Genomic DNA, 72,089 nt, shown 5'->3' with positions numbered 1-72,089 from the left:
TTTAGTGTGCCGGTAAACCACACACACTCCACTAACGTCTTCGCAAGGGCACAAAGTGTAATTTCATGGAATTGCATCAATTCACTTTTGCCTAAGTAACTAAGATTGGGAATTAGAAAAACATTTAGTTAATTTGTATTTCATTATACTTATAATGGAAGGTTTCGTCCTATCCTACCCGTTCGGCTAACGACCCTCCACTAGTCAAGAGTGCGGTGGGTAAGAGTGGATACCCATTCAATCGCCATATTATAGGCAATTTCCTTAAACACCCCTTATAGACCAGCTTCGTGAATGAGGCCTATTAATGGTAAGACTGACTTTTACTCATACATATATATAATGTTAGACTTTTAATGTTATATATAGTATAGGGTGCATTTTACACTTTTAAAATATTAGGTGATCAAATTTAACAATTATACTTTTAATTCAATTAAATTGTAAACCTAAACTTTTATGGATTTATTAACCTTCCTTTAATTATACACCTTAATTGATTAATAAAACCATAAGGGTGTGATTTGAACTTTTCAAAACATTACTAGGGTTTTAGAATTTAACATTTCTAATTAAACTTTTAATCAACTTTTAAATTCCAAAACTTGAGGGCAAATTTTGAAACCTTTTTCAAAACATTAGGGTTTTAACTATTTAAATTTCAAAACTCCAAAACTTTTGGGTTCAAATTTAAACTATAAAACCTAAAGGGGAAAATATGACACCTTTCATAACAACAAGGATCAAATAAAAAATAATTTTAAATTAACATTTAATCACATAATTATCCATATTTGATTTATTTAATGATTTCTTGCAAAACAATTTATCAATTTACTCAAAATAATTAATCAATTATCTTATAAGGAAACAATTATCTTGTTAATTGATAATTATCTTTAATTAGATCAAGAATATAGTCATATATATCATAAAATCGGATTTATATTGATCTAACATGATAAGGTAACTATCCACATGCAAAAACAGCAAGAAATCCCGAGATAAGCATTATCTGACGAGTTGACTCGTCGAGTCAGGCATGGACTCATCGAGTCTGCATGGACTCGGCGAGTCCAGCCTCCAGAATCCAAAAAATCGAATTTTCCAGTTATACAATGCATCAATACAATTGAAACCAAGCTAGGCTCTGATACCACTGATGGGTTTTGGTCATAAGACATCCTATGTTCTCATACAAACCCTAATGCTTGGATCTAGGTTTCTCTATTGTACATGCTTTGAATCCAAGACTATAAACCCTAATTCTAGCATATAAATAATCATATTAACATAAGAATGAGTTTATAATGTTACCTTGATTGTTATGTAGCAATAACAATCCCAAATCTCCTTGATTTGACTTTGGAATGCTTAGAGTCACAAGTGTCACTCCTCTAATGGCTTACAAACACCAAGAGAAAATGTAGAAGGTATAAAGAGAGAGGAGAGAGGTTAGAATTCGTCCTTAGGACTTCTTGGGAAGGGATACACGAATTCATGAGCCTTGGGGTCTTTATATAGGTGTAGAGATAGGGTTTCAGTCATTATCCTTATCTAGTTGCTTATCCACAAAGCAACCCATAAGATAAGTCTTAGAAATCCCTTATCCTTTATCCTTTGGATGATTTCAAGGATCCTTATATCCTTGAATTCGTTCAACCCATATTTAGGATAACCATTACCATATTTTGTAACTATCACATAATTACAATTCAGCCCCTCTAGTTTAATCAATTACACTTGATCACAAAATTAATTCCTAATTAATTATTGACCAATATTAATTAAGCAAATATGATTTCTCCTTTAATATATTATTCTTATAACATATTAATAAATCATAATAACCTCTCTCTCTTTATTTATTTCTCCAATCAAGTTGCTTTGGTGAAGGCAACCCAAAAGGACCATGCACCATCGGGTCAAGTACATACCAAAATAGTTATGGACTTAGACACTAATCCAACAATATTAAGGGTGAAAACCACCGCCCCCAACTCTAGATCATGGGTGGGATACTCCACATTATGACTCTTTAGTTTCCTTGAAGCTTTTGCAATCACATTCCCTCTCTACATTAACACAACACCCAGCCCTGAAATGGATCCATCACAATAGACCACAAAGTCCTCAACTCCCTCAGGAAGAGAAAGTATCAACACCTCATAAAGTCTCTGGCGAAGAGTCTCAAATGATACATGCTTCTCAGGGCCCCAGCTAAACACAATATCTTTCCTTGTCAACTTAGTGAGAAGAATAACAATCTTGAAGAAGTCTCGAATGAATCTCTGATAATATCCCACCAAACCGTGGAGACTCCGAATCTCATATGGAAACATCGGAACCTCCCATCGCATAACCACCTCAATCTTGGCTGGGTCAACCAAGACACCATTCTGATTGATGAGGTGTCCTATAAACTAAACCTCGCACAACCACAACTCACACTTGTAGAATTTGGCATATAGCCTCTCCGACGTCAAAAACCAAGTATCTCTGTAACACCGTAAATTTCAAAATAATTTTTCTTTTGAAAATGTATAATTCTCAATACATATTTCGCAAAACGTCATCTATTAAAATCACAAAACATAGCTCCATGTGTAATAAAATGGTAATCCAGGATCCTGCTAACTCTTTCTCTGATGTGTACAATCAATCCGGTGCCGTCCTGCAATCTTGAGAAGAAAACCTGAAACACATAACACATAACACGGTAAGCACGAAGCTTAGTGGGTTCCCCAAAATACCACATTCAACACATATTAGCCACTCGAGGCTATAACTCTGTTTGATCCTCTGGTGAATGTGTCTCAGTGGGACCCTCCAGTCCCATAACTCTATGGACCCTCTGGTCCTAACTCTGTGGACCTTCCGGTTCTGACTCTGTAAACTCTGAAACATACATAGCATAAATCACATAGAAATAATGCAGTGTATCACATCATATAAATAACATACAAAATACTCAGTCACATAACTCTAATTACCACTCTAGGTAAAGTATAGTGAGAAGACTCACCTCGGATGAAGAACAACTCCTATAATCACTGTTGCTACGCATCGGACCCTAACTCTGTGCCAATCCCACAATAAATCTCAATTAGGAGCTAAGTCCAACCTCTCACTTATTGGGTCTAGAGATAGACCACCTAACAGCCCATTAATGCCCTAAGCCCATTGGGCCTACCAAAGCCCAATAATAAATGGGCCCTCACAAGGCCCAATTCCCAACCAAAAAGGAAAGTCCAAACCAAAGGCCCAAAGCACATACATACACTTCTCTAGTCCAAGACTCTATTACATGAGGTCCAAACTCCTACCCCAACACAATGCTTAGCCCAAAAAACCGCTAAAGAAGTTACGCGGGTGGTACCCCCATGGTATGCTCAGTGTACCCAAACACTCAAGAAACTGATCGGGGACCTCAACCCAGTACGCGGGGCGTACTGGAATTACGCGGCGCGTACCTTCAGACTCGTTTAATCCATTTTTTTGGGTCTTAACCCATTAAGACCTTAGCTCAACTCTTGCATTTGGACTTCCTAACATCTCTTACTCCATAAAGTTAACAACTTTAAGCCCTTGCATGGCTGATAAGGTCACAGCACATAAAAACTCTTACTTTCTTAACCCAAAATGCTCATAACTCATGCATGGGTAGATTCACACAATCAAAGCCTTATTTTTATGGTTCTTCACCACTAGAAACACTTAAAAGGACAGGTTATTAAGCTCTGGAGTGCATCAACTCATAAATCCTCAAGCTTGGGACCAAAAACCCTAAAATGGACCCTAATATGCACAAAACAAAAAAGAGAGGGAAAGCTTGAAGCTTTATACCTTCAAATGGTGCTCTAGCCCCAAGAAAGCTCAGATCCACAGCCTGTTCTTCAACTTCACTCCCTTCCATACTCTTCTTAACTCTCAAAAGCCCACAAGAACACAAACAAGCTCGTCATGGCCACCACAAGCTTCAAGAACAAATATTAGGGTTTGAGAGGGTTTAATAACTGGGGAAGGTGGCCAGAAATGATACCATCTCTTTCTTTTTACAGGGACACTACACTTAATCAAGGTTTCCTTATGTGCCTAGTACGCCCAACGTACCCACCTGGTACACCCAGCGTACTCGGTGGCTCTTGCTTAAGAAACACGCGCATCTGTACGTTAAGCGTACGCATACGTATGCCCAGCGTACTTCACTGCCGAAATCCTCACTTAGGGACTTATCTTGCCAACTCTCCCAAACTTCAATAGCATATTCGAAATGACTCAAATTCCAAAAATCCTCATACCTACGGAAAGGTAATGAGATGCCCTACGTTTCTAGCAACTCGCCTCAACCCAAGACCTCCTAGCCCCCGACTCGTGGCCCATGAACCTTAATCATGGATAATCCAAAACCGGATGTTACAATTCTCCCCCACTTGAATTAGATTTCACCCTCGAAATCACTCCGTAACCCCACACAGATCAAACCCTACTAGCCGAGAAACACCGCCGAAGGTCCTTAAACCAAACGACAATCACTTCCAAAGATACTCTATCCCACCAAGAACTCTTGACCCGAAAGGGGCAGACCCAACTGCCGCTATGGTACTCAATCCGAATCTTCTGAACTTGAAAACTCTTGTGGTCTAATTCCTTTCCAGACCATCCTCGAACATTATCCTGTTAATCTCCCACCGACTAACAGACTCTAAGAACACCTTACCAACCCTGATTCTTTGATCAATCCCAATTGCAACTCAAAAGGACGGAAGAGTCATAATCTCCCTCTCCCTCCAGGACCCACTACAAGGGCAATCATCAGGATCCATTTGAGAGGATGAACCCAAAATTCCAATCTCGGACACAAGGAAAAGATCATGCTCGCCTAGGAATATTCTCTGACCCCTATAAACCCAATAGATGAACCTCAAGCTCACCCATCCCAAAACCCAAAGATCACGCAGTTCGCTTTCCCTCAAGCGAACACTACAACTCTCTTGAAGATCGGATCACCCCTAAACTCTGTCGATTACTGCTCAATAGTTTCGTGCATCCCATTGCACCTCCCGAACCAAGGCCCTGACCTACTCAGGTCTAAGACATCAGATGACAACAATACCCATCACATGGATCCCACCTCCAATTCCAGAATCTCATCTCGTCTATCCAACACACCACCAGGACTCAACTCAACTTGAGAGTTTGGTCCGACCCTCAGTTGGAACCACTCGTCCCAATGACCCATTAAACTCATGGCTCATGACCCGCAACCCATGCGTACTTCACTTGTCCAATTTCCCCAGGTTGCGAGGTTGACACCTCACTTATAATAGAATGATTCCCGATCATTGAGGAGACCCCGGTCTCGCCCCTGTTCCGACCACCAGGCTCCCAAAAACTCATAAATTCGGGCTACTCAAGCCTAAGACTCTTATGTGTCATGCTCTGATCAAGAGTGGTTTATCGTAACAACCTCTCGCTAACTAGTGAGCACTACGGCTCTCCCTAGCATGACGACACCCTCCTCTCTTACTAGTGAGTACTATAGCTCCCCGTAGCATCACAACACCCTCCCTCTAACTAGTGAGTACTACGGCTCCCCGTAGCATCACAACACCCTCTCTCTGACTAGTGAGTACTACAGCTCCCCGTAGCATCACAACATCCTCTCTCTGACTAGTGAATACTACGGCTCCCTGTAGCATCACAACATCCTCTCTCTGACTAGTGAGTACTAAGGCTCCCCGTAGCATCACAACACCCTCTCTCTGACCGATGGGTACTACGGCTCCTCATAGTACCACAACACCCTCTCTGTTTGGCAAATATCCTAGCTTCCCGCAATATTGCCACACCTTCCCGCTATCTGGTGGATACTACAGGTCCCCGTAGTATCACCACACTCCTTTTCTCTAACTCATTGAACTGCAGCTCTACGCAGTCTCACACCACTAACTCTTACCACTTCACAATATCATCCTCAGATCGACACCACGCTGCGATCATTACTCATGCTCTGCAAACCATCCATAGATAGGTGCACGCACCTACCCGGATTACGCATCATGATAAATTAACGAAAATCTTCATAACAAAACACCTTTCCTTGCTGCAATCCATTATCTTAGATAATCCACTTGCTGTCTCAACTCGCGACTCCAAAATTATCCGAAATCCAAGACAATAAATTTGGATACCTCGATACACCACCCTAGAACTATTGGATAAGGTGTCTAAATCCATAACTATTTATGATATGTACTTGACCCGACCCGGCATGGTCCATTTGGGTTGCATGGCACCATGCATTTGGATAGACTAAATGAGAGAAATAACACTTGTGGTTTGTTAATATATTATAAGTTCTAATATATTAATAGTATTACTTAATTAGTGTTGATCAAGACTTAATTTGTAATTAATTAAGTGATCAAAAGCTAACTAATTAAATATATGGGTTGATTATGTAAATCATCCATAACTTGTATAGTGGGCTAAAAGGCTCCATGGATTATCAAGTTGGGTTAAACCCATAGGCTGCTCCATGGATGCTCCATGGGAGTTACAAACCCATGGGTCATCGAAATGAAAAGTCATGACACATTAGGGTTTACATGGTGTAACCCTAGTTGTGTCAACACTATATAAGGAACATACTATTCACCAAAATCGGCTACACAAAGAGAAGTGAGGGCTAGGCCGATTTTTAGAGTGTTTGTATTCTCTCAAAAGTCATCCCAAAAGCATTTGGTGTTGTTTGAAGCATTTGAGGCATGACACTTGGGGTGCAAGGCTCTCAAGGTTTCAAGGAATCAAAATCAACTACAAGATATGTATTTCTAGCTATCCTTTTAGGATTAAAGTTCCCCATGTATGCTAGATAGGATTATGAACCTTGGAAACCAAATTTTGCATGTATTTAGACAAACATAGATCCAAGGTTATTAGGGTTGCATGTACACTTAGGAAGTGTTAGAATGCTCAAAACTCATCAGTGGTATCAGAGCCTAGGTTTGTTTGTGAATACTTTATGCAAAATAGTGTTGAAAAAACGATTTTTTTGCTATCTGCACAGGGGACTTGACGAGTCCATGGGAGGACTCGACGAGTCAGTTCATGTACTCGACGAGTTGGCCATGCAGAATGTAGAAATTCGATTTGTGCTGCTGGAAATGGACTAGAAACATTACCCTAAACTGTTTTGGTGTTATAAAACTTGTTTTAGATGGTGTAATGGTTGTTTTAATCCATTTACAATGGCTAATATCAATTTTTCATGATTATATGTGTTCATATGTTCTTTAAATTTTGATATGAATGTTCATGTTATTATGAGTTCTTGATAGATCTTAGGAGTTACTTGTTTATATGATTAATTCATGATCTTTATGTGTTCTAATGGACTCCATAACTTGTCCTCAATTTATGGACAACCAAAAGTCTCTTTGTGTTAAAAACCATTAAAAGAACACATAAGTTATAAAATGAAGAGTCTTCATTTTAATGACTCATAAGTTATGAATGTGAAAAGTTTTGTAAAGTTACAAAACGTATCCTTAAGTTTTGAAACAAGTAAAGTCACTTAATAAACTTTAGTTCCAACCCTTAGATTTTTAAAACTTAAAAATCAACCCTTATACTTTATAATATTATAAGTTAGTAATATATATATATATATATATATATATATATATATATATATATATATATGTATGTATGTACATATGTATGTATGTATGTACGTATAAGATCAATTCGTCTTACCGCTAGTACGCCTCATTCACGAAGCCGGTCTATAAGGGGGGGGGGGGGGTCTATAAGGCTGTTTCCTATAAAATGGAAACTTAATGGTTGTCCACTCTCACCCACCGCTTCCTTGATCGATGGAGGGTCGTTAGTCGAACGGGTACGACAAGGACTTATAAATTCTCATTAAAAGTATGATGAATATTATAAAGTAACTAAATGCTTTTATTAAATTCCCAATCTTAGTTACTTTACGAAAAATGTGAATAAGTTGCTAATCCATGAAATTACACTTTACACTTTGTTTAAGTCGTTGGTGGAGCGTGTGTGATTAACCAGCACACTAACTTGGACTTAACAAGGTAGGTAAAGGGTGACTTAAGGTTTATCATAGTATCGGTGGAGCGTGTGTGGTTTACCGGCACATCTATTGAGTGATAAACCTTAAGGGTACCAAGTGATTTTCATGGTTACTTCACACCTTGTTTGTGATCCTTGATATCCCAGTCACAAAACTTGGAGGTCACACTCGAGTACTTTGATCAAATTGACAAAATTTGCATAGTCATGTGATTGAAATACATCTCTCACAATCAAATTCAACTTGCTTCTTCTTTAAGTTTCCTTCATTTTCTTCGATCCTACAAAACATCAAAATGAAATCTTATTACATCATGAATTAAGATTATATAAATAGGAACTTAATATAGTTAGGTAGTGGATACACCTGAAGTAGGGTCATACAGTTTGACTTTACTATCCTTGCCATCTTTCAGGTAGATATGACAGCTTCGCATCCAACGCCCCTTCTCTTGGCAATAGAAACATATGGACTCTTTGGGAATGACACGTGGGACTATCTTAGAATTTTCCTTTCTCTTATGATCAAATTTTTTGACCATGGTCGATTTCTCTTCCTTAGGAGGAGAAACCATTTCCAGACTATCACCTTTGCCATCACCAAAGTTCATGGAAATTTGGGAGGTAGATCTTCCAATCAATTTTGTTTTACCAATGCGCCAAATCATTGCTGATTCAATAGCAATTAGCAAATGTGTTAGATCGATAAGGTTCACATCGTGATCTGTCATATAGTAATCCTTAACGAACTAACTGTACGACTCAGGAAGTGATTGAAGAACCAAGTCAACAGCCAACTTCCTCAGGAAGACGATACCCAACATTGCCAATCTTTCAAGGTGCAACTCCATGTTTAGAACATGTGTACATACAACGTTTCCATATTTATGTTTGCATGCCAATAGGGCTTGAGTGACCTTGTAATTTTCAAGTCAACGAAAACATGGGTTAGGGAGAATTACAGGAGGAGGTGGAGGAAGAGAAGAATGATTTCCAGTTCCACCAATGTAAGAAGAAGGGATTAGTATTTCACCTTGATCAACATGTGGAATATCATCTTCAAGAGGAAAACCTTTTCCAAAGGATTTTGGAAGACCGTACTTGTCAAAAATAGACATCTACAAAAGGAAGAAATTCAAGTTAGTTGATACAATCCTTAATATAACACCCAAATGAAATATTAAGGCTAGGACCCAACACAATAATTCAAAATTTGGAAGAGGGATGTCATAATCTAATTGCAAATTATTTGAAGGTAGATAAATGACGAAAACAAAATTTTAATGAATTAGGTTTTAGATGAAACTCCTAGATCCTTTAAGATTCATTGAACTTTTCAATGGCATGTTTAATCTCGATTATGCCCTTCAAGTTTGTGAATGGGATACCGAGGATCACAAATAAGGTGTGAATAACCATGTAAATTAGCTTGGTACTCTTGATGTCATTTATCAACTAATCAATGTGCCAGTTATCCATACACGCTCCATTGATCTATGACAATTTACGAGCTACCCATTTCCATCCTTCATTAGCCCACATTAGTGTGTCGGTTAACCACACACGCTCCACTAACTGACCAATAAGGTGGAATGTGCAATTTCATGGATTAGCATCAAATTCACACACATTCTACATATCATATTAGCTATAAAAGCTATCTCTACCACATAAAATAATTGTGACAGGAGATAAGTGGCAATAGGTTTCTCTCTACTTCATGAAAATAATTGTGAGGCAACGCTTTCACAAGTAGATTTTGAAGGATTAGAGTTAGCGGTTTTGATAATTGTGTTCTCAAATTCGAGTATGATTACGACATTCCTTTTCATAGTTCGAATTGTGAGAAATGGCAAACACTTTGAACATTTGGGACTTATTTCTATAATTTCTGAAATGGTTTAGACACACACTTAAGTTATCTGATGAATGGTGTATGAGCTTGAGAAGTCTGGATAAAGACTTATCGAAGCATCACGTATCAGAAATATGAACTTTTGTAAGAAATAAGTATTGATTTCTAGAAGTCCAGTTGATTTCTGAGTACATGTGAGAGCATAATTGTTATGCTAGAAAGAACATAATCGTTATTCTAGTGGGAGCATAAGTATTATGTTAGTGGGAGCATAATTATTACACTTAGTGTTGCAAGTAAGCAATGCTGATTATAGGAAACAAAGTGCTAAATTTGCAAAGTTGTATAATTTGGAAATTATTTCTCTTTAGTAAGGTTTCAGGGGGAGAGAGAGCAGTAATACTTAATTTCGAATCTAAAAGTTTAAATTGAAATTTTAATAGAACTTAGTCATGAAAGTATATGAATGCCATGTTGTCACACCCCCGAACCAGACGGCGGAAACGTCCGAGGGCTGTCGTGACTCATTGAATACCATCACAATGCATATACATGAAACATAACATAAAACATCACCAACATTTGGAATAGTACAACCGATAGTGTTTACATTCGTTACATTGTTCAAACGTTACATTCTCAAAATAACTGTCCAACATCACTTAAACCACAGCAAACATCATAGAGTATAAATCATCCGTCACCTTATCTGTTACCTGAGAATACAAGTATTTTGAAAAACGTCAACATACGAAATGTTGGTGAGTTCATAAGTAGAGTTTGGAATCCAATGTAATGTTTGAAACCCGTCAGAAAATCCGATATTTTCTAATAATAGAATAGTGTAAAAATATGTGTTGATCCATGAGTATGCATGTTTGAATTCTATAGATGTAAGCGTAAGAGTTATGAAAAAATTCGACCGGCAATTCGTAAGTTGTAATTGTTGAAAACCCTAGGAAAACCCGATGTTTTCCTATCACTTTGTATTACTTAGTTTGTATACCGTTGTTTCGTTTCGTTAGGGAAATCGTTGAGTTCCGGAGGCATTGAGAATACAATGGGTGGTGAAGTGTTGTGACGTACGTTAATGAAAACGTCCAATCGAAAACCTTACAACGATCCCCTTAGGTGCCACTCGTAATTCTTCACACAACTCGATCCTCCCGGACTTGTGCAATCCCACGACCGGAGGGAAGGAGAGAAGGTGCGAAACCCTCGGTATTTCCCCGCGTCGTCCAGGACAAATGCAATTGCGAAGGGCCCGAAGCCCAACCCGCAATCGTGAGTTACCGACTTTACTAGCAGCACTGAAGGACCCTTGGGGACCAGCAGCACGTTTGCCATTGAAAGTCCTGTTACGTTATGTCGGATCGGTAAAACCCAACACTTCGTAAGAAAGAGAGATCTTCGGGCCTTAAGATCAGGTCATTGGGCTAGCTAGGCTCAACGAACAAGATTTTACACTTTTGGGGCCCAAAGATGGTGCATAGACGTCTGCGCACACTCGTGTGTATAGTGAATTCTCCATTGTTATTAGTTATGAATCGAAATGTCGTAACGTCGTCGTGTTAGTGGTTTTGGATTTTTATTGGTTCGAGACCGAACCAATTCGTTTAACAACGACTTTTGGTATTGTAGTATATTGTATTTTGTCGACAAGCGTGGTACCATCAATCGGTCAAATTGCATGTATTAACTAGCCTTGAAGATTTTCTGTTTTCAGCCCCTCCTTAATTGTAGAATTTACTCTTTTTACCCCTTTATTTAAAAACTTTCCGGTTTGGTCCTTAAATCAATTCTCTTGACATTTTTATACCAAAAATTATTGAAATAAGTATTTTCCAGCATATTTATCATAGAAAACAGTTTAAGCCCTTGAAAATATAGTTTTCTCGGTTATAGCTCCTCTTTTTCGCAACTTTTACATTTTTGACCCAATTTGGAAAAATTTTACAACTTTGGTCCCTTTAAAATTTGAAAAGCATTTTAAACCTTTAAAAAGCACATGGAACACTTATAGTCCACTGTTTTACAGAAAAATGCAGTTTTGGTCCTCCAATTTAGAAAATTTCGCATATTGGGCCTTATTGGGCCGAAAATGTCATGTTTAGCCCAATAAGCTTGGAATTTATGTTTTTAACCCTCTAAATAGTACATTTTCAGAAAATACATTGTGTAAACTGTTTTGACTCATCTTACCCATCAGATTTCGAAATATTTCACTTTAGGCCCTTTAACTTTGTATTTTCAACATTTGATGTCAAAAATAAAAATGAGTTTTTAGCCCAAGTTAAGTGTTGTCAAGCTATTTAGCCATTATCTTAGTATACTTTGCAATGAAGTAGTATATTTTATGCCATAATAGGATATAAGTCTCGGTTTTTAGCATTTCATACTAAATCTATCATCAAAATCATACAAAACATACATGTAAGCATAGAAATCAACCACAACATACACATAATGATGGATCTACACTTTTTCTTGTATTCTCCCCCACAAAAACTCATAAAAACCGAAAATAAGGGGATATGAAACTCACCTTGGATGTTGATTCGGTTTTTGAAGAAAGAATGGAAGAAATGAAGTGATTTTTGGCCTTTGCACTCCTTGATGAAGTTTTCGAGTTTATGGGGTTTCTAGAGTGCAAGATCACGATTTTTGCATGGATTAGGAAGAGATTTTTGATAAACAAGGAATACAAGTCATAGATCCAAGCAAAACCTTACCTTAGATGATGATTAACTTGCAAGATCCTCTTGAAAGCTCCTAATTTTCGAGATTTTTGGAGAGGGGAGGAAGGAGAGTTCTTGAGTGTTCTTGAGAGAGTTTGAGAGATTTTTGTGGTGTGTGTGTGTGCTAGTGGCCGAGAGTGAGAGAGAGGAAGAAGTGAGGTGATCTTTGAAGTGATACTTGCATGGAAAAATGAGATACAATGCATGGATGTCCTTTGGGTATTAGTGAGGTCGCATCCAAAGTCAACACTTCCATTTCTCTTTGGGTTTGGGCCTTGGGCCGAGAATTTGGAAAGGAAGAAGAAAGATTTGGGCTTTTTCCCCTTAAGCCCAAAATTAGAGTTAGTTAGGGTGTGTTTTATACCTAAAAGAATGTGGTAGGATTTTCATATTTTTATTGGACTAGTTTAGGTTATTCATGTATCAAGGCTTTTAGTTCATTTCATTCTAGGTCCAACATGACCTAAAATGTTGAATAAAATAAATGTGGGTCCAATTTGAATCCAATTAGGGTTCTAAACCCAAGATAGTTAAATTGGAAGCTTATTGGCCCATTAGGTCCAATAAGGAAGTTCTAGTCCAAATAGACTTAACAAGAGCTTCTAGGGTTTTCCAATTGTTTGATGACTACTGGTAGTACTTGTATAATGTATTTGATTGAAGTTTTTGATTCACATTAGCTTGAATGTATAGATTACATGACACAAAATTTCCAGTTGTGACATCATCCCCCCGTTAGAGGGAATTTCGTCCCGAAATTCTGTTTGAAAGCTAGATTTGAGAAAACTAGAATAGGTGAGGGTACTTTTGCTTCATTTGATCTTCGCGCTCCCAAGTGAATTCTGGCCCACGCTTTGCGTTCCACCGTACTTTCACGATTGGGATGCGACTCTGCTTAGTACGCTTTACCTCCCTGTCCATGATTTCGATTGGTTCTTCAACGAACAGGAGTTTCTCATTGATTTCGATTTCGTCAAGAGGAGTGACGAGTGTTTCATCTGAGAGACACTTCTTCAGATTAGATACGTGAAACATGGGGTGTACACCGTTTAGCTCTGCGGGTAGTTGCAGTCTGTATGCTACTGGACCAATTCGAGCGATGATTTCGAAAGGTCCAATGTATCGTGGGTTCAGCTTTCCCTGATTTCCGAAACGTATAACCCCTTTCCAGGGCGAGACTTTTAACAGTACCCGATCACCAACCTGAAATTCTAAGGGCTTTCGTCGTTTGTCGGCGTAGCTCTTTTGTCGGTCACGCGATGCTTGCAATCGAGCTCTGATTTGAACGATCTTTTCCGTGGTTTCACGGATGATCTCCGGTCCCGTTAGTGCTTTGTCCGACACATGCATTTTCGCTAGCTGGGTGTCACTTAATTCAGCCCAACATAACGGTGATCTACATCTACGCTCGTAAAGTGCTTCGAAAGGAGCCACCTTGATGCTCGAATGGTAACTATTGTTGTATGAGAACTCTATTAAGGGTAGGTGGGTATTCCAAGACTTTCCAAAGTCTATCACGCATGCACAGAGCATATCTTCGAGTGTTTGGATAGTTCGCTCGCTTTGACCATCCGTTTGTGGGTGATAAGCGGTGCTCATATCGAGGTTTGTTCCCATCGCCTTATGGAGTGATTGCCAAAATCGGGACGTAAACCTACTGTCCCTATCCGAGATAATAGATTTTGGCACTCCATGGAGTCTCACGATTTCTCGTAGGTACAATCGCGTCAGTCTCTCCATCTTGTAGGATTCCTTGATTGGCAAGAAATGGGCAGATTTCATTAGTCGATCAATTATTACCCATATGGTATCCAGTCCGTCCGACGTCTTGGGTAGCTTGGTAACGAAATACATAGAAATCCCCTCCCATTTCCACTCGGGAATTTCCGGTTGCTGCAACAATCCTGAAGGTTTCTGGTATTCCACCTTTACTTTGGTGCATGTAAGGCACTTGCTGACGTAGGTCGCGATTTCCGCCTTCATGTTAGGCCACCAATAGTGTTGTTTAATATCCAGATACATCTTATCGGAACCGGGGTGAATGGAGTATCTCGTCTTGTGGGCTTCCTTCATGACAACATCTCTAAAGCCTCCAAATTTAGGGACCCAAATACGGTTCATGAAGTAGTATACCCCATTCTCCCTTGTTTCTAGGTTCTTTTCCATCCCGCGCAACGCTTCGCTAGCTCTATTTTCCGTCTTCATGGCCTCTGACTGGGCTACTGCAAGTTGAGTGGCCAGGTGAGATTGAATGGTTATCGAGAGAGTTTTCGTACGGTGGTTAGAGTACTCCTTCCGACTTAATGCATCAGCTACAACGTTGGCCTTGCCTGGGTGGTACTTGATCTCGCACTCATAATCGTTTAACAACTCAACCCATCTTCGCTGCCTCATGTTTAACTCCTTCTGGTTTAAGATGTGTTGGAGGCTCTTGTGATCTGTGAAGATGGTGCACTTTGTACCGTACAAGTAATGCCTCCAAATTTTTAGGGCAAAGACTACAGCTCCCAACTCTAGGTCATGGGTTGTGTAGTTCACTTCATGCGTCTTTAGCTGGCGCGATGCATAGGCTATCACTCTCCCACGTTGCATGAGAACGCAACCTAAACCCTGATTTGATGCGTCGCAGTAGACTACAAAGTCTTCCGTTCCTTCAGGCAGGGATAGTACAGGTGCGCTACAGAGAGCTTGCTTCAAGGTTCGAAATGCGATTTCTTGTTTGTCTGTCCATTTGAATGGTACGCCCTTTTGCGTAAGCGAGGTAAGTGGCTTGGAGATCTTAGAGAAGTTTTGAATGAATCTCCTATAGTAGCCTGCTAACCCCAAGAATTGACGAATTTCCGTGGGCGTTGTCGGGATTGCCCAACCTTCTACAGCTTTAACCTTAGAGGGATCCACATGGATTCCATCTCGGCTAACCACGTGACCTAGGAAATTCACGCTCCGCAGCCAGAACTCACACTTGGAGAGTTTGGCGTAAAGTTTTTCTGACCGTAGAGTTTCTAAGACTTGTCGGAGATGTTGGTCATGCTCTTCCTTGCTTCGAGAATAGACGAGGATGTCATCGATAAAAACAATGACAAAGTTGTCAAGAAACGGTCGGCAGATTCGATTCATTAGGTCCATAAATGCGGCAGGGGCATTCGTTAGACCGAAGGGCATTACGACAAATTCATAATGTCCGTAACGAGTTCGGAAAGCGGTTTTTGGAATATCCTCTTCCCGGACTTTAAGTTGGTGGTACCCGGACCGTAAATCTATTTTAGAAAAATAACTAGCCCCTTGGAGCTGGTCAAATAGGTCATCGATTCGTGGGAGTGGGTAGCGGTTCTTGATTGTGAGTTTGTTTAACTCTCTGTAATCGATACTCATTCTAAAAGATCTGTCTTTCTTTTTGACAAAGAGCACCGGGGCTCCCCATGGCGAGTAACTAGGTCGAATAAATCCCTTGTCCAAAAGTTCGCTGAGTTGGCTGGATAATTCCTGCATCTCGGCAGGAGCCAACCGATAGGGTGATTTAGCAAGAGGAGTTGCTCCTGGGATAAGGTCAATTCGAAATTCAACCTGTCTCTCTGGGGGCACTCCCGGAAGATCTTCAGGAAATACATCCGGAAATTCACATACTACTGGAATGTCTCGAACGTTAATCTCCTCCTTGGTTTTGTCCACCACATGAGCCAGGAACGCCAGATTGTTCCTTCGTAGATACTTTTGTGCCTTGACACACGAAACGAGGCGAAGGTTCACGCTAGATTTGTCTCCGTAGACCACTAGGGTTTCGTGATTTGGAAGACGAAGACGGACGGCCTTCTCATGACACATAATTTCGGCATGGTGGGGGCTTAACCAGTCCATACCGATGATCACGTCGAAACTCCTAATTGATACTGGCATTAGGTCTATTCGGAAGACGTGTTGATTAAGAGTTAGGGTACATTCGGTGTAGATTTCCCCAGTGGATTCGGTTTTCCCATTGGCCATTTCCACCGTATAGGCTTCATTTAGCTTTTGGGGAAGTTGTTTTAATAGGTGCTTAAACTTATTGCTTACGAAACTTCGCTCCGCTCCGGAGTCAAATAAGATGCATGCATAAGCGTGGTTTAAGAGAAACGTACCGGTAACAACAGAGGGATCCTGAATAGCTTCCCCCTGACCCATGGTCAGCATCCTTCCTGTTCCTCCATTTCTTAAATTGTTGTTGTTGGGACAGTCTCGGCGGACGTGTCCAGTCTTCCCGCATCCGTAGCAGGTGTAGCTAGGCCCTGCGCTGTTGCCGCTGGCATGGGCGTTGTTGTTGTTGCGAGGGTTGTTGTTGTTGATTCCCTGATTTTGGTTATGGGGAGGGTAAGCTTTGCAGTACCTTGCAGTGTGACCCCTTCGGTTGCAACTGGTGCACTGAAAATCCTTGCATTCTCCATAGTGGTGGAAACCGCACTTGTTGCATTTGGGAAGATTACCGGAATAAGGTTTGGGAGTATTTGAAGTGGCTGAGGTTGGAGCATGTGGTGCGGCTGGAGCCGATGTGGTAACGGCATTAACCGCCACTGTCTGCTGTTTCGTGGAGGTGTCGGGGCCCTGGCGCCCCTTCCTCTTATTGTTCTTTCCCCTCTTGTCATCTCCTTCCTTCTTCTTCTCAGCCTCCACTGGCTTCTCTCCCTTTTTGTTATTATGGTCGTACAACCTTTTTGCCAGTCTCTTTGCACTGTCAAATGTTTCGGGGTTTGCAGCTATCACATTCCCTTGAATTGGTGATGTGAGTCCCCAGATGAATCGCTCAATCTTCTTTCCTTCCGAGGTGATCATACCTGGGCATAGCAGAGATAGCTCGCTAAATCTCGATATGTAGGCATCGATATTCGCGTTCTGCACAGTGAGGTTCCATAGTTCTTGTTCCATCTTCTGTATTTCGCCTCGTGGGCAGTACTCTGCCATTAACATTTCTTTCATCTCCGTCCACGGCATAGAGTTGGCTACAGGGAGTGTCATGGATTCTGCATGTCCGTTCCACCAGGTGAGTGCTTGATCCGCAAAAGTGCATGCTGCGAACTTCACCTTCATGTGCTCAGGGCAGTCGCATATCTCGAATACCGACTCCACTTTTTCGATCCATCGCTTCAGAGTGATCACTCCTCCAGTGCCATTAAAAGTTCGTGGTTTGGCGTTTGTGAAGTCCTTGTAGGTACATGCCTTGGTGGATCCTTGATTCATTCCATTGTTTGAACTTCCGGCTCCTTGCCCATTGACCCCTCCATTGTTCCCTTGTTGAATTTGCGCAATCGCTGCAGTGACTGCTGCAGATACAGCTGCCTGGAAGGCAGCTGAGTCAACTTCAGGTGGGGTTGGTCCTGGGTTTCTGCGAGTAGGTCGGAGAGGCATCTTTCTGTGACAAAATGGAAAGATGTTGAGGGTATGTGGTTTCGGTGAGGTCGTGATCCTACTGGCTAGGTGCATAGTACGAACTTAAACACTACTACCATTTACCAATCAATAATATCTCAACACATAGCAATTTATAATATCGTAATAAAACACATAGAAATTTACTAATATTATCCGCATTTGATACATGAAAATTTGCTCATAGGAGCATACATGAGTGATACTAGTTCGACAGCATAACGACTCTATGAGTAGTGTAGTCACTTAAACATAGAGTCGGAGTACATAGCATATTTCCTAACGAACTACTATGATAAGTCTATCCCTAACCGCGATGAGCTGTGTCCGGAGGTGGTGCTGAGGATGTGGATGCTCCCTGAAGATGAGCCACCAAGCGTTCCGCATCCCGGAGTCGAGACTCCCACTGAACCTACCTCATGTGAAACTCTCGAAGGACGTCACGCGTCTCCTGCTCCGCACGCTCGACCCTAGTCCTCAACTGGTGTACCTGATCCACAGTGTCCTGGGCAAGATTGCCCGTATTCCGTAACCGTTTCACCATGACTGGAAGGGCTCGATCAGCCGGTCCTCCGTCTCTCAGGTCGAAGAACTCGCGTGACATGTCGTATGGGGGTCGCTGTCCCTGCTGTCTGCTCCATCTCCAAAGGTCAATACCCCAGGGAGGTGTAGGACCAGTGGGGCCTACTCGATAGGCAGGCACCCTGATCGGATAAGGGGGGTTGATGACTTCGGACTCCGCATCCGAATCACCCCTGTCACTATCATCAGCATCCTCCTCGAGGTTACCTTCGTCTTCCTCTGATTCGGTAGGTTCGCCCTCAACTTCGGCCTCCGGTTCCCCGTCAGATTCCTCTTCGGGGTCTTCCTCAGGCTCCTCCTCAGGCTCTTCCTCGGGCTCCTCTTCTAACCATCCGTTGTTCCCCTGGTTAGGGAAGTAGGGATCTCCGGGGTGATGAAAACCAGCCATGCGGTCTGCGAGAGTGTGTAATTTATGCTAACGTCATTCCTAAGGTGCTACAATTATCACATAGATCAAGTAGGCGTTCTCGTTTTTGTGGTAGATGGGTATAGTTTTTGGGTTCCCTAGCCATTCCGATCTCATCGAGACGTGTATTAGTTTTACTTTGGAGAGAATGTAGTTGATCAGGCTACATTCACTCCTTGGTATTACTAAGAACAGTCCCAATTTAACCGAGACACCAGCTTTATTGTGTTTGATTCGGCGTTATGTTCTTATTCCTAATACAAGCAAGCGTATTTTATTTACTTGTTTTGTTCAGAGTTATGTTAGACCCTCTTTTTGGTTTATAGTTGCATATCCGTGTGTGGTTAGATATGCTAGTTCACTATAAACAATGCTCTGATACCAACCTGTCACACCCCCGAACCAGACGGCGGAAACGTCCGAGGGCTGTCGTGACTCATTGAATACCATCACAATGCATATACATGAAACATAACATAAAACATCACCAACATTTGGAATAGTACAACCGATAGTGTTTACATTCGTTACATTGTTCAAACGTTACATTCTCAAAATAACTGTCCAACATCACTTAAACCACAGCAAACATCATAGAGTATAAATCATCTGTCACCTTATCTGTTACCTGAGAATACAAGTATTTTGAAAAACATCAACATACGAAATGTTGGTGAGTTCATAAGTAGAGTTTGGAATCCAATGTAATGTTTGAAACCCGTCAGAAAATTCGATATTTTCTAATAATAGAATAGTGTAAAAATATGTGTTGATCCATGAGTATGCATGTTTGAATTCTATAGATGTAAGCGTAAGAGTTATGAAAAAATTCGACCGGCAATTCGTAAGTTGTAATTGTTGAAAACCCTAGGAAAACCCGACGTTTTCCTATCACTTTGTATTACTTAGTTTGTATACCGTTGTTTCGTTTCGTTAGGGAAATCGTTGAGTTCCGGAGGCATTGAGAATACAATGGGTGGTGAAGTGTTGTGACGTACGTTAATGAAAACGTCCAATCGACAACCTTACAACGATCCCCTTAGGTGCCACTCGTAATTCTTCACACAACTCGATCCTCCCGGACTTGTGTAATCCCACGACCGGAGGGAAGGAGAGAAGGTGCGAAACCCTCGGTATTTCCCCGCGTCGTCCAGGACAAATGCAATTGCGAAGGGCCCGAAGCCCAACCCGCAATCGTGAGTTACCGACTTTACTAGCAGCACTGAAGGACCCTTGGGGACCAGCAGCACGTTTGCCATTGAAAGTCCTGTTACGTTATGTCGGATCGGTAAAACCCAACACTTCGTAAGAGAGAGAGAGATCTTCGGGCCTTAAGATCAGGTCATTGGGCTAGCTAGGCTCAACGAACAAGATTTTACACTTTTGGGGCCCAAAGATGGTGCATAGACGTCTGCGCACACTCGTGTGTATAGTGAATTCTCCATTGTTATTAGTTATGAATCGAAATGTCGTAACGTCGTCGTGTTAGTGGTTTTGGATTTTTATTGGTTCGAGACCGAACCAATTCGTTTAACAACGACTTTTGGTATTGTAGTATATTGTATTTCGTCGACAAGCGTGGTACCATCAATCGGTCAAATTGCATGTATTAACTAGCCTTGAAGATTTTCTGTTTTCAGCCCCTCCTTAATTGTAGAATTTACTCTTTTTACCCCTTTATTTAAAAACTTTCCGGTTTGGTCCTTAAATCAATTCTCTTGACATTTTTATACCAAAAATTATTGAAATAAGTATTTTCCAGCATATTTATCATAGAAAACAGTTTAAGCCCTTGAAAATATAGTTTTCTCGGTTATAGCTCCTCTTTTTCGCAACTTTTACATTTTTGACCCAATTTGGAAAAATTTTACAACTTTGGTCCCTTTAAAATTTGAAAAGCATTTTAAACCTTTAAAAAGCACATGGAACACTTATAGTCCACTGTTTTACAGAAAAATGCAGTTTTGGTCCTCCAATTTAGAAAATTTCGCATATTGGGCCTTATTGGGCCGAAAATGTCATGTTTAGCCCAATAAGCTTGGAATTTATGTTTTTAACCCTCTAAATAGTACATTTTCAGAAAATACATTGTGTAAACTGTTTTGACTCATCTTACCCATCAGATTTCGAAATATTTCACTTTAGGCCCTTTAACTTTGTATTTTCAACATTTGATGTCAAAAATAAAAATGAGTTTTTAGCCCAAGTTAAGTGTTGTCAAGCTATTTAGCCATTATCTTAGTATACTTTGCAATGAAGTAGTATATTTTATGCCATAATAGGATATAAGTCTCGGTTTTTAGCATTTCATACTAAATCTATCATCAAAATCATACAAAACATACATGTAAGCATAGAAATCAACCACAACATACACATAATGATGGATCTACACTTTTTCTTGTATTCTCCCCCACAAAAACTCATAAAAACCGAAAATAAGGGGATATGAAACTCACCTTGGATGTTGATTCGGTTTTTGAAGAAAGAATGGAAGAAATGAAGTGATTTTTGGCCTTTGCACTCCTTGATGAAGTTTTCGAGTTTATGGGGTTTCTAGAGTGCAAGATCACGATTTTTGCATGGATTAGGAAGAGATTTTTGATAAACAAGGAATACAAGTCATAGATCCAAGCAAAACCTTACCTTAGATGATGATTAACTTGCAAGATCCTCTTGAAAGCTCCTAATTTTCGAGATTTTTGGAGAGGGGAGGAAGGAGAGTTCTTGAGTGTTCTTGAGAGAGTTTGAGAGATTTTTGTGGTGTGTGTGTGTGCTAGTGGCCAAGAGTGAGAGAGAGAGGAAGAAGTGAGGTGATCTTTGAAGTGATACTTGCATGGAAAAATGAGATACAATGCATGGATGTCCTTTGGGTATTAGTGAGGTGGCAGCCAAAGTCAACACTTCCATTTCTCTTTGGGTTTGGGCCTTGGGCCGAGAATTTGGAAAGGAAGAAGAAAGATTTGGGCTTTTTCCCCTTAAGCCCAAAATTAGAGTTAGTTAGGGTGTGTTTTATACCTAAAAGAATGTGGTAGGATTTTCATATTTTTATTGGACTAGTTTAGGTTATTCATGTATCAAGGCTTTTAGTTCATTTCATTCTAGGTCCAACATGACCTAAAATGTTGAATAAAATAAATGTGGGTCCAATTTGAATCCAATTAGGGTTCTAAACCCAAGATAGTTAAATTGGAAGCTTATTGGCCCATTAGGTCCAATAAGGAAGTTCTAGTCCAAATAGACTTAACAAGAGCTTCTAGGGTTTTCCAATTGTTTGATGACTACTGGTAGTACTTGTATAATGTATTTGATTGAAGTTTTTGATTCACATTAGCTTGAATGTATAGATTACATGACACAAAATTTCCAGTTGTGACACATGTTGACATGTTTCAATATAGGAAATTCTGTATATATGGAAATATTATAGAAAGAGACTAATCTAGTATCATGTCTTTATGTAAGACATTATGAATCCCATATGCTTCGGGTATAGGATCGATTGCATATGCTATAATATTCGCTTGTTTTCCAAATTTCTATGACATTAAGAGGGAAAAAGACGAGAACTGGATATCACTAAAGTTATTAAACAACTATCAAGGACAATCTAAGATTTACCAAGGATTGTTTGCTTGGTAAAGTTGGAAATATAGTAATGGATGGATCATATTGATATAATTCTGAATAGATAGGATTCTATTAAGGATGGATTGTCATATGGAAATTATGTAAATGTTTCCATAATGGGAGTTGGATATTAAGAATCTATGTGTAAGTTAGAAACTTTAATGCAAAAAGGATGTTTAAGGAATGTTCCTTGAATGTGAGACTTTGTATCTATGGAATTATTCTCCAAAGGAAAGCTTTGTAATATCTTTGGCCAAGTCTCTATGACTTTGGTGCTTTGAGATGACAAAAGGAACATTGCACGTAAGTTTAGATCTAACAAGATTCTAGTAGTGACAAGAATTTTGTATTCTTACACTTATAATAAGGATTAGGGAATTGTGAAATGAGCATCATTGGAAATGTATTCAATTGATCTATTTCACAAAGGAAGAACCGTAGATAAACATAGTGTGCATGCTTGGAGCATGGGATGGCCATTGTTTTAATTCAAGTATTGAGTTGATTAGTCGAAACAGTATACAATGAGTAAGGTCTAATTAATATGGTGATTAAATAATAAGTGTTTTATTTATATTCAAAAGTTTTGAGACCATATTGGATTAGATTATTCTTGTGTTTCACTTCACATGTTTTACCTCCCAAATAATAATATTATTCAAACATCCACAGTCGATCATACTTTGGAAGTAAGTAATGAGGTAAGACTGTCATGAATCCAACTATAGATTGTCTAAGTTCTTAGACATAGCACAAGTTTGTTGCAATGTTCATGAGTACTCCTGAAATAAGAGTTGAGTATCGGATTAAACTCACGCTCATTTGAATCACTTCATGGATTTTATCACGAGTGATTGTGAGATGATAATATCTTATATTCTTGAAATAGAGACATATAGTTGTTGTTTACAAGTTGGTTACGCATTGATAATATGTAAACACATTAGTAACTTGATGTTATAAAATGTATTCTTGTGTGTAATTTGATGAGTAAATAGTACAAGCATATGAGTCGAAATTTATCCATACCTTTTACCCTTAATGGGATAAAAGCGATATATGTGGGCCCCTCGATGATTTAGTGATGACACCCTAAGCGCTTGGCCGAGCCTGGACTAAGTTGATGTGTTCAATTGTAGTCTGTTGTCAGTCGTCATAAATTGGAAGTCGGGAAACAAACCTTGGATAGAGAGAATGATTATAATCCATGTCCCATGTCCATATGATATCTTGTTGAATGGAGGAATATTTGACCACTTATCTAAAGGACCCGTTACTGATAAGATCATAGTTCGATAACGGCTTTTGAAAGCTATGATTGCTAATCAGATTATGAAGTCATACTTGCAATAATAGTTATTAGACTTATCCAAGTGGGAGACTGTTGGATTAGGTGTCTAAGCCCATAACTATATTTGGTATGTACTTGATTTGATTTGAGCATCGTCCTTTTGGGTTTCCTTCACTCATGCAACTTGATCGGATGACTAGAGGAGAGAGAGAGAGAGAGATTAGGGTTTATTATATGAATAATAAATTGGTACTCAGAATGATTTTATTAATATATTATAAGATTAATATATTATTTGGAAATCATATTATTAATTAGTAGTTAATCAGAAATTAATTTGATATTAATTTTAGGATTAAAGGAACTTACTAAAAATAGAGGAACTGGTTTTGCAAATCATTGATAGTTGCATAGTTAGGCTGATGGACTCCTATGGGAGGACTGGATGAAATCTGTAGGAGGACCTATAGAATTCGTCCAAGGCTTCTATTATGGTGGTCAATGGACCGCTTAAGGCCTAAGCAACGAAATTATGGTGTCCACCTTAAAACCCTAATAGCACCAACTATATAAACCCTCCAAGGCTAAGAATTTCGCCCCGAGCTTCTAAGAGTTTCCCTAGAAGATTTTCACCTCTCTCCTTCTTCATTCTTTGCATTGAGTGTTTGTGACTCCATTAGAGGTGCAACACTTGGGGAACTAAGCTTTCAAGAGTCAAGGACTTCAAGGATTGTCATGTTATTACAATATAACAAGTGAGGTAATCATCAAACCCTAATATATATATATATATGTGTGTGTGTGTGTGTGTATGAATTTCGAAATTGTATATACTAGATCTTGGGTTCATTTCTTTGGTATTCAATTTGCATGTTCAATAAAGAAAAACTTAGAGCCAAAGCAATTAGGGTTACACGTGCACATAGGAATGTTGTAATGCTCATAACCCATCAAATAATACTTCCTTGACTTATCTTGATGCCCTCGACATATAGATACCTTGATACTCAATCCCACTGAAACAAAAAAAATTCATAAAACACTCGCGATACCCGACTCGAGATCTTACTCAGAAACCAACCCTATGTAACTCATAACCCGAGATCCACGGATTTGCACTTGCAGCTCACCCCAATACTTTTTGATAACGACAACCCCTTGCTAGACCGAGAAATAGGTCCTCCAATTCATCGCTGAGGCTACCAGTCTCGCCCTGGTCTAACCACCAGTTTCCAAGAGCCCAAATAACAAGGCTACCTGGCCTATCAACCCCTCTGCGACACACACACTAATCGCCTACATAAACTTTCCACTCAAGATCCAATCCTTGGTCCAAATCATCCTAGAGAATGCTACGATCCGAGTCGTAGGCTTTACACACTCTCTAACTTGCCATGAGCTCACCCTACTGTCTTTCCACGGTAGTCATGATGTTGCGACTAGTCAAGGGTCAGATAGATAGTCGAACAAATGATCTACCCAAGAGCGAACAATCATACAAGAGCATCAAAAATAGGCGTTAGACCAAGAGTTCTTAGGCTATCCAACTTAGACTACTAGAGATCCCGAACCGTAATCCCCATAGACCTGATCAACCAGTTAAGGCCCCCCTAGCCTAACTGAAACTTGCTCCACACTCATAACCGCACTTATCTTGGATTCTTTCCGATCGCAAGGAACTCTGCGTTCCCTACAAATATACCAATTTAAATTTCGTCATATGTACGAACCTTAAAATGGCTCACACTTTGAGCTATCCCCCGACAGTCCCAAGTGATTGCCCGCACTTAGATTCATCCACTCTTTTACAACCTCATAACCGCTAGATTACCGAACCATCCCACAATCGCATTACCAAACCACCACCATACTGAGGTTATTGAACTAATACCTCATGACCAAATATTAATAGGTACCCACACCCAAACCAGATTAAGCACATTACCACTTTCGACGAAGATTATCGCATCCGAAGCACCTTCCCTTAATACAATTCCACACCCTTGAACAACCCCATATGACGACAAAGAACTGATAGGCCCACAGTTAGGATAGGTAGATAGTCGATCCGTTGCTCCACTTATTACCAAAACAAACCTGATTCTTACAATAATTCTACAATCTAGAAATTTAGGGCAACATACTCGGAAGCCAAGATACACCATCACAGAATTTAATGATAGCTTGTCACGACCACTGATCTTCAAATTATACAACTCGAAACCTTCGAAGTATTCCAACTTATTAATGAAGAACGGAAAATAATCAATGATTGAGAATGCGTTGACGATAACCCAAAACCCCAATATTTACTGAACAAAACCCACACAAAACTACAGATACCAACTCTAAAGTTGATTGACAGATCTATCGCTGCTTTTCCTAGAGAATAGATAGCAATCTATACATCAATCTGGTAAATCCTTCAACAACCAAAACTTGAGCCAAACGACCCAACCGACTCATAAACGGAACATTGACGAAGCCAGTCACGATTCAGGTAGATACAACAACATGGTGGAGGACCAGCCACGTTTTGGCAAAGAGGCAAATCAACTTAATCGTTGATTTTTAATGCATTACTAAATTCAATTTTAATTAACGAAAATTTCTCGACATTTAAACAATTTAAAGCAGAATACCTGCACATACAACCCTAACATACTTAAAAGACAAAGTCTAAGTCCAATAGACTTGAGTTAACCTGCTATGATACCACTGATGTGTTTTAAGCCTCACTAGATCAAATATATGTCAGCGAAAACTATAAACAATTTTGATCTAAACTCGAAATCTGAAGAATCTAAACTATCTAGTCTACGTAACTTAGTAGAACTCTAAAGAAAACATGGATTTCTTAGTTGGTTTCTTCTTTTGTCTAGCTAGTAGATTGAACTAAAGAATCCAAATGAGAGTTCCTCTTTTGTGATCGCACCCAAGACGCAAACAAGAATCAGATCCAAGCAATACTCGAATTTCGAGCTCAAATAGAATCGAAACCTCGATTCTATTCTTTGGTTATGACGTAACAACCAAATGGTTACAACGATTCGGGATTTCTTTAGGGTTTGAGTATTCCAAACTTTTGTGGCTTAGAGGTGTATTTATTATCTTTCAAAACCGAAATCAGAGCTCTCTATTTATATAGAGGTGATTTGAAACCCCATAGATAAATATCAAATATAATTATAATTATATATGGTATTCAAATCATTCTGAAATATTACATATTCCATTTATTTACCATTAATTAAGTAAATTATTAATTAATTAACAAAACAAATCCCTCAAATAAATATCTTTACATATCTATTTCTTTTTATTCTTGTGTGTAACTCAAAATGACATTGTTATTTATAGTAATATTATTGAGCTTTTTTATGGCTATGGCCACGAATCTCCATCAAACATTCCCTATGATCAAAATAACTTGATATTAGAGTTCAAGAAAGCACAACTTTCATTTTCATCTTAGGCCAATATACCCGAGTCAGTGAAATTTTCTAACACAAGTCCCTCAACCCTAGCTTTTAAGATGGTGAGTTTTTTTACCCATAATGATAAAACGAAAGAAGAAGAACGATAAAGAAAATGGAGACACAATTTGATCTAAGGCGTTGAACAGTCTTCTTGACTGCAAGTATTTAGAGATATAAACAAGGTTTGAATTTATAGGAAGATTTGAACAAAAATCCCGGCCTTTGAAAATATAAATTTCCTAGGAAGTTGAACGGATGAGATTTATCCAGATAAAAGTTTCATGTCCTACCACCACCTAAGGACATGATTTCAAGTTTAGAAATCTCCATCTTCCAAGATCTTGAAAGAAAAAATTTCAGGGGCAATTGTTATGGATAGTGTTTTGTAGTTCTATTTTTATGTACGAATATTGACTAACATCTTTAGTGGCCCAAGATCCTAAATAACTAGTGTCTTGGTATTACTACTGTATCTCTTGTATTTTTGTCATGTCGGTTTAAAAGACTACTTCACATGACAAAGACTAAGTCAATTATGCATGTGATCAATAAAAATAGACCTCGAGTCTTCACACAATACTCGGTCAAAGCAAAGATATAGGAAGATACAAGATTTTTAGCTTAATTAGTTAGATCATTAATGTATAAAAGACAAGTTTGTTTACTCTTGCAAACACACGTACACTCCATCATTCTTACTAGCACTATAAAACATTGCTCACAATCAGCTTGAACTTGTAAAACACACTCCTCTTTTTAATAATATTTTTAAGCGGAGTAACTTTAATCACTTCCCGAGATTTTATGTTAGAGATCATGAAGGATCAAAGGCTTTCCTTGTAGATCTCTTGTTGTAGCTTTGATATTTACATTAATATTCTCCATTATTTCAATTCTCAAAGGTTTTAACACATTCATACTTTGCAGTTTTTCAATCATTATCAAGTATATACAATAAATCTCTTTCTACATTTCAGATACAATTAAGATTCTAAATTAGGGGTGAGCATGGTGCGGTTTGGTGCGGTTTTCAGACCAAACCGAACCGCAAACTGCATAGTGTGGTTTTTGCATTCTTAAAACTGTTGGGTGCGTTTTTTGCATTCTTAAAACCGTTGGGTGCGGTTTTTCAATGGTTCGGTTTTTCGGTTTTTAAATGCGCTTTCGGTTTGTATCGGTGCGGTTTCGTTTTTTAAACCGTGTTAAGAATTTGGTGCAGTTTTTTTTATGTTTTTTTGTGAGGTTTTTTAAAACTGTAAGAAGTGAAAACCATGTGCATATAAGTTTGTATTGTGCTGTTTTTTTTAATACATTCATTTTCAGCTCAAAACAAAATTACATAATCAAAAATTGTAAGTCGCTTAAAATACAACTTGTGACCACTCTCACAAACTAATTAATGATTGAAGGTTGATTGATTTTGACTTAATTTGTTACAAGCTTATTACATGTAATCGATTAGTACGTTTGACTAACAATAGAACATTTCTTTTTGCACCCATATAGTTTTATACAAACACAAAATAAACATATAATAAATATATTATCGTTTATAACTATTTTAAATAGAATGTATATAATATACATTGATTGATTTATTACTATACACGCTTGCGGTGCGGTTCGGTTTTGATGGACCGGTTTTTAGGATAGAAACCGCACCGCACCGTTGACCTTCGGTTTTTGCAAAAATTAAATCCGCACCATTGGTTTTTGAATCGGTTTCGGTTTTTCGGTTGCGGTTTATTGCGGTTTTGTCGGTTTTTCTTTAGTCAGTTCGGTTTTTGCTCACCCCTATTCTAAATATACTAACCACACAAAACCCATGCAACACTTACGCGATAAAACCCATACAACACTTATTTACGTTTCTGTTTAAAAGATCCTTATCATATTCAAAATCTACAATGCTTTTCAACATCTTTTACTTTCTTTGAACCTTCACACAAAAGATCACATCACACATGTTAATTTGATTACAAAGTAGTTATTACATTGATTTTTGACCAAAACATAAACGAATTTGGTTTGGGCGGAATCAATTTATATCCTATTTTTGCTAAGTGATATGAGTTAACCTATTTTTTGCAAAAGTTTTATAAGTTTACCATAGTTTTGCAAAAAAAAAAAAAAAAAAAAAAAAAAAAAACTTAACCTTTGGTGTGTAGATAAAATTGTCTACATGTAACATCCTTCACCCCATGTCTACATCTAACATCTTTTTGAGTACATATCATCCAACTAATACTGATGTGGCAAATCAAATAACAAATGAATGTCACAAACATACATAAGAGTTAAGACAACCTCATATAAGTTACCTTTCAAATGTTACAGACACAAAAGTGAAAACAAATCAGTGTATCATCTCCGGAATCACTCATTCCGGTTTCCAAAACGAAATGCAAAAAAGAGAAGATCAAACAAACATACAAAAGATTGCTCAGAATCCACCGGTGGAATTACCGTTTGAATTTAAAGATCCTCCTGATTCCCTTTTTACTAGTTTTGCTAATAATCCCTTTTCCAAAGTACTCAGCAATCACTGAAAATCCATCTTTTGTGAATTCTTAACTTGCTTGAAAAACTAATCTTGATTCTTGGAATTTTGTTCCAAGTTTCTTTTCATTTCAAGAACAGATCTGTACTCAAAGGCACATTCGGGACATTCTTTTTCATTGTCTCCAAGACAACGTTGATGAAAAGAATGCATACACATGAAGTGGACAGCTGGCAGATCGAGTGTGAAAGTACATGCAGTACATTTGCTTAATCTCACCAAATTAATCTCACCATCTTCACTTTCGATGAAAACATTCAACTTGTCAACATCTTTCAATTTGGAGGAACAGTTTAAGAGAAGGGTAGTATGGTCTTTTGACGCGAGACCCTTTTCGTGTAGCTTCTCGAGGTAATTTGTAAGGTTGTAGATTCTTTGTGCATCTAGAAACTTCTGGATGACATAAGAAGGTTCAAGATGACCAATTGTATGAATGTATTGACTCATGGCTTCATCAAAATCTTGCTTCATGTATAAATGATCACCATATTTTCTTAAAACTTCAGCAGTTGCAGCTGCATCAGCTTGTTGACTTTGAACAAGATTAATGGCGACTGTGTAAAGGTTTTTTTTGAAAAGCATGTCGAGTTTGCTTTCCATGTCTTTTTCTCCAATACATAAAGCCGATTTATCGTTCATGATAAGGAGGATGCTTCCCCATTCACAAAGCATATGGGAGACTTCTTTGGTTGCTATAACTATACTGTGTGCGATTAAACGGTTTTTGAGGTCATAGATGTTGAAGGTGTTTGAGCCACTTCTTTGGTCTGCAATTACACATAAGAGGTATCCATGAAACCACCAGAGTAACTTTTTTTCTCCTTCAAAAGCCCAACATGGACCTCTACCATCAACTTCATAGAAATATATTGCCTCGGGTCGACCAATGATAAGCTCCTAATTAACACCAAATTGCAATACTTTTATGCTTTAAAACGATAAACAATAACAATATATAGATACTAGCAATAAAGCAGGAAGCAGATACTAGCGATAAAGCAGAAAGCAGATACTAACGATAAAGCAAAAAGCAGATACTAGTGATAAAGCAGAAAGTAGATACTAGCAATAAAGCAAGGGGCAGATACTAGCGATAAAGCAGAAAGCAGATACTAACGATAAAGCAAGGGGCAAATACTAACGATAAAGTAGATACTAGCAATAAAGCAAGGAGCAGATACTAGCAATAAAGCAGAAAGCAGATACTAACGATCAAGCAGAAAGCAGATACTAGCGATAAAGCAAGGGGCAGATACTAGCAATAAAGCAAGGGGCAGATACTAGCGATAAAGTAAATACTAGCAATAAAGCAAGGAGCAGATACTAGCAATAAAGCAGAAAGCAGATACTAACGATAAAGCAGAAAGCAGATACTAGCAATAAAGCAGAAAGCAGATACTAACGATAAAGCAGAAAGCAGATACTAGCGATAAAGCAAGCGGCAGATACTAGCAATAAAGCAAGGGGCAACTACTAGTGATAAAGTAGATACTAGCAATAAAGCAAGGAGCAGATACTAGCAATAAAGCAGAAAGCAGATACTAACGATAAAGCAGAAAGCAGATACTAGCGATAAAGCAAGGGGCAGATACTAGCAATAAAGCAAGGGGCAGATACTAGCGATAAAGTAAATACTAGCAATAAAGCAAGGAGCAGATACTAGCAATAAAGCATAAAGCAGATACTAGCGATAAAGCAGAAAGTAGATACTAGCAATAAAGCAAGGGGTAGATACTAGCAATAAAGCAGAAAGCAGATACTAAATATAAAACAGAAAGCAGATACTAGCGATAAAGCAAGGGGCAGATACTAGCAACAAAGCAAGGGGCAGATACTAGCAATAAAGCAGAAAGCAGATACTAGCGATAAAGTATATACTAGCAATAAAGCAAGGGGTAGACACTAGCAATAAAGCAAGGTGCAGATACTAGCAATAAAACAGAAAGCAGATACTAGTGATAAAGCAGGGAGCAAATACTAGGAATATAGGCAGGACGCAGATACCAGCAATAAAGCAAGATGAAAGTAAAGAGTAAAGAGAGGAGGGGAAGAAATAGCAAAAGGGTGATACCAGGCGATCATTCATGGCGACACTATTGACATTACTCCCAATGTGGTCTAGGGTTTGTCGACCAGCTGGCTGAGTGTGCAAGTTAAACAAGCTTACAGAAGTTGGAGTAACTGCAAACAAATGAAAAGCTTTCCCATCAACACGAAAACCCATTCCAGTAATACCACATTCGGATTTATCTTGACTTTTCTCCACTTGAAGCATGAATCGTTTGACACGTTCACGTGCAATATCACCTTGGATGCAATAAATGCAACCATTGTCTAGTCCAATAGCTATCAACAATATTGGTGGAGCTTCTTCTAGAACTAGAAATGATGTTATCTCAACAAAAAAAAAAAAAAAAAAAAAAAAAAAAAAAAAAACTCCAATTACATTTACCCATAAGTTACAAGAAATGTTACAAGAAAGTGGAAGTATAAAATTTCAAACCTTTGCTTCTGGGAATTGATTTGTGAATATTCGTAGTGTTTGGATACAATCAGGAATTGGTGTGCTTGTACCCTCTGGTTGAGTTTTATCTAGGTCAAAAACCTTGAGGCATACAGACGATAATTGTGGAGATATTTGTTCATCTTCTCCAACAGTTAGTAGGAAGTTGCGTTGCTGGTCAATTCAGAATAAAAATGGAAAAAGATTAAAACTTTCTAGGTAACTAGATTAAGAAAACCTAATTTCATGTCATTCTATATAGGAAAACCTAGAACCCTAATTCTACACAAATGTGTTCTAGATTGCTAAATTCACGTACAACGTGATCAACAATGGGGAAACGGGTAATTAGGAATTATAGACAGACAGAGAGCGATGAAAAAACCTTGAGTTGTTGAATGAATAAAACAGAGGAAGTGTGAGCTTGGAATCCATAGCTGAACTTAAAACCTCGATCTAGTAAACTAACAGTCCCATCTTCACATCCCACCGCGATTTTCCCCCTTCCGCTGGAGCAACACTCGATTTTTCCGGCGACTTCATCCGGGACCAAACATTTTCCGGCGTACTTCTCCTCAAAGAACTCGAATTTCCTCCATTGATACATGTTTCTTCAACGTATTGAAATCAAATCGGAGCCCAGATTATTCTACGCAATTGTAATCATCTCAATATGTACACGATACGCCAATAGTTGAAGAATATGTGATCGATCACAAGGAAAATTAAATTAAAATCGTGAAATGAGTGACAACGTGTAACCTGTAATTAAAATATATATAACCTAAAGAAACTAAATTAAGTCGCTTGTTTCCTGTTAATGACATGTGTCTCGGCAATAACAGTGAAAGAAGGATTAAGTGACAGTTTTCTATGAGAAATCAGCTAAGAAATCAAAGATGAATAAAGCTCCATGTATATCTACAAAGGAATCTACAAACACCAGCACACGTAGGAAAAGTTATGCATAAAGCAACAAGAAAGAAAGATAGCAAGACTATTTCCCAAATCATGTCGAGTACTCCATTTCAATGGTGAACAGTTCATTTAACATAGATTCGGTCTATCATTTTAATTGAACATCTGATCTCCAGCCACCAAATAAACTTTGATTATCATTAAACAAGTTGAAAAACTAAACATAAGTAAAAAAAAGTATAAAGATTCAGCAATTCCAACAAAAATAATCCAGTAAAAAGTTTACAAGTGGATGATCTAAAAACCTTTAGATAAAACTTACCGAGAGATGCTTGTATGCATAGATAGCTTTAGGGTTTGACTTGCGGATGGAAAGAAGGATCGGTGGAAGAACTTCAAATTGATTAGAACGAAAGTTGCAATTCAAACTTTGATTCTTGGATTAATTGGAAAGATAAAGGTCCACCTCTTGATAAGGCGGTGACAGGCGGTATTGGCTACCCAGGAATGCGGCAACTCAGTAATCCCAATTTGCGATGACGTCAGCTATCCATAGCCAAAACAAAAATCGTATCCTTTAATATGCGTGTGAAGGAAGGAGATGACGACTCATACCATTGAGGCGGCAAAAGGGGAAGCAGGTGTAACTGTAAGACGTATGCTATTAAAGCATCATGTTCTCGAGGACGACGGATTGACTTAAGGGTGGTTGACTTTATCTTTAGAGGTTAAAAGTTCTTTTAGCCAAATTGCAAAAAGTGAGATTTTTTTTCTTATATTTAAAATCTAAAAATAGTTTTTAAAATGCTTTTACCATGCATCTTTTACCTTTTATTTTTTCTTAAAAGGACTTTTGGTCTTTCAAAAGATAAGTCAAACACCCTCGTAAACTATCCCGAACATCCGTCTACAGCATACAATGAGGAAGGTGTGAGAGCATCGACAATATTTGGAGAGAAGGGGATTATAACCAAGAGAGAGATAGAAATAAAAGGGAAACATAGGCGGTGATGTGGGCCGCAAAACGAAGCAGTAGATGGCGGCAAAAGAAACATCATTGGAAAAGAGTGAGTGACTCACCGTTAAGCAGCTAATTGAGGCGATGGTGTGAAAGAAGAAGCAGCTATAAGTTAAAAGAATGGTCGGTTGAAGTAAACTCATCTTTGAAGAATATTGTGTAAGATCGGTTAAAAATAGCCGCCCACGACCTTTCTTATTAGAGGATTTTAAGCACCTCAACGATGTGTACCATAGTCCAGTCCTTGAATATATATATATATATATATATATATATATATATATATATATATATATATATATATATATATATATATATATATATATATATATATATAGGTTCAAGTGTTTAAAATAATTATTGTGTTATTGTATGCATAAATGTGTGTGACATCTCTAAAATCACGGTCAGAAAAAACCGGTTTAATTTATGCTTTTAAAACAATTTCAGAGTAATCATTTGATTAAAAAAGTTGCGGAATTTGTTCCCACAACGAAATATGATAAAATAAGATTTACCAAAGCATTTCTTAAATAAATGTATTTTCATTATATAACAAAACTCGGGATGTCATGTATTGATAAACAGACCAAAAACATAAACATTTCAATACAGACCTTACAACAATTATATAAAACAACAGGTCTATAATTCAAAATATCATGACAAATCATCCAACTTATGCTCTGGCGCCACTACCTGTAATACAAAGAAAACTTAGTGGGTCAGGCTTGGGAGCCTGGTGAGCATATAGGGTTTTCAACCCACAAAAAATAATTAATTTAATTCCATCAACCAACAATAACCTAATTACTCATTCCCGTTATTCTCACTTTACATCCCTAAAACAACTAACACAAGGGACCTAATCTAAGATTATTTCATCGGGGCAACAACACATGCTTCGGGGGTTCCTCAGCAATATAAGTCAAATAAAGCAACCATGAGGGGATGGAGTACAGCGAATGAACACTCAAGTTCATTAACACCTACAGGTAGACCTGGCAATTCGTGTATTCGTGTCATGAAAACGTGTCAGCCACGAATTTGACACGATACGATTACACAATGAGAAATAAGCTTTATCTCAATTTTTAAAATGTATTCGTGTCGTGTCGTGTCTCTCACAGATTCGTGTCTTCGTGTCTGAAATTGCCAGGTCTACCTACAGGTTGCGAGCCTGCTAACGTTCCACAAGACTATTGAGAAAAGTCTGTGGTCGCCTTCTCCGCTAGATGACTGAATCAAAAACATCGAGGCCTCTCATCTTTATATCACACGACCACTATCTACCCATGTTCTACCCAACATTTTAGTAGATAAAATATACATTGTTATACATAGTTTAAAACCTAAATAGTATGTTCATTCAAAACACATTCCAAATAAAAGATGAGACACATAAACATAACACGTATTTTATATAGAATAAATCATATCTATGAGATTAGAAGATAACATCGATATACTCACATAACACATATACATAGTACGTTAAATCGATACTTGTATAAAATTGTGCATTTGAAAGAGATTATGTACCCCCTTTAAATCAACACCAATATATAAATACATAACACATATTTCATAGTAAATACTTCGTATTTATGTGTTAGAAGAAAGTAACTACACACCCACTTGATCAGAAGATGATCGGACAGCACTACGGCTTGTAGAAGTAGTATTCTTCGGTTAAACTGGGAGATCTTCACAAAAACCGGGCTTCTTGCGGGCAGAGCTTCGGCTCGGGAACTTTACTTTCTCGGGATCTTCGGGGCTTCGAGACTTGCTTCGGGTCTTGGGAATGATATCAGGGCTTCGGGGTGTTTCATGCACGAAAATCGAGGTAAAACGGGAGAGAGATAAGAGATTTTGGCAAAGGAAGTCGGTTACCCTTGCATGCCTTTTATAGAGGCTGAGCCTCGCACTACGCTGGGCGTAACCCGGATAAGTCCGGTGACTCCCCCCTTTCGGATAATATCGGATTTTATATTTAAATTTAATATTTTAATCATTTAATAAAGTTCAAAATTTTATATCTTCCTCATACGAACTCCGTTTTCGACATTCTTTATATCCACGCGTAGGTGAGACTACGCTCTACAACTTTCGTTTAGACTCCGTCGGTTAATTTTGACTTATTTTTATTATTTATTTTTAGTTGGCCGGGACAGGAAAACTTTGTTATAAATTCATAACTTCTTCATCTGACGTCCGTTTTCGTCTGTCTTTTTATTGTTGCACTACTAATGACGAGATCTTCGATTCTCGTTTAGATTGCTTCGGCTAGAAATCATACGATCTCATATTCGAGTTTCGGGCTGCATATTGCTAAGCTAAAACTTCGGAAAATCATAACTTCCTCATACGAAGTCAGATTTGGATGATCTTTTTATGCACGATCTCGGTTTAACGAACTCTACAACATTCGTTTAGATCACTAAGTCTAAATATCATTCTATCTCAAATTTTCATTTTACGTCACTCAGCGTCGTGTCGGTTCTGTCGCGAAACTTCGACAGGTCATAACTTCTTCGTTATAACTTGGATTTCGGCATTCTTTATATCTCTGGAATCCTTGTTTCAACCACTACAACTTTATGCAAAGATATCAGGCTTATCTCACACTTTACTTTTGATGCTTATTTTATTCTTAATTCATTAAATTATAATAATTAAGAAAACAAACACGTAAATCAGATAATTCACATAATACTCAAATATTTCATCATTAATACTTCAAAAAGAGTTACAAAGGTTAACCTAGACTATTACATCAACGTTAATGTCTAGCCTAGAAACGCGGGCGTTATTCTCTCCCCCTTAGGATGATTCCATCCCTGGAATCACACATCAACAAACAAATGTGGATAGCAACTCAACATGTCACTCTCCATCTCCCAGGTGAGATTTGGCTCATTCGTATGTTTCCTTCGGACAAGCACTAACTCGACCATCTTGCATCGCAACTTCTTAGTTTTTCGATCAACGATTGCCTCTGGTTCTTCAATTAACCTTTTGTTTTCATTAATTCTTAATTTAGAAATTGGAATTATATCGGGAACTTCTCCCATGAATCTCCTCAAATAACACACATGAAAAGTGTTATGAATACCATCTAGTTCTTCGGGCAATTCGAGCTTGTAAGCTTGTTTCCCAACCCTCTGAAGAACTTTAAACGATCCAATAAACCTTGGACTTAACTTTCCCCTTTTTTCAAATCTTATAAGTCCCTTCCACGGCGAGACTTTAAGCAAAACCGAGTCTCCAACTTCGAAAGTCATCGGTCTTCGCTTTTTGTCAGCATAGCTCTTTTGACGATCCTGAGCTGCTAACATTCTTTCCCTGATTATTTTCAACTTTTTAGTTGTTTGATGAACCATCTCTGGTCCCATAAACTGCTTTTCCCCAGACTCAAGCCAACAAGACGGCATATGACACTTCTGTCCGTACAAAGCTTGATAAGGTGTCATCTTTATGCTCGAGTGGAAACTATTATTGTAGGAAAATTCTACCAAAGGTAAATGTTCATCCCAGATACCTAGAAATTACAGGGTACATGCTCTCAGCATATCTTCAAGTGTTTGTATCGTTCTTTCACTCTAACCATCAGTCTGCAGATGGTAAGCTGTACTTAAACACAACTTGGTACCCATTTCCTCCTGTAGATTTTTCCAAAACATTGAGGTGAAATGGCTATCACGATCCGATACAATCGTTAACGGAACACCGTGAAGCCTCATAATTTCCTTCACGTAAGAATTCGCAAGCTTATCCATAGACTATTTCTCATTGGCTGCTATGAAGTACGCACTCTTAAGGAAGCGATCAACGACCACCCAAATCAGATTCTCAGGAACATATGTAAAAGATAATACATCATCCACTTGTACTCAACGCTTAGCTGATTTGTACCCTTGCATTCATCCTTCATTTTGACAATCCAATGATAAGCAGACACATCATCTTATTTACATGATGCGGCAAAAACCAGCTGACCGGACTAAAACATAAAAGTCAATAATTTAATTTCAAGTTGTTTTTTAGTTAACGTTTTTCAATATTTATGATAGAAATACTAAACTTTTAAATACTAAATTTTGATTTTTTTTAAACGTTCATATAAAAAAAGTTGTACATGTATATAATTGTTTATAACTAAACACTTATTTTATTTTATTTCATTTATTAATTTTTTTTAATGTTTTTTATTATCTAAAAGAACAATTATATAAAAAATCATAAGTTTTATTCTCTACAATCATATATCAATATCTCGATATGTTTTTAAAATAAAAAACTATGTTACATCTCTGTTTCGATCCATTCACATTTATATGATCATCGATTTTTTTCAAATAATAATCAACACATGTTCATCATTCACATTCACATGAAAATAGTGATGATGGTTCTTAGCGAAATATGTCACCTTGTATGAAAAAAATCTAAAATCATCATTTTAACATCTACCAATATAATATGTTAAAACTTAAAGGGGTCAATTTGGACACGCTTCTTTAAAAAAAGGGCCGACTTGAATGATATTTTATCTTTGCAATGGATAAAACTCAAAAACATTGGCTAAAAAGGAAATGGCTCAAGTGGGTTGAAAGAAAGTTTGAGTCTCAGCATATATAAATAGTTGTATAATCTTTTGCATTAGTGAATGTATAATGATCATCATCATCAGAAAGAAAGTTCACTAATAGGCAAATAAACAAAATCCTTAGTTCCTTACTATGTAGTAGGAATCTAAAAATCTTTTACAATATATAAATTGTTTAGAAAACGCCTAATATTAATACTCCCATCCATTCAAAAACATAAGAGCAATATGAGCCTCTGTTTTTTTTTTTTTCAAAATAAGTAGCATATCCAAAACCATTTGTAGCAGAATTGAGTGAGTAACAAAGGTAAAGGTTTGTTTGGTTATGATGAGTATTTCCAACATTCAAATTAGTCCAAAGTGAACAAAGATAACTGTCATGTATATTCACTTACCTTTAAAGAAACTTCCTACAAATGATAAAAAGATCAAAAATGAAAAGAAACCCGCATAAATAGTTGGTATATATGAAGAGTTGCAATTCTAGAAACCCAAAAGAGGATCATCTGTAGTACCATTTTAATATGTATGCATAGACGTTTCTATATAGATATAGAAATAATCATGTCAACAACATTGGGTTTTTAGATGACTGGAAGTAGCAGTGTTTAATAATTATGTATTTAAGTTGATGATTTTACAAAAGTCGAGAGTTATAAGATTAAAAAAGAAACTACTAACAGTACGGTAAGTTCCTCTGACAGAAGTTCGCCGCCGACACTATTGATAGAAGTTTGATCAGAGTGTGCCAGGCGCTTCCTTGAGCCACCACGTTTCTTTTTGGAACGATCAACGATGGCCTATGTTTTGTTCTTTTCAACTTATGATAATCAATCATTCATGCCAATTCAAAGAAATCAGTAGCAAACCCCAACTAATAAACAGATTTTGGAATGGTTCGCCGCCAAGTGCGAAGCTAAACACTTTTGGTATGATTTGACTTGGGGTTCAAATAGACTTTGTTTGGACTTTGGAGTAGATAATTTTGTTTAATTGAGTCATTTATAAGATAACCAATTTTTTAAAATGTATATATTTAGTACTTTTTAAAATAAATTTGGATATTAAACTAATGTTTAAAATATATATTATTTTGACCATCATGGTCCAATCTTGATTTGGGATCTAATTGATAGTTAGGATAAGGTCTCGTCATCTTTATCATTTAGGGTTATTTCATTCAAATTTATATTCTTCAAGTCTTCTTCTCCTAACCTTTCCAACTCCATGACATGACCAAAAGATAGACATCCTTGTTAGTGTAGGTTTTATTCTCGAATATGGACATCATGGATGAACAGTGACATACTTTAGTGGGAATATGAGATAACGTGCTACCCCTCAAATTTTTTGGCGCAGTAGAATTTTTTTGAGAATTTTTTCGATATAATGCAATTTTTCCAACGTACTTTAAGTATGTTACCCCGTAACATTTTGTTTTGGATCCTCCACCATGGATAACTCTAAAAGAATGTTTAAAATAGATTACGGATTAAAAGAAGATTTAAAGTAAAAAAAAAAATGGCAATTATGTTATCTTTGTTGTTTCTTCATTATTTTATGTCTTCCTTCTTATCGAGGGACATATTCAAGTCCTAATTATGTCATTTTCATATTTTGATAAAGCATCGTATTCATGACAAACATTCTTATATAGAGGTTTCTTCCATTGTGATAATTTGTTTCCTCCTAGCTAGTTAGTGGGGTCTACAAATCCCATATTCGTTTCTTGGTTAGATACAATCGTGATGATGGGTGGGCAAACGAAGGCTTTTGAGGCTGTGGTGTTGACTTCGTTTTGTTGTTTATGGAATTTTTGTAATTCCATACTTTTTTGGACGGTGTTATCTATGAAATCTTTGTTTTTTGATGATGTGGTTGATAGAGCGTTTTTTTATTTCCAATATGTGTAGAAAAATTAAGTTGGTATAGACTCTTCAGCTCTATAATCCAACATTAGCTTCTATTTTATTGTAATGGTCTTTTTCCAAGCGTTTTTAAATAAAAACATTATCGTTCCCAACAAAAAAAAAATTGTTTCTTTGAAACTGCTAGTGGACGTTTGGTTCGTAAAATGTTTTTGGAAAGAATGAAATCTAGAAAAGGAATTAGAATATACACATTTGGTTGAGATGGAATGAAATATATTTTCTATTTGGTTTGCAGGTTTATCAGATGAATTAGAAAGTAAATTATATAATATGACCAAAATATTGTTTTTATTGATTTTTGTAACTTATTATTAATTTTAGTAACTAAATAAATCAAACTTTTATTAAGTAAACTCTTACACACTCAAACTTGTGTAGTTTTGTAGATGTGGGTGTAAGTATATGTGTGGGAGTGTGTGGGGTGTGTGAGTGGGTGTGGATGTTAGGGGTGGGTGGTAGGGTAGGGTTATGTGTAGGGTGGGGGATGGATAGGTATAGGGTAGGGTTATGTATAAGGTGGGTGGATGGGCGTGTGGGTGTGCGAGTGTGGATATAGGTGTAGGTGTAGTATGGGTTGGACATAGGCGTCGATGTGGATATGTTAGTGTGGGATGGGTGTATGTGTATAGGATGGGGGTGGGTACTTTGTAGTGAGGAAGATGAGTAATAATTCAAACTATAAACCATTTATATTAATTATTTTGTCACTATTGATAGAGTTGAACAAATATGTTATTATTTGCTTATGTTAATTTTCATGTAATCTCATAAGAGTAAACGGTGGGATGGTTTTGTCATTTGCTAAAAGCCTATGTGGTTCTTTTAGTAGTGATGAACACCACATTCCGCCTTTTTTTTTTGCCAACGGTAAATCTTATTGGTGAAGTCCCACCGATGACAAATCTCAATGATAAAGTTTTTTTATTTCCTAATTGGTAATTGTAATTTTGTTCTGTTTAACGTAAATATCATTATATATACCATTGGTAAAAAAAACCATCACACCACATTCGTAAGCAAATTGTGATAAAAACTGTAAAAGTTTATGTGATACCGATGTGACACCCTTTTACCATTGACAAAAATGTCATCACACTCTTTAGCCTAAAGAGTAAAATCAATTATATTATATTTACCATGTTTGTATCCGGTTGAATGCTAAATCTATAACTGTTTTTCTTTTATGATATTCAAATTTAGAATATTTATTAATATATGATTTTTTTAATTTATTTGAATATTTTGACCTTTTAAATATTTGAGAGAATATTTTTTATTAAGCTATAAGTATGTTGAAAAATAATGTAAGTGATTTTAAAAAAAATTAACCTATTTATTTGTGAAGCATGAAAACCTAAAAAAAACTAAAAGCAAACTTATAATTTAGCTTGACAAACAGTAACAAGTGACTTATGTCATATGTGTTGGAAAATAAGGACATAATATCAAACAAAACTCACATAACTTCAAGGATCGTGTGGAAACACTTTCCATATATGTGATTGTAAGGCTCATCGGTGTGGGTGCGGTCCAAGACCGCACTTCGTGCCACATAGGATGGGAACACCGCCCCCAGACCGTGGTCTGGTGCGGTCTTGGCTGCAGTGCGGTCCTCCAAAACCGTGTGTTCTGATTGGTTGAGGCAAGATGGGAAGGATTGAGCCGTTGAGCATATTTTTTTTTTTTTTTTGCTTTTTCTTTCCTATATATATACATATCAACTTAATTTTTTTTTTCACAACACAATCTCCTCTCTCTCTAAAAAAAAATTAAAAATCACCACTCTCTCAAAAATGTCATCTTCTTCATCTTCTGAAGAATTTCAGATTATTTTTTATACCGCTATTGCGTGTGTTCAAATGGCGGAACAAACATACAACATTCTATATAACAACGCAACTGCAAGTTCTCAACAGAGAACACGAATATATATTTACAGAAATCGTGAAGAAGCCAACCAACGTTTGATGCAAGACTATTTTGCAGAGAATGCCACTTACAAAAGGTATTATTTTCGTAGGCGCTTCAGAATGCTCAAATGTTTGTTTAAACTTATAGTTGAAGATGTAACAAGGGAGCACAGTTTTTTCCAACAACATTACGATGCTAGAGGTACACTCGGTTTCACTCCCTTACAAAAATGCACGGTCGCACTTCGTCAGTTAGCATATGGTATTCCGCCTGATGCTTAGACGAAAGTTTTAGGGTGTCTGCTAGGATAGCACGAGACAGTCTCCATTTTTTCTGCAAAACTGTGATTCAATTTTATGGTCCAAAATATTTACATAAGCCTACACGTAATGACATCTTAGCAATTGCAAGCTCATCATGCTAGTGTGCATGGGTTTCCTGGAATGCTAGGAAGCTTAGATTGTCTCCATTGGGCATGGGAAAATTGCCCTACAGCATATCATGGGCAATTTACCTGAAGTGATCATGGTCACCCAATGGTCATACTTGAAGCAGTTGCATCACAAGATATGTGGATTTGACATGCTTTTTTTGGTTCTCCTTGTTCGATTAACGACATCAATGTTCTTAACCGTTCACCAATATTTAACAACATATATGATGGATCCGCACCAGATTCTTCTTTTCAAGTGCATGGAACGCCATATAAGTATGGTTATTATCTGGTCGATGGAATCTATCCTGAGTATGTTGTGTTTGTTAAATCTTTTTCAGCTCCACATGGTTCTAGATGAAAGAAATTCAAGAGAGCTCAAGAAAGAGCTAGGAAGGATGTTGAGCGTGCTTTTGGAGCTCTGAAGAAACGGTGGTTCATATTGAAAAAACCATCAGCTAATTTGGGCGAGGAAAAACTTCAAGAAATCATGTATACATGTATTATATTGCATAACATGATTATTGAATACGAAGGAAGAGTGATATGTGCTTTTGACGAGAAAGAAACCATACCAGAGACACAACCAATAGAAATTGGCGGCGAAGAGTATATAAACAGGAGAGCAGAGATACGTTGCACTGAAACATTTCACAATCTTCGCAATGACTTGGTGGAACACATTTACGGGGTTCAAAACATTAACCTTAATTTGGATCCACCAGATGACCCCGAAGACGAGTTCTCGGAGAACGACTTTACGTAGTTTGCTTTAGTTATTTTATTTATGTTTTTTAAGTTTCTAGGATTATTTAAATGTCATGTGTGTGGGTTTTTTTTTTAGTAACGCAATGTACTGTTTTTTTTTTTTATTTTCAAGTAATGAAAAATTATGTTTTTTTATTAAAATAGAAGTTATATTAAATTAAAATAGTTAGAAAAATGAAGTTTTATTAAATTAAAATACTTAAAAATAAATAAATAAATAAAAGAAATGAAAAGTGTGGCACCACAACTTTGTTGTGGCAAGAAACCACACTTGAGTGGTAAAAAGTGACATGGCGCTTATGTGGTGGGAGAGGGAGTGCGGTTTCGGTGGCACCACTCCCTCCAGCCTAATATAACTATATATAGTGTCAACAAACTAGAATTGAAATAAACTATTAAATAACAATTTAGATTTCATGCCTAATTTTGGATCTCAAAACATATAGAAACGGTAGTTATTTTTTATTATAATTGGAGGAAATTCGTGTATGTTCGTGTTCCCAATATGTATTACAGTTGGTTTTTTAGTTGGAATTCAACATCGGGTATATCCAATGTTCTAAATAACGTGAGGCTCATCATGACGACAATATCAAGTCTCAAACTTTATGAGACGTGAGTCGTGACGAGTCACGATGTTTATTAAAACGTGATTTAAGACAACAATTTTATATATAATTGATAATTATATATTTATTATTATTATTATCCAATTTTATATACAAATATAACATCAAGTACAAGGATTGGAGTCATAATATGTCATGACAAGTTTTTTAAAACCATAGATATATCATTTACACCCGTTCCGGAGTTCAATTTAAGGAGAGAAAAAGAAAGAAAATTGGTGGAAGTGAGAGGAAAGTAAAAAAATTTGATGTTCCTGAGTTTTATTAAAGGAATGAAATTGAAGGAAATGAATGGATCACTTCCCCTCCTAACGTTTCTTCCGATTTGGAGAAATCGAACAAAATGTTTAACTTTACTTTTACTTCTTTTTAACTCGGAAACACACAACGCAAATTTATTTTCCTTTCTTTTCTCTTCTTTTCTTTCTTTACTTTACTTTACTTTCATTCCTCTTTATCTTCTTTTCTTTGCTACAAGTCGACTTTGATAGGGACACTATCACCCGACCATCGTATTATAGATAAAGTTGAATTCGATTTGTGTCGGGCAATCCGATAACTAAAATTACCAACAAAATGTTAAAATTACGAGGACTTAAATATAAAATATCTGAAAAAATAAAAAGAATTACACGGTTACCCATCATTATCTCCTAAATTCACCAAGTAAAAATCAAAACTTTCAGCAATAAATCAAGATTCAGATTCAAAAGATCCCAAAAAATCCTCTTAAATTGCCACCCCACCACCTCCGTATAATTTCTTGAATATTTCAAATTATATTTCGAACCAGTAACTTTAGTCAAAATAGTATATTCAAAGCTGTAACTTCCTCCTGATCTCTCTCCCCTTTTCGATCCAATTTTGTATGTAAACAATGTGGCCAAAAACCCATTTGATTTAAGGAAAACCCCCATTTCAGTTCACTTGTCTTTTTCCCAATTTCTTTTTGTTTTTACTGACAATTTTTTCTTTAGAATTTAACACTGTATGCGTTCTATAAAATGGAGTATTCGAGGGGATTCAACTAGAAAAAAAGAAAAAAAAAAAAAAAAAAAAGGGCGCGTCATTTTCAGTATTCTTTTAAGAATAGTGTCGTTTGTGGGGAGGGAGAATTGAGGGCATAGTTTATATATATAGATTGATTTCATTAAAATATTAGCAACAACAACAAGAGCAAGAGAGAAAGTGATATAGATATAGACACATATATAGATAGAGAGAGAATGTTGTATCCAATCATTCATGAAGGAGTTTTGAGGCCATGAGTAGGTGGTTCTTCTGACCTTGTTCGCTGTTCAGAAGGCTATTAAATTTGGTGGGTATTCAAATTTTTTGCTTTAAATTGTTTTATTCACCATAAATTTTCATGAATTCTTTTAACTTCTTATTCTTCACTCGTTTACGAAAGGAAAAGGCTTGGATTTTGACATGGTTTATTTTATTTACATAAAAGATTACTATTATCGTATATTTCCATTCTAAGTTTGCATGATTTAATTTAATGCTGGAAGCTTGGAGTTCTTCCATGAAAAATGAACCAGGGTTGTTTCTGAAAACGAAAACGGGAAACTTGTGTGAAATTTGTAGTCATACACAACCTGTGTTCTTCCTTTTTCGTGCCCAAAGTGTCAATTTTCATGCTTGAACATAAATTCGCACCCCAATGTTTGTTGAAAAGCCGAAAAGAGCACACATTAGCCATGTCGAAGAAGACCTTTTTATTTACTTTCTTTTCTTCGATTTTGTTTTACTTTTGTAATATTTATGGTTATAACTTTGGATTCATATGTAGGTTAAAAAAAAAATCGAAGATGGACTTCTCAGAATCTACAAAAATCGTATACGATAGGATCCAAAACCTAGAACCCGAAAAAGTCTCAAAGATTATCGGGTATCTCTTGTTACAAGATCATGGTGAAGAAGAGATGATAAGATTAGCCTATGGCCCCGATAATTTAATCCACTCTTTAATCAATAAAGCAAAAACCCATCTCAATTTACCCTCCAATTCCACTTCTCCAACACCAATTTCAAATTCTATGACGGATTTGCCCCTAAAGTTCTCACCTTTCTCTCCTAATCCCCAATCGGTTTATCCATCTTCATTCCCTGAAGATTACCACTTCCAAAACCAACTTCATTTCCTCCAGTTAGACAATCAGATTGACCCTTCAAACTGCTCAATTTACCATTCTGCCCCTACATTCTGTCCTAGAATCAGTCAAAGGTCTCCCGAATTCCCAATCAAGATTTGTCATTACTTCATGAAAGGTTGTTGTAGACATGGAAACAACTGTAGATACTCTCATAGTATTCCCACATCCGAAACTTTTTCCATCTTTACCCCTGAGGACGATAACGTCTTTTCACCTGGATCACTCAAGAAACTAGAGATTGAACTCACTGAACTTTTGAAATCAAGAAAAGGGTACCCTGTTTCCATAGCTGCTTTACCATTATTGTATTATGAGAAATTTGGAAAGACGCTTCAAGCTGAAGGGTATTTGACCGAAAGTCAAAGACATGGCAAAGCTGGTTATAGTTTGACCAAACTTCTTGCTCGCCTCAATAGAATATCTCTCATCGACAGGTTTTATAATTTATAATTTATAATTTATAATTTACAATTTACAATTTACAATTTACAATTTTTGTATCCTTTAACTTCGTATTTCTTGATTGTTTGATTGAAAATAGGCCTCATGGGCAACATGCGGTAGTTTTAACGGATGAAATTGCAAAATATACGGATTACAGGGATAGAAATGAACAAGGTGGAATAGTTGCAGGGTCAAGGCAAATATATTTGACTTTTCCTGCTGAAAGTACTTTCACAGAGCAAGATGTTTCAAACTATTTCAAGTAAGATGTTACATACATATTTATATAGGGATAATCCTAAAGAATAACGATTTGCTTTACTCTTTTTATATATTTTTTTTTCAGAAAATTTGGTCCTGTTCATGATGTGAGAATTCCATGTCAGCAAAAGAGAATGTTTGGTTTTGTAACGTTTGTTTTTGGAGAAACAGTTAAGGAGATTTTAAATAAAGGCAATCCTCATTTTGTTTGTGGTGCACGAGTTTTGGTCAAACCATATCGTGAAAAGTCAAGGGATGATAAGTAAGATTACATTCACAAAATCGCTATGTAATTTCATTTATTTTGTTATAGAATTGTGTTTTTGATTTTATATTTAATTAAGTTATTGTGGTTTGAAAAATCGAGTAAATTATCACCTTTTTTTTTGTAGGAAAATTGGAGAAAAGTTTCGGCATAACATGTACTATGGACCCCACAGTTATGAAGCTGAATCCGAGCTTCAATTAAGTAAGAAATATAAATAAAAATAAATAATTGATCTTTGTTTTTTGGTTATTGGTTATTGGTTGTAGTTAATTTGAATTTTTATAAAAACTATGTAGTGCACAGAATATGTGATAATAATTCATCGTCATTAAAGAAACAAATGATTTTTGAAGAACAAAAAGAGCATGAACTTGAGTCAGAGAGATTGCGATTCTCTGAGATGCAGTTATCAGAGGGGCCCACAAATCGGTTGACATGTTTTGGGTACTCATTTGAAGAGTTGCAGTTATCAGAAGGTTAGAGTAAAATTAAAATTGTTGAATTATTTTTTATTAATTTATATATTTTTGATTTTGTATGTTGAATTGATAGGTCATAAAGGGCAGATGAATTTGTCTTCCATGGAGCGATTTGGTCATCTTCTTGATGTTTTCAACAATGGATCCGTTGGGGATGAAAAAATTAGGCACATAAATACCAAATGCAATGATCAAGAGAAGTAAGTTATACTGTATTTGGCATGCACTGGACTGTATCACTGGTACTGACACTGTGACGGATAGTCAATGGGACAAAATCACAAAAATTGCAATTTGTTTGTCCCACTAGAAAGGTGTGATAGGGACTTTTTGATCTTCTGTATGTGCAAAAGACGTAAATATCATTTTATCCCCACTCATTTTTGTTCCACTTATATAAGTGGAACATGGACTTCTTGATCATTTGTGTGTGCAAATGACAAAAATACCCTTCTTATCCACATCATCGAAAATAGCGTTAAAAGTTTGTCCGGTCTCATCTAATCATTTTTGTCCTACTAAAAAAGTGGGACAGCGTGCAAAAGACATAAATGTCCTCTCATCCTTATAATTGAAAATAACCCTAGAAAACTTATCTAGTCTGATCCAACTTTATCTTCTTGATTTTGATTGCATTATTTCAAGATTTTTGTTTTCCATCGTTTTTTTTATTCACTAAATCAAATAATTTTGGATAAATTGCAGCAGCCAGGGATTGAATCTTCCGGATAGTCCATTTGCATCTCCATTAAAGAATGGAATATCAACAGCCACATGAGTTTTTTTCGAAGGATTTAGTGAAAAAGGAATGAAATATTCACAAAATGATCATCAAATACTTTGACGTCAAAGTTTATAACAAAAAAAGATTCGGTTTTTAGTGTTTTTAGGGCGACCAACCATGTTGCAATGGATATAAGGTATAGAAAAAGTTTACCAATATACCCTTTTTAGGTTCTATAAAGGGTCGAGAATGAATACAAGCAAGAAATATAGCTTGTTAGTTCTTCTAATTATAAGTTTTAGAAAGAAGAAAAGAGTGCAATTGTAGTGAGGAGTTGAAAGATGTTTGTGTTTCTTGAAAGATATATACAAATGTTATTTAATAAAAGCTTAGTTTATGATCATGTATATTAAATAAAGTAATTAATTTCTCTAAAAGTAATAATGATTAAAAACTTATGATAAAAGGGTATGATATTTTATTATACTATGTTGGGGATAAAAATAAGATTATAGAAAAATAATAAACTCAATAACCACTTACAAATTCTATTGCTTCATGTTACTACATTTTGAATTTCCAAACATTGGTGTTTAATTAATGGTTTGTATTTCATACAACAGAAGTTGCAATCATTGCAAGATAAATCACGATTCATTAGCTGTGAAGCATGAAGCATAAATGATTGATTTAAACACACTTATCGTTTGTTTATACAAAAATATCTAGTGGGGTCATTGAAATAAATTCTTTTTGTTTGAAAAAACTTTTCCCACATGTATGCTCCCTTGATAAGGGAATTCGATTTAAAAGTTTGGTTTGTGTGGGGATTTGTGTTATCATGGTGTTTCTTACACTTATCTCATTGATCATATTTCTTTTCATTAGTTTAAATGAAAATTAGTTGTGATATAGATTTGTTTTTTATATTAATTGTTGATAAAAAAAGATACAACAATTATTGTTTATGTGGCATATTGTGAATTATATATATAAAAGAGTTTTAGAGCATGAATAAAACTTTGGAGAGATGAGGGAATATGGGGAGCCAATGAGAGAACTAAGTTTTGGATAAAATACATCTTGTTTGTCAAGTTGTCACATGTTTTAGCTAAGCTTTTTTTTTTCTTCATTTATTTTGGATTATATAAATTTTACTAATTTACATATAGAAATAGACATTTTATTAATGAAAGTCATATAAAATTTTTTAGTTCACATAACGAAATAGACTTTTTATTAACTTTTACAGTAATTTTTAAATTGTTATCACTTTGTTGTTTGTACCTACATGAATTGATAAGAATTTAAAAACAGATTAAAAAGTATAACTATATAAAATAGTAAGCAAATGCAAATCAGTTTATAAATTTGATAACATATAAATTTATTAACCTAATGATTATACAGTAATTATAATCTGAGGTGGGTGGGTGGGCTATGCAAATCTACGTCGAGATTTGTGGATCCCATAATTGGCCACTTGTTAAATTCCTTACGAAGCTTAAAATTATGATGTGATATGTCACATGAACCCAACGAATACCTTGATTGTTATACCTTTCATAGTCAAGTAGGATAATTTGATATTTTTATGTTGTTGTCTACGGGACCATAGTCTCACTTTGTCATACGTTAAGTTGAGTTGGACCATAATAAGAATTTTATTGTAGTGAACATCGCACTCCTTTTTGTTCTGTGGATAAGAGTTAATGACTTATAAATGTAACATCTCTAAGGTTTTTTATATTTAGTATCTTAAATTTCTTTTTGTCCGTGTATTAACATTGAACTTGTGAGGTTCACTTTACATCTTTGTGATTGTTTGGTGAAGAAAACATAGTTTAGATTTTGTTCACATTTAGTTCCTTTAAGTTTTTCTGGTTACCATATTACCATTGAATTTGTTTGGAATGCTCAGCATTACATCATCATGAACTTGTTTGGACTATTTACATTACATCCTTATGACATGATTGCTCTGATCGTCTTCCATGTTTTCTGTTTCAGCATGATGCACAATTTGCCATCTTCCATGATTTTTGTTTCAGCATAATGCACAATTTGCCATCTTCCATGTTTACTCTTTTTGTAATTTATTTTAGGCTATAAAAATACATTATTTGGTTACATATTGATTGAGTTATATGTCGTGGAACATAGAGTATCAAAGTTTAATTGTTTTATTTCAATATTATGCACAATCTATTCCTCTTTTTTAAACTGTCATAACTCATTCGTTTGTCATAACTCATTCGTTTGGAGTCGGAATGACATGATTTTTTTTCAACATGTAGTTTTCTATTTGTACGTCATTTTAGTTTAACCCGTTCTGTTCCGGTTATCAATTCTCATTATTGGTCTAAAACGGTTCCGGTTCCAAACTGGGTTCCGGTTCCAAACCGGGTTCAGGCTGGTTGCTGGATCTAATTCTTCCAACTAAGAATCATCGACTTGGTCAACATTTACCTTACTAACTACCTAATATTACACATGCTCATCAAACTAGGGATGAGCAAAAGGACCGAACTGGCTGGAACCGGCCCGAACCGGCCCGAACCGGACCGGAACCGGGAACCGGCTTCGACCACAATCAAGAACCGAACCGGCCCGGCGGTTCTATCGGTTCCGGTTCCCGGTTCCTACCGGTTCTTGTCGTGTCTTCAAATGTTGGAACCGGTCCTTGAAAAATAGCATAATACGGTTCCGGTTTTTGCCGGTTCTACCGGTTTTTGCCGGTTCTACCGGTTCCGGTTATATCGGTTCCGGTTCCTACCGGTTCTCGGTTCCAAAAATCCACAAAAATAACATCCCGATCCCGGCCCAACCGGTTCCATCGGGTTCCGGTTCCGGTCGGTTCCCCGGTCCATTTGCTCATCCCTACATCAAACGACGAGACTGATCCTAAAAAGACTGGATCGTTTCGAGACCAGTTTGGATGCAGGTCTGGATTAGAGTACTAAGTACCTCTCCAAAAAGTGGGCATCATTGGGTTTAATATACCTAAACTCGAGTTCAAGGATATATATACATACATACATATATATATATATATATATATATATATATATATATATATATATAACAAGTTTTATCTAATCTCTTTTGGGTTAATGGTTTTATAAGGGTAATATAGTTTAGATTTTGTTCATATTTAGTCCGAATGTTCTTTTTTGCCTGCATATTACCATTAAACTGACTAAAACCTAAACAACTTGTCATGAGGATGTAATGTGAACAGTCAAACAAGTTTAATGGTAATATGTGGAAAAAAAATAACTTAAAGGACTAAATATGAACAAAACCTAAATTATGTTACCCTTATAAGTCATTAACCATTAACCTCCTATTAAATTCCTTACCAAGCTTAAAAGTATGATGTGATATGTCACATGAACCCATCGAATACCTCTCATACCTTTCATAGTCAAGTAGGATTATTTGATACTCTTATGTTGTTAGATTATAGGGTATTGTCTCATCGTATCTTATAGTGAATTGGGTTGGACAACAGTAAGTAATAGTGAGCACTACACTCGTTTTCCTTTATGTATGAAAACACTCTCTCTCTCTCTCTCTCTCTCTCTCTCTCTCTCTCTCTCTCTCTCTATACAACATCTTAAATCATATTTAATGTGTGAGGAGTGTGAGGTAATCATTTGCCCGGTAAAAGGGACGTTAAAGAGGAAGATAGGAAGTGACATGATGCTAAGATTAAATAAAAAAAAATGAGAGATGTGGGAAATTAAGATCTTACCTTTGATCATTTTACATTTTGCAATATCATGATCGTAAGATCAAAAGATCCTACCAAGATAAATAAGGCTTCAAATTTGCTTGTACTTTCTTGTTTGTTATGTGGAAATTAAATCTAGATGTTGATTAAAGCATCAATGGTGGAATAAACTTTAACTTTTTTAAGCAATAACCATAAGTCTTATAGATGCAAAATGCAACAATTACGAAGAAAACATCTTAAGTGTAACAAGAAACAAGATCATTGGACATTATACAACTAAGGAAGCAATGTAGGATCATATGGACGATTGGCATGTGAGGAATATGAATAATAATAAAGATAATCAAGCAATATGATGAGCCAAAAGATAATGTATAGATAAAAAGATAGCTAAAATATTAAATGAAGAACAAGTGGCTAGGGAATTAAATTCTCACTACACACTCTTTATACTAATAATCTAATATACATAATAAGGTGCACCACATACAAATGCACGTTCACCAACTTTATATACCCATGGAAGAAATATACTTTTACATACAAAGACATATTCTAATCTAACTATCACCCATCATTGTAAAGTATTTCCAACTCAACACACAAGTTTACAAAGGAACTATAATGCATCATTGTGTGTCGCGACGCTCTACCTAATTTGAAATGATGGATGAAGTTTTATTTAGAAAAAAAAATAGATGGATGAAGTTGTGATGCATTATAAGGCTTCCTGAGATTTGTAATGTTGGAGTTTGAGTTGAATAGACAAAGTTTTAAGGCTTGATATAGTAGGGCGTTTTTAAGGGTTAAGGTTGATCATTAAACGTTTAACTTGTTTATTTAGTATATATTACATCCTTATGCCCTATTATAACAAGTTCATGAAGATTTCTAAGGTCACTCAAACTTTTGTTTTGGCATTCTAAGGATCGGAATATTTTTTGTGTTTCTTAGGTCCTTTAATTTGTTTATTTTTTTTGTTTTTCATATGTTTTTTCACAAATTTATCTTTTATTTCACCTTTTCATGTTTTTTTTTTTATAATTCGTTTTTACATGTTTTTATTACGTTTTTTGCAACTTAATATTTATTTTGTTTTTACATATAATTTTTCACAAATTGTTTTACAACTTCAATTTTTTCACATGTTTTTTCACAACTTCATATTGCATAACTCTACACGTTCACTATTACAAAATCGAGTAAAATAAAATGTAAAAACGCGTTAGAAAAGAAAATGTAAAAACAAAGTGAAAAAATAAAGATGTGCAAACGGATAGTGAAAAATAAACATGTGAAAACAAAGTAAAAAAAATGATGTTGTAAAAGCGTATGATCAAAAAAACATATAAGAACAAAGTAAAAAATGATGTTTTGAAAAACAGAAAAATAAAAAAATAAAAATAAAAAGATAAAACTGCAAAAATTATCCATGTGGTCTGTATTTTTTATGAGTATTGGTCAAAACATTGACTTTTTCCGATTATAGTCCTTTTGGCCTGGTTACGAAATGTTTTTGATCCCTCGGTAAACTGAAATGACTATAATGTCCCTCATGTATTTATTTTTCATTTTTCTTTATTTTTTAATTTAATATATATTTATCTATTTTAATAATTAATAAATAGAGGGCTCCGTGTAATTCATCCAATTCTCTATGCACCTTCAAAACTATCTCCTCAAAAAATCAAAGGTTTGAAATCATATGAAATTAAAACCCAATCCTTTTTGTTTTGTTTCTTGGTTTGATTTCTGAAGAAAAAAAACTCTACTGGATAAATCTAGAAGAATAAATTAGAAAGGGAGATGAAGATAGTGGTGGTGAACATGATCTTCAAAAATAATGGATGCGATGAAGATGAATCGGTGATGAGCTGATGAAATTTCAATTTACAAATATCGATTTGTAGATGCTAAAATCTTGATTTACCGGAACAGTCTCACCTTCAAGAAAGAAACTTTTGTTCTTCTTCATAGATCAAACACAAATGCCCCACCTTTGAATCTAGGGCTTCATTGGTTCATTAGATGCAAGAAATGCTTAGGCCGACAGTTGTCGACTGATCGACTATTACATAATATCGTCCAGGGACAGATTAGAGAGGACATGATCCAACTTCAGAACATCCACCTTTAAGCATCGTTGAATGAGATGCATCGTTGATCAAACAGGGGAAAACATATGTGGTTAAACGTGCGGGGATGAACATCCACACAAAAATTAATTTGCAGAAATTAAAACATACACACATACTCAAATCAATTTCCAAAAGGAAAACACAAACACACATACTAATAAATTTTAGGAATAAAACACAGAACACATGCGTTTTCAGATTGGAAGAAGATACACATGATTTCATATTCAATTCGATTTTAGTATTTCGATTCTTGAACTTGTGATTTTAGTGTGCGTTTTGCAAGTGTTTGTGTGTATGGAGAGAGAGAGAGAGAGAGAGAGAGAGAGACCTCTCTTTATTTATTAATTATTAAAATAGATAAATATATATTAAATTAAAAAATGAAAGAAAAATAAAAAAACAAATACATGAGGGGCATTATAATCATTTCAGTTTATCGAGGAACCAAAGACACATCAAAACTAGGTCAAAATGACTACCAATCCAAAAAAATCAAGATTTGGACGAAACCTCAGAAAAAAATACATACCAAAGGGACCATTTTTGTAGTTTTGTCAAAAACAAATTAAACGCCTAAGAAACCAAAAATATAAAAGACCATAGCAAAAAAAAGAAAAATAAAGTAAAAAAAACTTAGGAGTCTTTAGTTATGACTAGTCATTAGAATATAATATACAAAAAATAAAAAAGTTAATGAACCTTAAAAATACTGTAAGAAAAACTCATGACTAAATACCTAAGCAGGAGTTTAAGAACCAATTTCAATATTCACCCTTTCCAAAAGACATTAATTCAAAAGGATTTAATAAGTTACTATGAAAATTACTTTCTTATTAAAATAACAAGTATTATATTACTAAAATACGTGTTTGATACAGACCTTAAAGCAAAATAAAACTAACTTATGGAAACATCATATAACAATAACAAACATTTCCATACCTTTACTTTCATTTGTTTTCGCTTGTGGTTGTGGATCATCATCATCATCATTATCATTATTATTATTATTATTATTATTATCATGATCATGATTACCATCATCATCCATTGTGCCATTGTTATTTTCCTTCATGTTTTGTGTAACATTTCTGATTCCAGAAGGCATGTCATGATCATGGCGTCCCTCATAAGTTGTAATCACCACTTTTTCATCATGTGATGCTCTCTCTACATGCTTCTTCACTGGGCACCCAGCATTTGAACACCGATAGTAACTCCTAAACAAAACATTAATCACTTTACTTTAAACTAATGCACACCAACTGTTCGATAAAATGTCTCAACAGTTTCTTTGTTAGTAATTAAACTAATGCACACCAACTGTTCGATAAAACGTCTCAACAGTTTTTCTTTTGAGTTTTGATTATTATATTCATATATCATTGTAAAAGATTCATACAAATGATAATGTGAATTTAAAAAGCACCTTGGATAAGGACTGTTTTTAACCATTTTCTGCCCATATTTCCGCCATCTGTATCCATCATTCACAATATCAACCACACTTTTAGTCTCAACAACTACACGTGGCTCATAATTTGTCTTTGTCACAACATTATCACTCTCTTTCTTCCTGTAAAAACTTAATAATTACCTCATTCCAATTCACAAAATAGGAAACAAACATGTTAAAATTACTATAGTGCATTAACATACTGTTTTTTCAGTTGTGGCGCATTATTGTCATCCCCAATTTCTGTTTCATTAGTCTGCAACATTTCAAATTCCACAAAATTCTCATTCAAAGCTGCAAAAAGGCATTTACAAGTTGTTTAGTGAAACAATAAAAGGAAAATTTTGGGAATTGGGAATTGGGAATTGGGAATTGATTGATTACTTTCAGATGTGAAAGATGAATGGTTAGGTTTTGGATGTTCATGCTTGCATAAGTAATTTATCTCTTTGATATGTCCATCATGTGAATGTTCAACTTGTTTTCTAGCTGGACATTTTGCATATGTACATTTGTAGTAGCTTCTTACAAATGCATTATCTCTTACTAGTTTTTGACCATATTTTCTCCAGTTAAAGCCATCAACTGTAGGTTTTTCAGGTGACTTTGATAATACATTGACAACAATATTTCCTTCTTTTGGAGAAGGATTTTGCTCTGAAGTGGCTATAGTTTTTTCTTGATTTACAGAGATGGGACTTGAACTTCCTTCTTGGTTGGAGTGTAATGTGTGGGTCCCACTACCAAGATGAATATCATTTGAATCCTTGGTCGTTACAGACTGAAAGTTTCTTTCTTGATCTGATAATGATGCTTGATTTTTACCATAAGAACCACCAGTCAACTTTAGATAACCTGATGCCTTCACCATTGCAAAAGGACTTCAAAATCTTTGAAATGGATCATATGTTTCCTCCCATTTAATCAGCTTGATCAAATAACTAAAACAACGCAAAAAGAAAATGAGCTATCATCTATTCGGCATCTAACAAATAAATCCTTAATCCTTAAATCACAGAAAAAAAAAAAAAAAAAAAAAAAACAATACAAGTATTAACCCCAAAATGCGATAATTAGGTTTCACGGGTAAATAGACAGAAACAAAAATGAAGATTTCGTGGAAATGCTAACGTTTACGACTTCCATGGAACCAGTGAAATAGAGAAGTAGCAAATATTTGCAACGATAATAAAATAAGTCAAATTTTGGAACAGTCAACAACATCAAATTGAAAGGTTAACTAAAAAATTCGTCCGTTAATTTACTGAATTTAGATGTCCATATGAGCAAGAACCGATAAAAAAACGAATGACTGAATCAGTGAAACTGGTGGAAATTCAAACTAACAGAAACCCTAACATACCTTTTTGGTTGAATTTAGTGTACCAAAGTGACAATCGGAGTTGTGTATCACCCCGGAGCTAGAAACTAACTCCGGCGAGATTTCTCAGCGAGTTCTGACATCTCGTATGTGGATTGTTACGATAGAATTGGGGGTAGATTGTTGAAAATAAAAATGAAAAGTAGGATAGGATCGATCGGAGGAGGAATAGAGGGAAGATGAGTTCATATGTTGTGGACTGTCAACTGTGCAGCGAGGAATCTGATGATGTGTTCGGTAGGCTCCATGCGAAATTACGTTAATGTCCCTATGTACTTTCATTAGTCAATAATGTTTCGCCGCCAATGACAATTTCACCTTACCGATACTTAGGTCTAATAACTGTGGTTCAAGCTCGTGATCATGAATTTGCATATAATTACCTATATTTAGAATACATTGATTTAATTCGATCGTATTATAATATATGGTTCAGTGGGTTGGAAACATTAACCCGATTCAATCCATATAACCTCTTTAATTATATGGGTATGTGAGTCAGTAGGTCGATTTTGGATTAAAGAGTCAACAAGTCATTTTCGGGTAACTTTTTCATGTTAATTTATATGAATTATATACATCTTTAAATTAAGTAATAATTATCGTTTTATATTGACTAGAATTAAATGAACAATCAAATATCAATCTAACATAATAACTTAATAAGCAACAATCAGGGCCGATCCAAAAGCAGGACGAGCTAGCCACTGCCCAGGGCATCAACTTTTGCTTTTTCTTCTTTTGGGTATGCATTACATTTAGGCCCAAGACATCTATTTCCTGACAAGGGCACGGTTTGAGGTTTGAGAAGGCAGAAGCCGAGCGGAGAAAAAAAGAAGCACACCTTAATTTTCTTGGTGAACGCACCCAGCACACCTAATTCCAAGAGTCAAGAAAATCAGAGAAGACGAGGAAACCTGGAGCAGTATTGAATATCAACGGTAGTTCTGTTTTCTTATTTTAGTTTTTTAGTTCATCTTCTCCCATAGTGCCTTTACATCTTTACACTATCGAGAAAGCCTAGTTCTTCTTCTGATCTATGATTTCAAATCTAATATTACTAGTTTTCTGGTTAACTGAAAGTCCAAATCGCATGAAGTAGTATTAGACCGCAACAGTTGACTTCAACTGTTTTCATTAAGTATTGTTAATATTAGGGTTTTTTTTGTAGTATTGTTAACATAAGTTTTGCACTAATTTTGATCAAGTATTGTTAATATTGGTTCTAAATTGATTTTGATTTCTATTAATCTCCATAATTTCGTTAGTACTGAATTCTGATTTTTGGGATTTTATTAACAACGATTATTGATTCTGATTTCATGATTTTTTTTTTTGTGAATATTGATTTTGATTTCTAGAACCCTTCCTGCGTTTAGGACACTTGCAGTATGCCATTAGGCCTTTTTTTTTTCTTCTTCTTGATTTAGTAGTTTTAGGCGAGACTTTTTTTTATAATATTTTTTTGTTGTTTTGCTAGTTTTGTTTTACAGGAAACTACACTAGGTTATCATTTTTTGATATTGTAACATCCCAAAAATACAGGCCAACAATTTTATTTTTAGATACGTCATTATAAAACCAACAGTGTAATAAAACATTTGTAATATCATGTTATGTCAAAACCAAAGTAGAAATAATTAAACATGTTATCATAAAACAATATCAGAGTGTAATCCCAAAGATCTCATGTGCAGAAAACCATAGTGTGATGTGTTGCGATCAAGCCGGCTCCTTTCCTTTAGACACGAAGTACCTGAAACCAAAACTGAAAATCGTAAGCACGAAGCTTAGTGAGTTCCCTCCTCATACCACATACCATAAACACATAACATACATATATTATCAGGCATATTTGGGTGCCCGATCTACCCCTTCGGTCCTCTCGACTGGATACTGGCTAGCATATCTGGGTGTTGGCCTCCGCTTCAGTCCTCTCGACCGGATACTAGCTAGCATATCTAGGTGCTAGCCTCCCCTTCGGTCCTCTCGACCGGATACTGGCTAGCATATCTTGGTGTTGGCCTCCCCTTCGGTCCTGTTTGTGACATCCCCAAAATCTCAGCCAAAAAAGACCGATTTTTCATTTATGCTTTTAAAATAATTTCAGAGTAAATCCTTTTGATTTGAAAGAGTTGCGGAATTTGTTCCCAAAAACAAAACGTGATAAAGTAATATTTACCAAAGCATTTCATAAAAGAAATGTATTTTCATTATATAATCAAAACTCGGGATGTCATGTTCCGATACATACCGTAAAGCATAAACGATAACATTACAAGTCATTCAACAAATATAGACATATACAGACTTGTAAACAAAACAACTTGATGATTCATCCATCTTATGCCCTTGCGCCACTTCTTGTAATACAAATAAAACTAAGTGGGTCAGGCTTGGGAGCCTGGTGAGCATATAAGGTTTTCAACCCACAATAAATAATTATATTTAATTCCACCAACCAACAATAACCCAATTACCCATTCCCATTATTCTCACTTTATGTCCCTAAAACAACTAACACAAGGGACCTAGTCTTAGAATATTTCATTGGGGCGACAACACATGCATTCGGGGGTTTCCTGGCAATATATGTCAAATAAGGCAACCATGAGGGGGATGGAGTACAGCGAATGAACACCCAAGTTCATTAACACCTACAGGTGGCGAACCTGCTAGCGTTCCACATGACTGTCTAGAAAAGTCTGTGGTCGTCATCTAAACTCCGCTAGATGACTGAATCAAAAACAACATCGAGGCCTCTCATCTGTTTATCACACAACTATCTACTTATGTTCTACCCGGCATATTAGTAGATTAAAATATATATTTTTATACATAGTTTAAAACCTGTATAACATTCTCATTAAATACATATTCCAAACAACATATGAGACACATACACATAACACGTATTTCATAGAGAATAAATCATATCTATGAGATAGAAGAAAGTGAATATGCATTGACACATATAACACAAAATATACACATAGCACGTATTTCATATAAAATACTTCATAATTATGCGTTAGAAGAAAGTAACTACACACTCACTTGATCAGAAGATGATCGGACAGCACTACGGCTTATAGAAGTAGTATTCTTCGGCAGATCTAGAATATCTTCACAAAAATCGGACTCCTCGCGGGCAGAGCTTCGGCTCGGGAATTGCACTTCTCGGGATCTTCGGGGCTTCGGGACTTGCTTCGGGGCTCGGGAATGATACCGGGGCTTCGGGATAATTCTTGCACGAAAAACGATGCAAAAACGCGAGAAAAAGGGAAGAAGTAAGCCAGGAACTCGGTTGCCCTCGACATCCTTTTATAGGGATTGGAACTTCGATTTACGTTGGGCGTAATCTGAAATTACAATGGGCGTAATGAGGATCAGCTCGCTGACTCCCCCCCTTGGATAATATCGGATAATTTATATTCAAATTAAATATCGAAAATATTTAATAAACTTCAAAAATTCATATCTTCCTTATACGAACTCCGTTTTCGACGTTCTTTATATCCACGCGTAGGTGAGATTACGATCTACAACTTTCGTTTAGACTCCGTCAGATAATTTTGAATTTATTTTTATTATTTATTTTTAACAGACCGGGATAGGAAAATTCCGTTATAAATTCATAACTTCTTCATCCGACGTCCGTTTTCGCCTATCTTTTTATCGTTTTACTACTATTAACGAGCCCTTCGATTCTCATTTAGATTGTTTCGGCTAAAAACCGCTCGATCTCAAATCGAGTATTCGGGATGCATACTGCTAAGTTGAAACTTCGAAAAATAATAACTTCCTCATACGAAGTCAGATTTGGGCGTTCTTTTTATGCACGCTCTCGGTTTAATGAACTCTACGACTTTCGTTTAGATCACTAAGGCTAAATATTTCTCTAACGTAAATTTCACTTTTTACGTCATTCAGCGTTGTCGGTTCTGTCGCGAAACTTCGACAGGTCATAACTTCTTCGTTATAACTCGGATTTCGGCATTCTTTATATATTTGGAATCCTTGTTTTGACCACCACATCTTTATGCAAAGATATCGGGCTTATCCCACACTTCAAATTTGACGCTTATTTTATTTTTAATTCATTAATTTATAATAATTAAGAAAATAAACACATAATTCACATAATACTCAAATATTTCATCATTAATACTCCAAAAAGAGTTACAAGGGTTAACCTAGACTATTACATCAATCATAATGCCTAGCTTGGAAACGCGGGCGTTACACTGTCGACCGGTAACCGGGGACTATTTCACCCCTACTACAACCACATAATATCATATCATACATATCATAATCTGGCTAGCATGGCTGGGTACTAGACTACCCCTTCGGTCCTATCGACTGGTAAGCGGGGACTATTTCACCCCTACTACCACTATCACATAACTTCATAACATACTAGCACATAAACATATTAAGTAGTAGCAAACCTAGATGAATATCACAAAGACAATCATCTAACATACAACTCCTACTGGTGGGCCCGCATTGTGGCCGTAGACCCACCACTATTGGAAGGTAACTCACCTCACACTGCTGAAGTCCCGAAGACACAATCCCACACTGTTGAAGTCCTGTAGGCTGAGCCCCAGCTATTGGTTGACAGATTCCCGAATTGTCAACACCAAAATAACACCCAATTAATAATTGGGTCCCAACACATAACCATAATAAATACTTGAATAATTACTACATTACCCCAGGCTTGGCTTATTTAAGCCCAACAAGGCCCAATCCATAGGCTCAAAGCCAACTAGGAATCAAAGCCCGACATATGGCCCAATTTTCTAAATTGGGCCCAAACCCTTACAAGGTCTTACCATAAGGCCTAACCATTTAGTCCAGTCCAACATTCAACATTATAATGGCCTAATATCACATAATCATAAAGGCCCAAACTATGGCCCATCTATGGCCCAATTTTCCAAATTAGGCCCAACTCCTCATATGGGCCTTACCACAAAGCCCATTAACTATTCTAGTCCATTTGCTTGATCTTGGATGGCCCATTTATAATCCAATCATCAAGGCCCAAATGAAAGGTCCAAGACTTAATCCAAGTGAAATTAGGGTTTCATATAAAATGATGATTGGGGTTAAGTTTCCTATTTAACCCATTAAGGACTTAATCCATTAAGTCCAATATTGCTTAGATTAATCTTTGCCAATGAATATTATTTAATATCTCAAGTTATTAAATAATTCTCATGTGCGTGACCCCATTAATTCTTAAAGTTAGGTTTTCATAAGTATTAGGGTGCTCCAATCCAAATATTAGCTCATTTATCAATTTGTTGGCCTTTTATGACAACTAGGGCTTTATTGGGCCTAATAAGCCCACTAAAATCTTATTAAGCCCATATGGGTTTAATTGGGTCCATTAGAATCCATTAAGCTTCATTGGGCCCATTAGAGCTCCTTTGAGCCCATTAGGGTTTCTAGCACCCCAAACGAATCTATCACAAGAGGCAAAGCGCACTGTCACCCGACACGGTGGCCGCTGGCGGCAGCCACCGCCCTACGTTGGTGATTTTCGGTTTTCTTTTCATTATTCCAATTTGTAGTACACTTTACAATGCTAAATATCAACTAAAAACGCACACACCCACTAAACACACACATACATGGCGGTGTATGGTGGCAGCCACCACTTCACGGTGGTGGTAGTGGCTTTTCCGGCCAACAAGCTACACACAACACATGATATAGAAAGAACAAACACCCACACTCTTTTCCTGCTTGCAAACAGGTCCAGCCACCCTCCTGGTGGCGGTTGACGAAGACAACACCATAGAGAGGTGGCAGCAGCGGTCTTGACGGCGTTAGGCAGCAGCAGAAACGAAGGGTGGTCTTCAGGAGCTCACTCCCGATGACAGAAAGCCAATAATCACATGAATCTCGAAGCAACATCACACATCCACCCAAACTCGCAGCCACCACCAATGGCGGCTGGTGATGATAAGATAAAGCAGCGATAACAAGCAGAGTAAGAAGAATAAGAAGAATGTAACGGGGGAGGGATAGCAATGAACGGTCGCAGTTGCATCGGCGGTCTTCACTAGCTTCTTCCCGATGGCCCTTGATAGCTATTGGAGCGACGACATCGCTAGAACGACTGTGGCGGAACTAAACGGTCCGACAACCCACCAAACCAACGTCACCTGTGGCTCTTCATCTTTGTTGTGATTGCACGTACCGACAGGTAATGACTTCATCGGAGGTGGTGATGCGGTACCGGAAATCTCAAGTGAAGGTGGCGGCTGGAGGTTATGGTTAGAGAGGATAGCGGATGCATCGACACTTCATTAGGGTTAGGGTTAAATCCGGGGGTGACGGGTTTATATACCCCAATCCCCCAAACTTGTTTCCATAATGGCAATTTCAGACCCTCTTTTTCCATTTTCTTTAAAAATGTGATCCAAAATTTACACTTTCAACCCAATCCATGGAGATCCCTTACAATTTATGTCCCATAAATTATCAAACAGCCCCCAATATCTTAGTTATGACTAGGGTTGTAAACGAACTAAACGAACACGAACAAGGTCTTATTCATGTTCGTTCGTTTAAGTTAGCCGAACAACAAACGAACACAAACGGATAAACGAACGAGATTTTCTTGTTCATGTGCGATCATTTATGCTCGTGAACATGCTAAACGAACATAAACGAACAAAGATTAAAAAAAAAAACACACACACACACAATTAAACATATATGAACATAAACGAACATATAATATAGCAATATAATAAAAAAATATTTGAATATAGATGAATATAAATAAACTTAAACGAACGAACATAAACGAACGAACATAAACGAACGTAAATGAACATCGTAAACGATCGTTCATGAACATAAATGAACGAACGAGACCATTGTTCATGTTCGTTCATTTAACTAAACGAACGATAATTTTTGTTCATGTCCGTTCATTTATTAAATAAACGAACATAAACGAACTTTCCGCCGAACAGTTCACGAACGGTTCGCCGAATGTTCAGTTCGTTTACAGCCCTAGTTATGACATAATCAGCTCGTCCACCTCATTTCCTTTTAAATTAAATTCAATTAATTACTACGGATCCCCTGTCTTTATAAATATTTATAAAATGAATCCCAAACTCACGCTTTTAACCCTCGACTTCTAAAAATGTGGCAGCTAACTCCTCGAACCCAACACTCTGCATATATAATTATTTATTTTAGGCTACCATTCGTTCATTAACTTATTTATTTAACTAATAAATAAACAGGTGTTACAACTCTCCCCCACTTAAATTAGATTTCGTCCTCGAAATCACTCCTTACTATTTCTTATATGCCAGACCACTTCTAGTAACATGATCACCGTTTTGGGCTCACCCTAGCCTTCCTAGGGTAGCTGTGACCAATCTTCGTAAAGCCATAATATATGTATGAATTCCTCGCAACAGGATCACATCTACTTCATCTGAATCTACTATCTCGAGATGGTCTGATTCCCCGACAGACCATTCATACTACATCATTATCATTGAATCCAGTTCGTTCATCCATCAACATGCTACTCAACTTATGATAGCTTTAGGTTCTCACTATAAAAACAGGTTCACAGACCTAATTATCTCTACAGATCACTTGTACCTAGCCAAGGACTAGATACTCTTGTTGTGAGTGACTTGTCACTCCCCAATAAACCAGCTATTCCGTGAGTACTTGCAACCTGAAACAAAAATACTAATATTGCCCAAACACTAAAACTGCCTGAACACTAAACTGCCTGAAGCAGTATATGTTGCTACATAGCTGCTTACCAAAGGCAACCGAGACCTCCTGGGTCTCAATTCGCCTGCCAATCCTCTGAAATATTGGGTTTACACCCGGTTGCGGAGCCAAAGGACGCACTACTTAGTCACCTCACACGACTTCTGAACGAAATCCTTCTTTGGAACTGGTTGCCACTAGTTATCATGACACTGTGACTCTACTACAGTACTACTTTCTGATATAACCGATCGAGTCCATACGTCGAATCTTGTCATCTTCAAATCCAAGGCTGAAAGTGATTGCTACCTGACCAATGGTAGCCTTATCTCGCATGTCCTGAAGCAATCCGTTGCTTCTCTGATCTCACAACTGTAGTGGTGCTCCTACAGTCCTATCACTGGCTCAACCAGATCTAATCCATCTGGGTAATTCCGAAATCCAATCCGTGGATTTCCTTATCCTTACTGCTACACCCGAACTGGTGGGTACTACTGTTCCTTCTGCGTCCTAACAACGCGCTCACACTATTTACTAACCTAGTGAATATTGCGGCTACACCCGCGGTCTCACCACACTTTATCATTATCTGACCGCTAGTGAATGTTACGGCTACCCCCGCAGTCTTACAACACTTTCCATACTATCTGACTACTAGTGAATGCTACGGCTACCCCCGTAGTCTTACAACACTTTCCATACCATCTGATTACTAGTGAATGCTACGGCTACCCCCGTAGTCTTACAACACTTTCCATACCATCTGATTACTAGTGAATGCTACGGCTACCTCCGTAGTCTTACAACACTTTCCATACCAGGTCGGACACACACTCGACCTAACACATCACTGAACTAGAGTCCTAACCGGAACTCTGATATGGTTCCCGAAACCTGCTATCATGTGACCCCATTGTATCAGTACTGTACCCATGCCCGTGATCAAAGCGTCATAGTAAACCATGAAATCATCTACACCCTCTCGCAGGGTGAGAATCAGAGCCTCGCACAACTGCTGTCTGAGAGTATTGAAGGTTGCCTGCTATTCAGGCCCTCAACGAAAGGCCACCGACTTCTTGATCAGTCGGGTCAAAGGAACTGCAATCTCGGATAAGTCCCATGTAAATCTCCGGTAGTAACCTGTTAGACCTAACAAACTCCGAATCTCAGTTGGAGACCTCGGAATCTCCCACTGCATCACAGCGTCTATCTCGGCTGGATCAACTAGAATACCCTTCTACTTGACAAGGTGCCCAAGAGATTGCACCCCACGCAACCAGAACTCACATTTGGAGAACTTTATAAAAAGTCTCTCCCCCACTTAAATTCGACTAAGTCTTCACTGCATGCAAAAATTGAAGGATTTCCAATCCTTCTCGCTTTCTAATATCCCACTGATGACAACCTGTGCCTGCCAATACTAGCGTTAGTCACCGATTAAACCTTAAGATCTCACATCCTCAGAAATCTCGATGAGTACTCTTGACATCTGATCCAGTCTGACACATTGATTTGTCTATCATGTTGTCAATTAAAGGTCTCAATCTTCACTCTGGTTGACGAATCCTCGTTCTCATTTCCAATCTTGCAGTACCACTGAACTCTAACCGAACACAACCAATGCGGAAATACAATTCTCCTGAACATGCGATGACCAGCCACTTATGCATCTAACACCCGCGACTGACACTACCCTTTTCATGTCACCAGCTCTGTCCTAGCAACGATAGTGCCTTGAACTCCAAAGTTCATCCACAGACATTTACCGACCATACCTGAACAATGATAGAACCCCTGAACGCTGACTTCACTGTAGAACTATTACTCTAACCCTGACCGAGGATCTTCCCAAACAATACTCCTACACAGATCTCAACAAAGATCTAGAATGATAACGGTACATGTGGAACCCGCTCCACAAGATGCATCCCTTGTGGGTTCATCAATGACTTTTTGACTTGCAGGATGGCATATATGATCCTTGATAACCCAAACACTAGCAGGAAACCGACCCGAGATCTAACTTATCCAAACTTACTCATAACTCTAACGCGATACGTATCCCCAACATCCATCTAATAGCGATAGAAGATGACGTACCCGCAACATCTGGAGGAATACTAATCACCTTCTGCTGACATGACCAACCCCGCTATCCTGTAATAGCCTAAACCCTCGGAGCGACAAACTCTCTTGTACACTGTCATGTACGTGCTGCAATGACTCTGGCCCTGCTGGCCCTTCACCTGATGATCAAAATTCATGGGTCTCTTCCCGAGACCCCTACTATACGCACCTGGCACACACCTCTCTTTTCAGGGTGCTCCCAAATCGAACCCGCATCTGCAACTCGTGGAAATCATATCCTTCAGGGTCTGACACCTTGTCACAATCACTAGCTCACTTGCCAATGGCTAAGCTGCAACAACTGGAACATCCTCTGTCCACAAACTGGGTCACAAACTCTTGATGGGTTTTTGTCATAAGACATCCTATGTGCTCATACAAACCCTAATGCTTGGATCTAGGTTTCTCTATTGTACATGATTTGAATCCAAGACTATAAACCCTAATTCTAGCATATGAGAATCAATATTAACATATAATTAGGTTTAAGATGTTACCTTGATTGTTATGTAGCAATAACAATCCCAATTCCTCCTTGAATTAACTTTGGAATGCTTAGAATCACAAGTGTCACTCCTCTAATGGCTTACAAACACCAAGAGCAAATGAAGAAGGTATAAAGAGAGAGGAGAGAGGTAGGAATTCGTCCTTAGGACCTCTTGGGAAGGATTACACGAATTCATGAGCCTTAGGGGGTTTATATAGGTGTAAAGATTAGGGTTTTAGTCCTTATCCTTATCTAGTTGGTTGCCCACCAAGTAACCATAAGATAAGTCTTAGAAACCCTTATCCTAGTCGAATTCTAAGGCATTATCACCTCAAATTCGTTCACCATATATTTAAGATAATCCTTACCTTATTTTGTAACTATCACATAACTACAAATCAGCCCCTCTAGTTTAATTAATTACACTTGATCACAAAATTAATTCCTAATTAATTATTGACCAATATTAATTAAACAAATATGATTTCTCATTTAATATATTATTCTTATAACATATTAATAAATCATAATAACCTCTCTCTCTTTATTTATTTCTCCAATCAAGTTGCTTTGGTGAAGGCAACCCAAAAGGACCATGCACCATCGGGTCAAGTACATACCAAAATAGTTATGGACTTAGACACTAATCCAACAGTCTCCTACTTGGATAAGTCTAATAACTATTCTGCGTATGACTTCAGATCCTGATCTGCAATTGTAGCTTTCCAAAGCCGTTGTCAACTCTGATCCTATCAGATACGCATGTCCTTAGATAAGGGATCATATATTCCTCCATTCTAGATATCGTATGAGACATGATTTCTAATCGTTCTCTTTGTACTATTTCTCGATTCCCGATTTATGACGACTGACTAATTGAACAAATCAAATTAGCCCTAACCTGGCCGAGCATTTACGTTTGTCATCACTAAACCATCGAGGGGCCCAAAAGATATCGCTTTTATCCTACTTTGGATAAAAGGAACATATAAACTTTGATACAATGCTTCTTGCAATCACTCACCAAATCACACACAACAATATGTTTTATAACACCAAGTTACTAGTGCGTTTTCATATTATCAATGTGCAACCGATTAGAAAGATACAACTCACACATCTCAGTTTCAAGAATATAAGATGTTATCGTCTCACCAATCGCTCGTGATACAATTCATGGAGTGATCCAAGCGAGCGTGGGTTTAATCCAATGCTCAAATTCATATTCATAAGCACTCATGAATGTTGCAGCAAATATTTGCTTATGTCAAATACTCTTCTAGACAATCCACACACCAATTCACGACAGTCTTCATTCATATCTACTTCCAACATATGGACGATTGTTGGCCCGTTTGAATAATTCGATTATTCTTAATAAACTCAATTATTCTGGAAGTCAAAACATGCAAAGTGAAACACAAGAATAATACTAATCCCATATGACCTCAACCCTTTGAGCATAAATAAAACACCTTTTATTTATCACCATATCGATTACTCATTATTTGTCGTTTCGGGTAATCAACTTCTTACTTGAATTATTACACTTGTCCCATGCTCCTAGCATGCACACAATGTTTACCTATGGTTCTTACTTTGTGAAATAGATCACATTGAACACATTTCCAATCATTCTCATTTCACAACTCCAAATCCTTTTTCATAAGTGAAAGAATATCAAATTCTTGCTACTTATAGAATATGCTAGATTCTAACATCTTATGTAATGATTCTTTTGTAATGTCACTGCACCAATGTCACAAAGACTATTGCCAATGATATTACAAAGTCCTCTATCGGAGATTGTTACAAGACAATTCCTTAGATACGATGTCTCTCACTCAAAGTACATTCCTTTGAACATCCTTTTGCATAAAGGTTTCTAATCTAGTCATAAATTTTCAATATTTACTTCCCAGTATGGACACGCTTCCATATGTTCCATATGACAACTCTTTCTTAATAGAATCTTATCTATTCATAATAATGTCAATATGGTCCATCCAATACCATGCTTTCAACTACTCACAAGCAACCAATCTTCATCGAACTTTGGATTGTCCTTTGATAGTTGTTTAATTATTCTAGTCAAAACCGATTCTATTCCCTTTTCCCTCTAAATGCGCTAGACATTTGGAAAATTTTAGAATGGTCAAACATTAAAGCATCTGCAATCGATCCTATACCCGAAGCGTATGGGACACGATGCACAATGTTTTATCTGCTATGTTCTCAAAATTCGAATTGTGAAAAGGAATTTCGTAATCATAATCGAAATTTTAAGAACACACTATGTACCTTTGACTAAATTTATTAACATTTCTCAACCTAAGCCTTTAGATTTGAAATGAAGCATAATATTCTCTCCCTTAATTATAGCAAAACAACTTTACAACCCTTACGACTTTGCAAGGTATAACTCTTGTTTTTCTATAATTAATATTGCCAACTTGCAATACTTTCCATAATAATCATACAATCATAACTTTTATGCTTCCACTATCATGATGATTACTATAAAACATAACACTTATGAATTACTCGCCGAGTTTGATCACCTACTCGCCGAGTAGCCTGCTGCAGGAGGAGTTTCTGATTTGTTCTGGCTAGTTTTTTTCTGCGCCATTCATACATTCTTTATGAATTACTACTGAGGATTGTGCAACAACCCTTTTTCCGTGGAGTTTTCGAGCTATCAACCACACGAGACGTATGACGCCCGTGCCATGGATGAGTTGTTCCCATGGTTAAAGTCACTAGAAGAAGGAGTTGAAGAAGAGAGTGTCAACCTAGCGACTGCTACCCCAGGGTTAATTATGTGCATAATTAGTTAATTATTTAACATATATTCTTAGTTATTTTTGGTTAATTATGAGAATAATGTGGACAAAAGGTACTTAAAATGCTTTGAATTGTGTTTTCAGTCTAAAAGATATGCTTGGAGGCAAAAAGGAGAAAAGGAAAGCAAGTGAAGATTAAAGAGTGAAAGAAGGATATACTCGGCGAGTAGATCGACCCTACTCGGCGAGTACACGACGATATGCCAGAAGATAAATACGACTGCTAATTCAAGACGGATAAGTATGGACCTACTCGGCGAGTTGATTCTGCTACTTGCCGAGTACCCTCTGTTTTGGGATATCTTTAAAAGACGAATCCTTATCCCATGGGACATTATTCCTGGCGATTTTTGAAGGATTAGTTGCGACTAAAAGGTTCAGAAGGCGCTAAGGAACCCTAAGCTTCAAGAGTTGGAAGAATTCAAGCAATTAGGTTAATTCTACCACTTAGACTTAGGAATTAAACATGTTTGCTTTAATAAACTTTGTCTTTGTGTTTGTTTCTACTGCAACTATGAGCTAAATTCGTTTTTGTTTCTGTTTGGGGAATACCAAAGAACTCCTATGGTTTAATTACTAATTTTTGCTTAATTGTCTATTGGTGATTTATTAAATTAAGTTTGTTAAAGAACCTTATGTGTTAATCACTACTATTTTCTGTTAATTGGAAGGCAATTAGGTTGCATGAACATCACTTAATTGTTAACCTCATATGTCTATGTGAATGCTAAAACGTATGCTTAGAAGTAATGAGTATGAAACTAAGATTAATAAGAGAATAGGAAGATTAATGTGTGAGCTTGTTTGAGAAACCATCAACAAGAGGTTAATTGAATTAATAACTTAATTAACCATTACAAATCTTATTTAATCCAAATAATTAATCTAGGGAATTAATTAGTTTAAACACTTGATCAACGCTTAAATTAGTTAATTGTCTAAGGGTTAGGAGCAATGAATATGAACCTAACTATTATCATTGGTAACCAATAGCAATTAATCCACCTTAACTTAAATAACCATAGGAGTGAATTGGTTGAACCTAA

At 36.7% G+C, this 72,089-nt stretch overlaps 3 protein-coding genes and 1 long non-coding RNA gene across 5 annotated transcripts; 1 reads left to right on the top strand and 3 right to left on the bottom strand.

Annotated features, from left to right (window-relative positions):
- Positions 1-29,772: 29,772 nt before the first annotated feature.
- LOC145014952 (vacuolar protein-sorting-associated protein 11 homolog) lies at positions 29,773-34,127 on the bottom strand. The gene is made up of 5 exons (XM_078973402.1): positions 33,785-34,127; positions 32,930-33,193; positions 32,545-32,718; positions 32,113-32,436; positions 29,773-30,938 (listed from the first exon to the last, which is right to left on the bottom strand). The coding sequence occupies exons 2-5, from the start codon at positions 33,149-33,151 to the stop codon at positions 30,069-30,071; spliced, it is 1,590 nt and encodes a 529-aa protein (XP_078829528.1). The 5' UTR covers positions 33,152-33,193; positions 33,785-34,127; the 3' UTR covers positions 29,773-30,068.
- A 3,057-nt stretch (positions 34,128-37,184) lies between these two features.
- LOC145017458 (uncharacterized) lies at positions 37,185-40,047 on the bottom strand. Its single transcript, XR_013666526.1, has 2 exons — positions 39,771-40,047; positions 37,185-38,483 (listed from the first exon to the last, which is right to left on the bottom strand). It is a non-coding gene; the product is annotated as an uncharacterized LOC145017458 (long non-coding RNA).
- A 5,860-nt stretch (positions 40,048-45,907) lies between these two features.
- On the top strand, positions 45,908-49,499 carry LOC145015604 (zinc finger CCCH domain-containing protein 18-like). Of its 2 annotated transcripts, none has more exons than XM_078974073.1 (8): positions 45,908-46,079; positions 46,557-47,354; positions 47,462-47,626; positions 47,711-47,887; positions 48,018-48,094; positions 48,190-48,369; positions 48,446-48,572; positions 49,081-49,499. In XM_078974073.1, the coding sequence occupies exons 2-8, from the start codon at positions 46,576-46,578 to the stop codon at positions 49,148-49,150; spliced, it is 1,575 nt and encodes a 524-aa protein (XP_078830199.1). In that variant the 5' UTR covers positions 45,908-46,079; positions 46,557-46,575; the 3' UTR covers positions 49,151-49,499. The 2 variants fall into 2 exon arrangements, with proteins under 2 accessions (XP_078830199.1, XP_078830198.1); XM_078974072.1 differs by having other exon boundaries at positions 45,910-46,079; positions 49,078-49,499.
- Positions 49,500-55,777: 6,278 nt separating this feature from the next.
- LOC145018392 (WRKY transcription factor 1-like) lies at positions 55,778-58,047 on the bottom strand. The gene is made up of 5 exons (XM_078976285.1): positions 57,796-58,047; positions 56,817-57,373; positions 56,636-56,726; positions 56,406-56,552; positions 55,778-56,196 (listed from the first exon to the last, which is right to left on the bottom strand). Exons 2-5 carry the CDS (start codon positions 57,301-57,303, stop codon positions 55,890-55,892), a joined length of 1,032 nt encoding a protein of 343 aa, XP_078832411.1. The 5' UTR covers positions 57,304-57,373; positions 57,796-58,047; the 3' UTR covers positions 55,778-55,889.
- Between the last annotated feature and the right edge of the window lie 14,042 nt (positions 58,048-72,089).

This window comes from Lactuca saligna, chromosome 9 (assembly GCF_052625555.1).
Source record: "Lactuca saligna cultivar CGN05327 chromosome 9, ASM5262555v1, whole genome shotgun sequence".
NCBI lineage: Eukaryota > Viridiplantae > Streptophyta > Magnoliopsida > Asterales > Asteraceae > Lactuca > Lactuca saligna.
Note: the sequence above shows the minus strand (reverse complement) of the source record. Positions and strands in the feature narration are given on the sequence as shown.

What these genes read in the sequence shown, in the direction of transcription:
- LOC145014952 (XM_078973402.1), bottom strand. Translation starts at nt 33,151, where the DNA reads ATGTATCAATGGAGGAAATTCGAGTTCTTTGAGGAGAAGTACGCCGGA. An exon ending in TATTCATTCAACAACTCAAG is followed by an intron (nt 32,719 to 32,929) that starts GTTTTTTCATCG and finishes TGAATTGACCAG; the next exon opens with CAACGCAACTTCCTACTAAC. An exon ending in TCGCCATGAATGATCGCCTG is followed by an intron (nt 30,939 to 32,112) that starts GTATCACCCTTT and finishes GGTGTTAATTAG; the next exon opens with GAGCTTATCATTGGTCGACC.
- LOC145015604 (XM_078974072.1), top strand. Translation starts at nt 46,576, where the DNA reads ATGGACTTCTCAGAATCTACAAAAATCGTATACGATAGGATCCAAAAC. An exon ending in AGAATATCTCTCATCGACAG is followed by an intron (nt 47,355 to 47,461) that starts GTTTTATAATTT and finishes GATTGAAAATAG; the next exon opens with GCCTCATGGGCAACATGCGG. An exon ending in GAAAAGTCAAGGGATGATAA is followed by an intron (nt 47,888 to 48,017) that starts GTAAGATTACAT and finishes TTTTTTTTGTAG; the next exon opens with GAAAATTGGAGAAAAGTTTC.
- LOC145018392 (XM_078976285.1), bottom strand. Translation starts at nt 57,303, where the DNA reads ATGGTGAAGGCATCAGGTTATCTAAAGTTGACTGGTGGTTCTTATGGT. An exon ending in GCGCCACAACTGAAAAAACA is followed by an intron (nt 56,553 to 56,635) that starts GTATGTTAATGC and finishes AAGTTTTTACAG; the next exon opens with GAAGAAAGAGAGTGATAATG. An exon ending in AAAAACAGTCCTTATCCAAG is followed by an intron (nt 56,197 to 56,405) that starts GTGCTTTTTAAA and finishes TGTTTTGTTTAG; the next exon opens with GAGTTACTATCGGTGTTCAA.